General features: G+C 45.8%; 1 protein-coding gene across 1 annotated transcript; it reads right to left on the bottom strand.

Moving 5' to 3' along the window:
- Positions 1–9,728: 9,728 nt before the first annotated feature.
- Positions 9,729–51,814, bottom strand: LOC119382984 (gamma-aminobutyric acid receptor alpha-like). The gene is made up of 9 exons (XM_037650930.2): positions 51,666–51,814; positions 48,602–48,669; positions 47,244–47,464; positions 33,807–33,889; positions 31,380–31,514; positions 28,755–28,907; positions 24,842–25,002; positions 23,171–23,323; positions 9,729–12,529 (listed from the first exon to the last, which is right to left on the bottom strand). The coding sequence occupies exons 1-9, from the start codon at positions 51,775–51,777 to the stop codon at positions 12,110–12,112; spliced, it is 1,506 nt and encodes a 501-aa protein (XP_037506858.2). The 5' UTR covers positions 51,778–51,814; the 3' UTR covers positions 9,729–12,109.
- Between the last annotated feature and the right edge of the window lie 318 nt (positions 51,815–52,132).

Here is a 52,132-nt window from a genome sequence, read left to right as displayed (position 1 = left end):
TGGTATTCACACTGCTGAAATCTCTCATCTTTACCTGAAAGGTAATCTTTCATTGATTATGAAATCAGTGAGCTGTAAGTACTGTTATATTGGTCGCTCCTTTTCACATAAAGCCTATTATACGTTAAACTTAAGAACGGGTCCTATGTTATAAGAGCTAGTAGATTTAAAACTTAACAACCTAGTACGCCTGCACCTTGTACGCCTGCACGCATGACTTGCGGCATGCCATATAAAAGATGGATGCATTGTACGGTTCAACTGAAGTGTCCCAATGTGCCTGATGAAAACTACCTGTGCGATATTGAAGTTAATTCTTTGGCTTCGCTCAAGCCGTGTTTATAAACATCTTATTTTTTATCGCGAAAGAATTAAGTGCTTGCTATGGCTTGAGTGTAGGTATGCGTCGTACACGTGTAACCATAGTGTTCGACTTGTTGCATGAGGTGACACGCTATCTATGACTGAATAAGTGTGTCAGTGCTGGGCAGTATCGAAGATACATGTATCTTAGATACTATCTTAGATACTCTATGGGTATCTTGTATCTGTATCGCGATACTCCTCGAAAGACGAGTATCTGTATCTGTATTTCCGATACATTCGATAATGTATCGTGTATCTTAAGATACAAGATACTGCTATCGCAACACAACCGTGCGAAACAATAATCGCTGGCCAAGCTCCGCTTCTCAAGCCTGGTACTGGTCTCACTAAGCCATCTGAATAAGTCTTAGGGCAGTGACGCAATTTTATTTTTCCGCCAGAGTACCCCAGTGAGGGCAGAAGATGAGGAAGACAAGCGCGCGGACGTGTACACCCAGCCCACGTACCTTTTGTTTGCTCGATTTCTTTTCTTTTTAGTTGCGCCAATGCCGCGACACTTGCTCTTAGCCACTGTCCTGCGCCGCGTCTATCGCGCAAATTCTGATGCTGCTACAGTGCTGTTATTGAAGATTCCCTTGCGTCTTGCTCCGTAACGAAATGCGATGCGTGCAAGAATGGGGTTCCTTTGCGTCGCGTGGATTTTACATATCAGCGATTTGAAGGATCTCGTGGATGTAAGTTTCACTTGCATGCCATGAATTAACTTATATGTAAATAAGAATCTAACAACGTTAGCACCACTGGTACTGATGCTAGATCTAAAAGAGCAAGCGTTTACCTAACAGAAAATATCTTGGCGTACCGTATCTTTGACTTCTTGCTACATTTATTCAAACAATTTATGAAATCATAATTTGATTATTAGCACAAGTGCTTTCTTAGCTGTCATTTTTCATCCCTTACATTACCTAAGTCTCTGCACTGTTTTTCCGGTCTGGTCACTGCAGTATGTCTTTGTAACGCGCTCCCAAAATAAGATCTATGTTTTATTGTTCTGTCTACTTTATTTCCACTACTGTGTACACATTTACACGTTGCCAAGGCGATTTTGAACACAAATATATAATTATGCGGGCGTACCTTGAGTAAACAGTACAAAACATTCTGCTTAGCGCTTAGGAAAATAGCGAAAGTGAGTTTGCGTTATAATAATGGAAATTATTAGGAGCCATCTTAAAGATGTTAGGAAGGGGATTCGAGAAACTTTTACTGAATGCTCTGTTTTGCTCATGAGCGTCCCAACGAGCCGTTTCAGGCAATTTTCCATAGGCACTGAATTTTCTATTGTCTCAACAAGTAAGTTGACAATACTTCATGCTCATAGCTTTTAAGGGCGGCGTCTGTATTGTGTTTCTGTACTCATTCAATGTGAATGTTTGATACACAACCACCTCTCTATTTTACTTATATTTGTTTTCCTGTTTCAGGCTTTCTTATATTTTTCGCATTACTAATCGCCACGTAATGGGAGCTATAAGTGGCAATAGCGCGAATAGCGGCGGTGTCCTGCGACACTTTATGGAACTATACAATACGTCTGACGTTTCTGTGTTGCACATGTTCTCTCGTTGAAGAATAATTCCAAAAAAGGTTGCACGTTAGTGAGTATATCAACAAAGAATCCTTTACGCCAGCATATAAGTAGAATATGACAATTCATTGCAGTTTTACGTCATCTACGTATACACCAAGGGTCTCAAACGGAGCTTATAGCCAGCGGGCCGCAGTCGCGAATTCTAGTTGCAAGGGCCGGGACAGAGTGAAGGTGGTGGGAGAGAGTTTGAACAAAATGACGTTTGAAATGAAGCCTTTCCCATATCTCATATATAGGTCATTTCTGAAGGCGATTTGGAGTCAGGATTCGAGAAACATCGATAACGATGTACAGAATGACTGATATCTGGACGCGGATTCTGAAATATAGAGTTTTTGTTCCACGGTTATGTTTTAGCACATGGTGACCACATGTTCCTCACGAAAGGAATGCTTGAGACCACTCATGTCTCTGCAGCTCACGAACATCTTATTTAGAAAATAAAAACAAATGAGACGAAGACGGTCATGTGTGCGGGCCGGGCCGCTAGCGAAATGGCTCAAACCCATAGTATACACCATGCGTCCCCCCCCCCCCCCACAATAAACTAAGAATAAAAATGTCGCTACCAGCGTTGTTGCTGCTGTACACCTGTCCGGGTATACGGTATTGTGCAAGCTCTCTTTTACGGACAAGGTAAAAGTCCACACCGGTATTTGCGCCGTCGTAAGAAGGCTTCTTATTGAAGTTATTGTGATTATATGGCAACCTACTAGATGGTCGGCAAGCTGTGCAAAGCAAGTACCGCTGTCAGTGAAGTGTACAACGAGTCGTCCTGTGAAGAAACTAAAACAAACCCCAATAAGTTATTTTGGAAGGAAACTAATGTACTTTGAGCAAGAAGGGCAAAACTTTTGAGATGCTGACAGACATTTCATTCAAGTGAAACAAAATAGGTCACAGTTAGGAAATTTTGAAGAAGACAGTTTCGTGCATAGGCGCTTGCTGCTACATTATACGGATTTATAATAACAAATTTGAGAATGTATCGAAGTATCTTAAGATACAATTGGCAAGTATCGTATCGGATACAATTTTTGCGGCAGTATCTTGTATCTGTATCTTCAATACTTCTTGCCTGAGTATCTTGTGTCGTATCGCGATACAATTTCAAAGTATCTTTGCCCAGCCCTGAAGTGTGTATTATAGAAAAGGTTACATAACGCGTTAAGAATTCTATATGCAGCAGGAAGCCTGTTACAGAGAAAGCTATTAGAAAGGAACTAAGAAGAAACGTGTCATCAAAGTTATGGAGTGACAGTGGCACCGTCTAACTGCCCGTCTGTGACTGCCTATCTTGTCTGCCGCTGTTTGAACTTTGTAGGCTTGGAGCTACTGAACAGAGATGCGTTTACTTTTGTTCTGTGGGCACGCCAGCTCGTCGCTACGAGTATGACAATGATCAATAAAGATTTGTTTCTGTTTGTGAACTCGCTACTGCGTTCATTTTTCTTAATAATTTATAAAACATCACTAAATATAGCGGTTCATTAAAGTATACGCCCCAGAAGGCAAGCATACTACAATGCGAGGGAGGAAACTGCTTAACATTCGAAACAAAACGATTTCTACAGAAGAACGCTTGAGCGACAACGAAGAAGAAAAGACTGGAAAAACAACAATGTAAGACATTTATTACTGATCTCCAAACTTCGAGGCGTGACAACGTATGTATCGTTGACAGCAACAAAGATGTGGTTGTGTAACAGCTTCCTTGAGGACTTGATAAAGTGTCTAAGATGCTTCAACTAACAAAAAAAAGAATTATATTTCCAACTGGCTGTACATGACGTATTCTTCTGGACGCGTGCACGTACGCGTGTGCACGATATCATCACGTGACAAGCACAGAGAATTCGTGTTTTCATTACCTTAAGGCCAAGTGGTAAGCACATTACTAAATGATTGCTGAATGTAGCTGATAAATAAGTTTAATAAGCATTGCATGCTTTCTAACAGCACGAAGGTACGTATTCGAAGGTATCTACAATAAAGAAAGCAACGAAACCTTTATGTGAAAAAAAAGGTTGTTGCTCATGACAATGTTGCACATGACGACTTTAATTTTTAAGAACTCGTTGGTCGTCGGAATCGCCTCGTCCATCGATCTGTACATCAACATTTCACACAATGCACACACACACGCACGCACGCACGCACAGCGAAGTGACGGACTTTCATATTGGCGCTCGCCTACGGTGTAACAGCGAGCCCACAGCTAACCAACCGTGCACTCCGGTTTTATAGCTGTACACGTTTATGCACATATCGAACACACACGTAACTCCGAAAGCAATAGAATGCAAATGCGGAGTTACAAGAACAGTTTTGGAGGTTCTCTCCCGATCCCGGCCGTTGCTTGTGCGGCGGTAGAAAAACAGCCCGCAATAACCGTGGGCTCTTTATGCATACCGTACACGAAAACATGAATAGGTTTGCGAGAACGGTAAGCCGTGATATGCCTCGAGCAGCGCTTCGAGTTTTTGCATCTCGGTAGGGCTGCTGCTTGCTAGTAATCACACCTCGACACCTGGGAAGGCTTATGTGATCCCAGCGTGCGCCGCGGCACAACAGGTACGCGATTTTGTGAACGTGCACTCGGTACCACCGGTTTCTCGAGTACGTGAAGTTTCGTTGAAACGCAAGCCCACGCTTGCGCGGTAAGGTGCAAAGGAATTCGATGCCGTGAATTGCCACGCTCGACGCGTAATCCACGAATGAAATACTTCACGGAAAAGATAGGAAGACGTTTTTTGTGGCAAACGGTATTCCATCGAGAAAATCACGTGTTTTAGCAAACTTGCGCTTTCTTAAAAAAAAAAAAAAAGATCGTGTGCGGTATAGTGTATACTTTGATTAGGTAAAACCTGCGTTAAAGGGCGTATAGAGAAGAGCTGTATCACTGGTCGATGAAAGAATACTAATCTTAGGCTTATAGATGACCTTTCTTGCAATACGCATGCAGAAACACATCTCGCAGCTAACATGCAACGAGCAAACAAACTGCGTCAAGATCAAGCTCTTGGAGTGTATGCTATCGCAAGTATGCTTATTATGCAAGGCTAAACGTGGAACAACCAAACAACAAACAAACAAACAAACAAACAAACAAACAAACAAACAAACAAACAAACAAACAAACAAACAAACAAACAAACAAACAAACAAACAAGAGTTGAGAACTAACTAACAAGGTTGAGAGTGGACGTAAAGCGTCCACTCTCGACCGATTACTCCGCAGTCACCTAACCAAAGCAGTGAAGAGTGAAATTATTTGCACGAAATATGTGCCTTTGACACGACTTTGAAGGAACAGTGCTTTATGTGGTGTGATAAGAAAGAGCAACAGAAACTCATGCAGGGGGGCGTTCGCGCCTGCCTCTGTTTTTTGAGGCCCTTGTGCGTATGCCCATATTGTCTAGCTGCGGCGATGTTTCCCAATAAGCGTTCACAGTTGTTAGCGCCTATTCCGTGTGTATCGCATTCTTTCTCCTGTCTATTGCGTTTCAATTTACCAAATAGGTTTATTGTAGCCCTGTTCGTGCCCCCTACGTAAATGGGCCGGTTGCCGGCACTGTTCCCCATGGAATTACTGAATGAAGCAAGTGTACACCTTCAAGTTCATGACGGTGCTTTCTTCGACCTATTTTCTGGATTATGGCATGTATGCTTGGTTGGATTCGTATCCAGTAAGGTGAGCCAATCGTAGAGATAGTGAAACAGCAATCACTGCTAATCCCGGATATGACGTCATGAAAAATGGGCTGACCCCGAAGGCATTGTAATTTGCTGTTGTGTGGACAGTGGATCACGCGGGTCGCGTGCTGGTATAGGTCTCTGTGTGTTGCTGGTTTACTGAGCAGAACGAATTGCAGAGAAACTGTAGAGCGAATTGCAGAAGACGAGGAGTTCTATAGCATGCAATGGTCAGGTTCGCGAAAACTTCTCTTCAAGTAGGTTCTAATATGTGCGTTAGACCCGCTCATCTTTTTTTCTTTTCTTTTGTTTACATTCCTGTTGTCTTATATTTATTAACTGGCATAAGTCTGCTTGAAAACGTCCGCACGATGCTCTCAGAGCCCACGTACTGTTTTCTTCTCTTCTGTTTTAATTGGCTTGCTGAGGAGAGGTTGGGGTATATATCCCCTCGGCTACTCCATTTCTATAAGTTTTGCAGCGAAAAAAATAAAGAAAGTGGTTACCCAAAATTAAAAAAATGAACAAGTAAAAAAACATTTAGGAAACTGAAAGAAGTTGAAAAAAATAATACGGTAATGTAAAGTTCGCTTGCAGGAGTTCACACTGCAATGAAGCGTACGCCCGCACACATTTCTGGTTCTGCCCGGGCTAAAGAAATAAGGCGCAGATAGACAGTATAATAGCGTCGTTCGTAAGAGGCATGCTGATATTTCATTGACCGGCGGAAGATTGATATAAGAAACATGATTATACTGTAGCTACGTGCGTCACATAAGTACCATAAGTGTCACGAATAAGACCATACATAAAATACACATTGGTGAATCTTAAAGCATAAGTGGGACATAGCGAGGACACTTTATTATTTTCAATAATCGTTGTGTGCGTGTTAGACACTAGTACACAATTTGTTCCTGTACCTGGAATAAGGAGAGGAATAGGTATCATTTTTACAAGATGAGAACGGTAACACTCGAATAAACCTACACTCGCAGCAGACATGACACAGTAAAAACTAACACTAGTTGCGACGTACTACATATCTGATCAAGCGTCCATGATGTCCGGTCTACGTTTCGGATGGTGCTCTGCGGAAAAGCGTATGTGTATTTTCGATGATGAGGATGTTCTAGGTTGCCCGCGGATCTAGCCTTGCGAGATTTGCAGGCAATTGCCCCGCGCGGTCTCCTCTTTTCAGATTAGTCCTTTTTTACAGCGAAGCGTGGGCAGGTTATCAAGAAGTCGCGCGCAGTGTGACGCAACAGTGAAAATGCCGGCGGCCACTGAGGTATCCCGCATACAGTGTTGTGCCGACATCCCCGTGGCACCACACCACAGCCCAACATAAGCGTCACTCATCACCAGCCACATGCGAGGCCTGTAATGTTTAAAAACTTCAAAAGTATACCCGCGACACCTCCTTCCTGAATGTCCAGTGACCCCGCGCAAACACGATATCAATCAGACTGTCGTGTGGCGAGCCTAAACGTTGGAGTGCTTGAAGGAAACATTGACGATCTTTCTGAAGTTCACTGCACGTAAGAAAATAATGTTTGATATCACCACAGGTCTTGTAAGCCGGGCACAATGGCATCGCGGAATGTCTGACCTTGCAGAGCCATGCTGGTGTACGCGCTGACCCCCATGCGAATGCGATGTAACGGAGAGGCCTCTGCCCAGGTTAGCCCTTTTGTCACACATGGCTGGTGAGGTGTCAAACATAAAGTATGGAAATTCATGCTGACAGCTTCTCTTAAAATACGTTGATATTTTCTAGGGGCCTTCTTCACTGGCCTAAGTTCCAAAACATTTCGGGCAAGTCTGTCGGCCGCCTCATTACTCGCTATACCCACACGCGATGGAATCCATTGAAACTTTATGTTAAGTCCAACGCTGTGCAGGTCTTTAACAATATGCAGCGATCTTTGAGTGTACTTCTCCAAGACCAACCCATGCTTTTGCAATTGCAGAGCGGGCTTACTGTCCGAAAGTAACCCGACTTGTTGCTCCCTACAAGACTTTAGTTTCTTCAGGGCTGCCTGAATCGCCACGTTTTCACATGCTGTCGACGAAACGACGCAGTCGAGTCGCGCAGCCAAGGACACCATGAGGGACGGGATCACGGACGCTGCAGCTCTTGCTCCGCGCTCGATATCAACCGACCCGTCGGTGAAAACTTTCAGATGGTCGGCGTGCTTGCGTGTATGCTGTCAGGCAATATTAATTCATTTGGCGCACATACAAAGGCAAGCTGCGCAATTGAAAACTTTGCTATCGCGTGGTAATGAGGCGAGACATTGGGTATGAAAGAAAACTTCTGCTGACAATTTTCATTAGTTGTTAACGTGCCTGCTGGATGTTGGTGAAATATTTTGTGACAGTTGAACTGATAAGAGTCTTATTGGATAATCAGGAATTAAGTTCATAATTTCGGCACTGCATGAAGGTATTAAACACACACACACACACACACACACAAAAAAAAAAAACAAGTCCTTTGAGAAGTATTGGTTGATCTGACAGTTTAGTACGGCTAAACAATGGAGCGCCCGTGATTCTTTATGTAGCCCAACTAGCCCTTCAACGTGCACTTCATTTTTTTTTGCTCGTTTTTTAGCGCTACTAAAATGTCAACTCAACCAAACAAACTAGCCCGGCCAGCTTTCTGCTTGAGGTAGTGAAGATGATGTTGGGACAGCGAGCTGGTTACAGAGACATGTCATATGATGCACGTTAGGTTTCAAAAAATTACTGCTGAATATAGTGGTGGCACTGGGACTTGGGGTCACTTGAAGATCAAGAAGCCTACAATCTTGAAATAAAATATGCTCCAAAGCCTATAGCAAGTTCACACTAGCGTTGACAGTTTTAGTTGGCAGGATAAGAGGAGTGAAATAAAGTCCGTCTGGGGCGAAGCAGTGCAATTGCAAGAAGTAAGCCGACCCAGTTGTTCGATGAGCTGGTAAAAAACTACGGGCTTAAGATCCGGTAATTTCGGTTATTGTTTCAGTTAGTTCGCATCGTACACAGGAAGACATTTTGAGACACGAACATCCTTTAAGGTTCTGTATTACATTAATATGGCTAATACAGATGTAGAACTATAAGACGAATGCTAGAGCTTAACTGTTGCATATCACCGTTCTAGCAAAACTTCAACAAACTTATAGATGCCGCTTCGAACGTTAGCATGGTGAACACATACCCAAACTTGCATTCGACAAAACTGGGAGGGTGCTGCGAGGCGCGTAATGATAGATTGTTGAGGTGTCTTTGCGATTATGAATATTTTACACACGAACGCTCGTGACCGCGCATGAGCGGAAGTTCCCATATCTACAAGTAATTCAACAGCTTGGAGTCATTTAATTGGGCTTAAATCTGTGTGTACTCGTGGTTACACAATAATGTCTCCATAAAACCAGTTTTTTCTTATACTCGTGAACAAAGGGTCGCTGAGAGCAGGAAGGAGATCTATCCAATGTTATTGCTGCCACAGGGATTGAAAATTGAGTGGGTCGCTGTAAAGGATATTCATTTGACGAGTTATACATGAGGCGGTCGATGGAATAATAAAAACACGGTCAATACAACCCGATGAAAGCGTTTCTCAAACCAAGTAAAGATATAAAATTCACAACTACGCACTCGAAGCACTCGAAATCAGGTGCTTGTGGTCCCTGCGCCAACTTGATTTTGCGAGCCAACTCACTCCTGGAGTGTACTCGGTTTTATGAGTGCTTTAACAAGTACAGCTATAACAGCGAAGATTCCAGAGAGGCAAATGTCTAAATAGGTTATAAGACCCTCAAGATGTCATTCATTCATTCATTCATTCATTCATTCATTCATTCATTCATTCATTCATTCATTCATTCATTCATTCATTCATTCATTCATTCATTCATTCATAAGCAATAGTGCGCTAACAAATTTTACGAGAACAACCAAAAGTACAACCTTTCGTAAAAACAAAATAAAAGAAATAGTGACTGATGGTAACGGAGCTATTGCGTCTGCTTTACGAATGGATAAAGGCACGTGAACGATGCGACCCATATCACAATGAGCGATTAGAATAAAGAATAACTGTCGAATTCAAGGAATGCTGGTACTTTTGCATACAACTGCTCTTAAAGAAATGAGCTAAATGAAATGGGCATGCGATCATACATATGTTAAGTTTTTGCAGGTGTCGCTGTCCACGTAACTCGCTAGTTGACCTGGAAGAGACAACGCTAATAGAATTGAGAGTGACCATGAACACAGCTAAGCAAGGGCTCGATCACACAGTAAGCGGAACAAAAAAAGAAGAAAATGCTTTACACGCAAACTCTGTGTATCTACTGAACATTCCACTGCATAAAGACTGATATCCGATGTATACAATGGTGAACGGTCACTTTAACCACGAGCCTTCAATGTGCAAAACTCATGCACTGTACCCGTCATCGTGTCTGCTCGTTATGGGGAGCGCTAGGAGTAACAGCTTAGAGTACCAATACCAACCAGAAAATGAACAATTGCCAAGAGAGAGAAGGGGTGAAAAATTAGACACGAAAGGCAAAGAGCTTAACGGGAAGACAAGCACCTTTTGACAAAAGTTGTCAACGATGTTGTATCTGCCTGTTGCTGTTTACAGCATAACGTGACACTCTTCTCTCAGTTGTCGATGTATACAGATAATTGTTACGTATAGCAACTATTGTGGATATGAAATGCGTTGCAAGGGCCGCTGCTACGATACGGATAACCACAGTCCGCGTATTATAAAGAGTACTGTTTGACGCTGTTCATTTCGAAAGCTACAGCTATTTTGGCACATAACGCGTGACAAGTCGGCCAGTGTTGGTATATTCATAGAACTAAACCAAACTTCACCGCTTTTTATAGAAGGATAACGCCTGAATGAAAGTAAAGTGAACCATAGGCAATACGTGACGGCGAGGTATAAAGCTGAGAGGTTTTTCTGGCAATGAATATGCTTGGTTCAATTCGACGCAGCACAAAAGGGACGTCACGCGAGATTTGCGGGGAAAAAATATGCTTCTTGTTAAGGATTAGTTTGCGCTACGTGGAAATTAAACTCCTGCATAGATAGCACTTTGTCAGCCTCCTAACGATCGGTAAAATTGAAGCGCGTTAGCATAAACAGCTGTTTATCGGCGACTTGTCTTACATACGCCCGTTCAAACTGAAAGTGTCACACTGTTTACCCGCCGTCGGCGTAGGTAGATGGGGCGGGGACACACTTTTACAGCAAATCATTGTTTACCATTTTTCTCTGGTTTGACGCGACTGCTACTACTGGGTAGATCCCTATCTCGGCGGGTACGCATAAAAATAGCACTGGTCGAAAACTGTCTCCTAAAGCATGACTCGACAGGGGACGTGAAAACTGTTCCCAGAAGTTACAGATGGAAAGGAGTGCACAACTGAAGCAGCGTATGCACAATGACAAATTTTGAAGTTAGATGAACATATCCACTAAAAAGAGGCCCTGACACAAACAAGCTTTTCGTCGGTAGTTCCCAACAGGTGCTGGCTTAAATAAAATGTTATACGAAACGTATAAGTCGAACTAATATAGTAGCTTAGGTAACGGCACACGGTTGCTTCTAATGGTAACAAAATGTCCTGACCAACGACGAAGAAACTTGTTCAACCATAACCCCGAGTTCATTGTTGAAGTATCCAATGGCGCGCATACGTTGCCTCAACGGAACAAGGTACGCATTGCACCCAGAGGATGTCCACGCGAAGCTGAAAAATCGTGCTTCTTTCAGATTTCAAATGCTCCACCACATCGCAATAAGCTATTGCGATCCGAGTCTGCAAACTAGACACTGAATCGCAACTGCGAACAGAAAACCGAAGGTACTTTCAACGTTCGCTACCTTGGCAACGCATCTAAATTTTTGCCTGCGATTTAAGGCGTCGAGAATACCCACTAATCGAGTAGCTGGGTCTGCGTCCTAATATCTAGAGCGGAGGCCCGCAGCGTGCTTCCATGTCCTAAAGAGCGCAGTAGCGGAAGTTCCGGTCGCCGTAACATCCGGGGAAGTCACGTGACCCGAGCAAGAAGGTCATTGGTTGAGCGGGACGTCGGTGTCGACTCTGGTTCCGGCGGTAGTGGTGCTGGCAAAGTACTAGTGAGAACCGAGAGGTGGCACGGAGTAGGTTACTGGTGCCCTGCAGTGACACGGGTCAACCACTGACGCTGGTAGGATAGCGTTACTTATGCGAACTTAGGCTTAACCTTTCATTTAAACTTTGGCGTTGGTGTGACGTCACACATGGCGTTTCTGATCCGGTCACGTGATTCTCCCCACTGCGCTCCTTAGGATATGGAAGCACGCGTGCCCGTAAATCCCAGATACGATTAAAGTGCAACGCGTGTTTCCTTTCTTTCCCGCTTTCTCCTCAACGTCACGCGTTGTCCTGCACATCCCAGCCGACCGGTCTGTCGCGACCCGAGCTGAACCAGTAGAAGAGGTTGATCACGATGAAGCTAAACGGGAAAAGCACGCGCGACACCTTGTCGATCTGCGAGACGCTGTTTACGGTGGCACCGCGGTCGGCGCGGCGGCGCATTTCATCTCGGTACCGCTCGTTGCCCAGCATGCAGTTGATGAACTGTGAGCAGCAGTGGTGGCGGCGTCGGTTGTGATGGCGGCGGCTGCCGCGCCGGAGACCGCCGTGCAATCTCTCGTCCTCCTGCAGAGGTCGGACCCTGTGCTTGAGTCGCGAAGAGGGCGGCGGAGGCGGCGCCGGTGGAGCTGCGTAGCCCACGAAACGGCCCGGACCTCGGTGTGACACGGGTTCTGTCTCCACGACGTGGTCGCAGTCCTGGTAAAGGATTGTGCAGAAAGGGGAAGGAGATAGATGCCTTTGACTTTTTCGGATCAAAATGGGAAGTGTTCGGGACAGGAACGGGCAGCTCGACTTCTCCGCAATTAAGAAAGAGAGAGAGAGAGAGAGAAGATAGGAAGGTTAACTAAAACAAATATCCAGCTTGCTATCCTTCACTGGGGTGTGGGAAGTGAGACTAGATAGATAGATAGATAGATAGATAGATAGATAGATAGATAGATAGATAGATAGATAGATAGATAGATAGATAGATAGATAGATAGATAGATAGATAGATAGATAGATAGATAGATAGATAGATAGATAGATAGATAGATAGATAGATAGATAGGGTATGCATAAAGAACATATGCACATAATCACTGCTGTTCCCAGCACACGCTGACACTTGTCAGTATACAGTAGTTCATGCAGGTTCGTTGTTCATAAGAACTGCTATAACGCTTTTGCAGATCTTTGCCGTAACGTCTTATAAGTTCGGCATTCTAAAGATGACTTCTTCTGACGATGGTATGTCGTCAATAGCACTGGCGCAATAGAGAGCGCTTGTCTCTGAATACCGCATCGAGGACAGTCGCATAAAACGCCTTCCTACAGATCACAGTTGCCAGTTGCGTTGTCAGCCTTTCCAAGGCGGAGTGCAATATGTTGTTTAAAGGATGCTCCTAGACATAGATGACAATGCAGGTTAGCAAAACTGTTCAATAATCAATAAATAAGGTACTATGTAAGTTCTCAAAAGCAAGTTGAGCTGTTCTGGTGTGTCGCTTGCGTTGTCCTGCCTCCCCTGTCCCTGTCACGTGTGTGCGCAGTTGCTCTGTCGGGACTGTAAACTCCAAACGTGGTAACCGATAAATGTGATTTTGTGTCCCTATAAAAAATGGTTACATTAGCTTTGAGTGAATAAATTCTAAACTTGGTAACCCTTACTACCGGCGCTCAAAATTCTATTTATAGGTTACCACGTTTGGAGTGTATAACGTAAGGTGAAGCGAAACATATTCCGGAAATATGCATAGTGCTCGACAGATAACCAAGCTACACAGTGATCAAGAAATAATGCATCTCGTTTCATTCTTCATCGTACTTATCTGGCGCACCATGCTAGCTGAGTCGCAAGCAAACCTACCTAATATGCACTGAACAGTACCAGTAGCACGACATGTTGGGTATGCTGCTATTCGAACTAGGGAAAACGCTTTTTAGCACTAGCAGACGAGCAAGAAAAATGAAGGCGTAGACATCACGATGCGCATGTGCATTAGCGTGCCTCTTTTTCTTCGTAGCACTGAAACACTTTTCGCAAACGTTCTTGAAAAGTCAAAGGAGGATGTAAGTAAAAAGATAGCAACAGCAAAACGGCCCGTTCTGTAGTTTTAGAGATCAGAAAAAAGTCAATCAAGTCGATTCTACAATACAGTATCATTAAAAAATACACCAGGACGTGGTAAGTCCTAATACAGCTATACGAGATCAGTTTCATAAAAACGTATTAGACTGTTTAGAATAGACTGTGGCAATGGCGCGTGACTCCACAGCCTAAGCTAAGTTTCTGCGCTTAAATGGCGATCAGGAAAGCTTTGCAGACTTCAAAACACCGCATTGCTGTTCGAACTTGCGATAGCTTACTGGAACGCGCTTTAATATTTTACAGATGCAGCCTAATACGTAATTAATTATTCATCGCTGCCAACTAATCAATTAATTACAACTTCAAGACGCAAGATGTATTAGATCGGAAGAGGCTGTATTCATAACTAGAAGAGAACGGCACAAGAAATATGCACAAACAACTAGAAAACAATTACAGATTGCTTGTGGAGTCGTCTTCCAGTTCCTTGTTTCAGTCATTCACGTTTTCTTTTATTTATTTCTTTGCATCGACAGTTTACTCTTGAGGAAGAGCTATAATCTGATACACAAGCGCAAAACAAATGCAAGAAATCCCAAAAGCCAGAAGAGGAGGTGAACAAAACGCCGCGGATCAATTACTTTACAACCGGAGCGAAGCAAAAGAAAACAAAACAATACTATAAGAAAGTTGACAAGTCCGCATGCAACAAAGAAAATAGTATCGCGGCTCACATTGCCTCAGAGAACGGTTTACGAAAAGGAATCATTGCCTGTAGTGCTGATTAATGAGACATGAAAGTGGTTCCATTTGAGGGATATATTAAAACCAAGGACTGTGAATAAGTGGCAGTTTTATAAAGGGGAGTGCTGATTTTGACCATGCTGTCTATGGAGGCGATGGAATGAAAGAAGCGGGCATGACTCAATTTGTGTTGAATATAGGATTGTCATAATACACTTTCGCAAAAACTTTCAATAATTAATAATAACATCTGGGGTTTAACGTCCCAAAACCACCATATGATTATGAGAGACGCCGTAGTGGAGGGCTCCGGAAATTTCGACCACCTGGGGTTCTTTAACGTGCACCTAAATCTAAGTACACGGGCCTCAAACATTTTCACCTCCATCGAAAACGCGAAAACTTTTGGCAACCAGCAAGTAGAGGAAGATTAAGATTGCAGTCCATGCTGGACACGGTGACAATGCGATGGCAGTTAGTCATAATAATTACAATAAAAACCTAATGATTCTGTACAGTAGGTATAACTACAATAATAAAAAGATAATGATTCTACAGAGTGGAGTGTCAAGCTCTATATTTAAGTACAGAGAGTGGCTATGCGAATTTTAATTCGTGTGTTTATTTGCCAAGTTTTGTGATTGTTGACAACGTTACGATGACAACTATCATATTGGATATGAGGAGTAGTCTCGAAGGCTGATTCGTTCAAGAAGACAAGACTATTCGTCGAAGCGTTGTTTCCAGCGACAGCCCCTGTTCAAGGATTCTTCATCTCTTCAAGCCTCCATCTTATCCTGAACCTCTGCCTTGCCTGTGTAAGAAGTGCAACTGCTCATTGGGAATGAAGAATTTGACTCTGCGAGGCGTAGAGTAGACGACTCGGGATATAGCGGCATTCACTGGCGTAGCCAGGGGAGGGGGGATGGGGGACAACCCCAGACAGTCAGCGCCACGCGTAGCATCAGAACCATACTGCTCAAACGGCCATGCAGCCACCGAAAAGCACTTCGTGAAAAGCATGACGTTAAAAAGAAAACTAGAAAGTTACGTCAGGTGCTGCAGGAACGCACCGGACAGTGTAATATGAAAAAAAGGTAATCAAGAAAAAAAAAATACCGCGTTGAAGTGTCATGAAGAGCACCGAAAAATTTGGTTGAATAAACAGAGACGTTTGAAGTTGGCTCTACTGTGCTGTTGTAAGCTATAGCTGAGAAAAAAGCTAGGACCGAAATTTACAAAGGAGGATTGTAGCCAAAAGCGGCTGCCTGTCATGGCTGTCAGTGTTTATAATATAGCGAAGGCAGCGACCAAGCACTGACAGTGCTATCGTACAAAACGATCGGCGAATCCCGCTCCCTGCGCTCGAACATAACATAACCGCTGACGTTACCCTAAGCAAGCGAGTGAAAAAAACGTGTGAGCTCTTGTTTCTGTAGAAAAACAGAAAGGACGTAGAGCTTGCAATGCCAAAAAAAAAAGAAAAAAGAGCATGCGGTTTGAGCACATGAAGCGATATGCAAAAAATGCCCCCACCTCCCCGAAGGGAATCGTGAGGTAATGCGAATGCATTTCTTGCGCCGAGAGTACACGGCGTAGTAATTTTAATGGCGTAAAGCTGGACACATCGACGCGCTCAAGTGTCTCCCTTTTGGGCGCCTCTTTCAACGAACGCTTCCTACGTGCGTTCGTAATCACCTCAGGGATGTTGCCACTGCCTTCAATGCAGCACGAACGCGTTTAGAACGCGCTGTTTCCAGGCTGTGCCGAGGCAGCACAAACGCTACAAACGCGTTTCAAACGCACTGCATTGAGGCGGTGGCGCAGGGAGGAGAGAGAGCGAACGGCGAGAGAAGGAGCGGCGAAGCACTGCACCAACGTCTCCTACACTCTCTCCACACACGCGGGAGCTCCGCCGAGCTCCCGCGATGCGAGCGCCCTCACACGCCAGAGCGCGCTCTTCCTCTCCACTCACTCTCCGCTACTCCACCCGCACCACCTGCTCCGGTTGCTAGGGGCGAGGATAAGCGCGCGCGCCCGCAGCTGTTGCTATGGGAGAGGGAGTGAGAGCGGAGAGGCGCGCGGACAACGCCGGACGCCTGATACAGCCCGACTAAGAAATGCATTCGCATTTAAAATGAATAAAAGAGCATCTCAAGCCACAGCCCAACCCCACGTTGTCGACATGGACTTGACAAATTGCAAGTACGCTACAACGGCTGATAACAGCTAACGGTTGCACATCCCTAAAGGGCAAGTAATGCCATCTCTTGCGATGGCTTAACGAAGGCTTGCGGTGCTTCCCATAAGATATTAATAATTGCTGGGTTTTTACGTGCCAAAACCACGATAAGGTTATGAGGCACGCCGTTTTGAGGAGCTCGGGATAATTTCTACCACCCGAGGTTCTTTAACGTGCAATGACATCGCACAGTACATGGGCGTATAGCATTTTGCCTCCACCGATATGCGCCCGCCGCTGCCGGGATCGAACCCGCGTCTGTCGGGTCAGCAGCCGAGCACCGTAGCCCCCATCGCCGCCGCGGTGGCCTTCATGTAGAACAGACCATTGCCTCCCCTAGCTTGAACATCAGTAAACGCTTCTGTCTGTAATATATTAGGGGCGTAGCTCCTCTTAGTCTAACCTTGTCCCATGTCAGGCGTAACCGGCAGCATCTCCCGAACAGTATTAGATGCGAAGTACCTTATGGCGGAGTTCAATCCGGTGGTGGTGGTGGTGTGCGGCGGGACCACCCTTACTGCGCATGCGCATACCCTCTCCACTCACCCTCTCCACTTCCCCTCTCACCTTTCCCCCGCGGTGTTTCACACTCTTTATATGATGTACTCGGCGAATTTCACGGAAGAGTTTCACGGTTTACCGATGATTCTCTCCGGAGCTTCGCCAGCCTCATCATCATTCACCCCGTGGATATGCTGTGATTTTTTTTCACCTTGGTCGGCGTCGACCAGTGTTTTCATCACCACCAAACTCCATCACATTGTTGCCATCAGCGAGACAATTCGTTTTACATATATCGACACCGCCGTCTTGCAATTGGAATATATTCTGAGACTCTAAACCAGTGCTTTATGTAATGGATACAGTGCATAAACGAGGGCCTTATTATCTTCTTGCTCAAGACGTCGCCCAATTACACGGTGTCTCCCTGAAAACTGGTCGTTCGTATGACGTATCAGTGGATTCCGGGGGACTCCGGCTTACATGGAAATGAGCACGCCGATGTGGAGGCAAAGATGGCCTACATTTACGCCACACCATCGTCCATCGCATTCTTACAGCCGGACATTGACGCCCTTGTGTATACATTCCTACGCGAAAATACCGCAGCATATTGGTCTTTGCAGAGTCATCATCACCGCCTTTTTCACGAACTCGACCTAGAGATGAACGTAAGAATACCATAATGAAAATGTCCAGTACAAGATTACGACTAGGCGTGGCGTTCAGTCGTCGTTACCTACACCTTATCGGTCGTGCAGAGAGTCCAGAATGCGAGGACTGTGGCACTCCTGAGACCACTAAGCATCTCTTGTGCGTCTGCCCGCGATATGGCATGTAAAGACAATCGTTGACAGCCCTCTCGTTGAAAACTTGCGAAGCGTCAATTACCGGAAAAAGTACTCTTGGGAGCTTCGCCCAATCCTCGGGATCAGCTAAATATTTGCGAAACTCCCAACAAACCTTTGCACGAGATTGAACTGGACTAGAGACTGTGAAGTCTTTGTGCTTTCACACTTTTGTTTCATCGCCAAATTCATCCTCATAACCAACACCTTCCCTCTTCCTCTCTTTTCCAACCTTTTCACTTCACCAACGCTGAGTAGCATTTCAAATGTGATTACAGCTCAAGGGAAGACACGGGACAGAAAGACCAACAAGACAGCGCTCGTCTTCGTTGGTCCCTTTGTCCCGTGTCTTCCCTCGAGCTGCAATCCCACTTGAAATGGAATACAAACTAGCCCGTACTAAAACTTTGCTGAGTAGCAGCTTAGAACATTGATTGAGATCAACCTCTCCGCTTTTCTACCATAATAAATCTCTCTCCTTCTCTCTCTTTCTCACCTACGGTTACGTGACACTGTAGGAGTATCCACTCCACGAGTTACAAAACGGCTTGCCGCTTTGCTGATTACCGCATAGTTATAAGAAAAATCTGGCAAGTGCGTACGTGTTCTGCCCCGCTTCTTCGCAATTAAGGAAACATACAAATACAGCCATGAAAACTGACCAGGCCATTATCGAATGTTTTTCCAAGAGCACCAGAGTTTGCAGACTCATTTATGCAGTGGTGCACTTAGAGAACGATTAGCAAATAAGAGAAAGAAAAGCACAGACGAGGCCTCGCCCAATTCACGATAAGTCACGAACACTATTCCAAAACGAAACAAAAAAAAAACATCCAGCAAGAAGCCGTAAATCTTCTGCATATTAACTCTGTCTCTCGACACGTCTCCCCAGGGCATGACCGGGCTCTATCTTTCGATAGCGTGCATGATGTCTCGACAGTATCAAGAGAAACGAGCGAAGGAAAAAAAAAAGGTACCATACCGGTGAACTAACAGAACAAAACAGTGAGGAGGGACCAGAAAGCCAGTTTCAGGTAAGGGAGAGGAGATGAGAGGGAGAGAGTGGAGGGAATGGCGGTGCTAACGTTATCTGCATGTTTGATTGAGCCCGGGCCACTTTTGGAGCGCTCCGAATGAGTGCGCTTCATTGCAGCCAGAAGCCACTTAAGCGATGATTGGAGAGCATGCTCGACAGGTTCTGAATCTTCCGGTGCGCCGCGTACTCTCTCTATCTGGGTTTGCCGGGGGGGTCCTCGTTATTCATTTTTGCGCCGGCTTGCCGCTCTGGCGCTCACGCCTGCTCTGGGTCTTCTCCTCCCGTAGAAAAGTTACAAGCGAACGCTTGCTTCGACATCGCAGTCCACGCGTGAATGTGAAAGCTGAATGCGTCGGGCCTCCCACGCTGGCAGCAGGCTCGCCATTCAGATATGGAGGCGTAGCTGCACGACGCATCGACGTGGCTTTGTTTGCACACTGTTCGATGGCACATGGGGCTAGGCGAGCAGCGCACTTTCGCTTCGGAACGCGTGCGCGCGGTAACTTGCTTTGATTGCCCGAAAACAGTTCGTCGGCGTTTTGTTGACAGTTTGTAAAGCGGTGGCGGGTTTATGCGGACCACGTCTCTCGGACAGTGTACAGACTAGCTTACCGAAGTCGCATCGCGGGTCGTCTGCAGCGCGTTGTCATAGCAACAAAGAGAACTAACACATTCAGCTCTAAAAAAAAAGAGAGGCTTAAATTCACAGGAACGTTCAAGTAAAATATTTGTATGAGCTCGGGCTGCCAATTGTGAAGTGAAAAGACCTGACAGTAACGCCAGCAGTCATCGGAGAGTTGATCTTGGGGTAGGAGGGGGCGATATTTATTATACAAAATGAACTGCCCACGTACCTGCCTTAACGTGATCCACCGTATCGAAAAAATGTTAATGGACACTAAGCTCATAGGAGGAGGAGGGCGAAAATTATGGAAAAAAGAAAGGTAAGAGATCACGTGACAATGGCGTGTATCAGTGAGACAAATGCCCCCGGCTCATTAACGTATTCGTCTTTTAACACGTGATGAAAGAGAGAAAAAGCCTGGCATCCTGCCCGTCATGTTCAGTGCCCTTCGTTCTAGCTGTTATTTGTTGTCGTGAGAGATTTGGGGGTCACTTCAAGAAAACAGACTGGTGGGCTAGCTGGTACTGCATATCTTGATATATAGCGCAAATAAACGACGAAGAACGACAGATGTCTTCTGTATCTTCTGTCGTACTTCTGTGTCTTATATCGTCCTCTGTCGCTTCATTACGTTAAACCTCAATATTGGCAATAATTAAAATACCAAATCAATGCTATATAAGCGACGGTGTAAGTTTTGCAGAGTATTGCAATGATTCAATGTAACATTAGGAACAAAGGAGGAATATGACCTGGTTATTTTTCTCTATTTCTTTCTCGTGTTCGTTTTTTGTTTTGCAATTAATATGGAGACTACTCGCAAAGTTCTGCCTTAAGGACAGTGAAAATCGCTCACGATCGTTTTCTTCGTCTTCATCGTCCTTTCATTAGCGAAAGTTTATGTTTGGAGTGTCCGGTCAATTATGCAACACTGATGTGGGTCGGAGTAGATTTCACAGTCATTCAGCCATCGAAATAGAATGCCTGCCTCGCCCACGCATGCTCAGTGCAGATGTGAAGAGACCATCGATCATCATCTCTACCGCTGTTCCCCATTCGATGGAACAACGCCAGTGTGTCAGTTTTGATTGGAGGCGACCGAACGGTCGGCCTTTCACCGAAGCAGGCGTCCTGGAAGCCAGACCTTGTACAGTTGCTCAGCCCAAAAAGCCACGAAACCTTTTTGACAGTATCTGAAGCCGACAGTCATAGGTGCTCAGCTGTAGACATGCTGCGCCATAATTGTTTGTTGTATGTCGTTGATCTGAATCTCTCCTCCTCCCTTCTTTTCGCTTCACCATGCTGCCCCTACTATATGGGCATCAAAATGGACAAAGCCCAGTTAAACTCTCTTGCTACTCTTCTCTCTTTTTCCTGTGATCCCTTGCGCACTGATACAAAAAAGTGGACAACAATGCCTGATAGATGGCACTGCTTAATGGACATTCTGCCGTAAAGGGCAGAGAACGGAGCTGAAAACTTAAGTTTTTTTTTTCTGGAGCAAGATAGTTTTAATTGAAGTAAATACACTAGGCCAACACTAAGAAAAAAAAAGAAGAGAAAATGTTTTTTTTTTTTTTTTTGTCGAGCCTGGTGGCACACTTGTCACCGCCCCGTTATAAAGGGGACGCTCATAGCATCCATCCATCCATGAATGGCCCGAGACCGGTGCCGCAAACAGCGTCGATAGTAGCATAAAGTTTCGCCATAAAATGTGAAGCTGACGGTAAGGAGAGCCGCCGCAGGCGTACAGAACTATCAGCACATCCTACCACAGTTTTAAAAAGCGTACCAATTTCTGATGGGATTTCTTAAAAGAAATATCGAGTTTTTCTGTTTTTTCTGTTTTTTGTTTTTGTTCTTGTTTTTTTTTTCGATTTCGTGTTTCTATTATGCTTATCGTTTGCTCGCCACTTGCCTGCCCTGTATTCAATCAATACAATATAGCTAGGAGGTCCCCCTGACAGTGTTTACTTCGGGACCTCCTTCTGTAATACTTTTCATGATGTTTCAATAAACTTCAAACAAGTGCCGAAATCATGGTGCGCTTATGAAGCACGTGGTAGTGGTGGACTTCCGAATTAATTTCGACCACGTGAGGTTCGTGCACGAGACTGTTTTCATTTCGCCCGCAGCGAATAGCAACTTGTTCCGCTTTAACTATTTTTAATATTTGCTTGCTACGCAAGCTGATGCACCCCCTTTCATATATTTGCGCAAAGAAATACTGAAAGTGGTGTCATGATCTTGCGGCTCAATGTCCGATTTAAACGGTGTGCGATGACGCACCTCGGCTCACAATGGGGCAGCAACACGTGACCGTCTCTCCGATTTCAGCACTTCGCGCTTCGGTCATGTTTGCTATCACTGGATGGCCTGTAACCGCGCGTGTCTGTTGTTTATGCAATTATTGGTTCATGGATTCACAGATATCAGAGAGAGAGAGAGAGAGAGAGAGAGAGAGAGAATAAGAATAAAATAAAGGCAGGGAGGTTAACCAAGCCTGAGCCTGCTAGGATACTCTGCACTGGGGAAGGGGGGAGGGGGAAGGGAAGTTATAAGAGGAGGAGATAAAGGTCACTGTTTCAGCCGACGTCACAGTTGAGCGTTTGACATCACAAACGGCGAATCAGTCCGGTATCCGTGAGAAAACGCAACACTGCTTTCGTTGCCTTTCGGAACTGTGATGGACAGCCCGACGGTCCCAATATCTTCTCGACAGTGACAGTGCAGACGAAGAGAGAACGATCACATTTACAGAATATTGCCAGATTTCCGCCACGTTTTTGCAAATTCAAACGTCAGATGTCTTGAATATCCGTTGCGCACTGGCCACGGAGCAACGTTAATTTAAAAAAAATATAGGCTATATTGTGTAAGGCAATGCAGATGTCACAAAGGCATGCAGTTGCTTTGTCAATACGTTTTCCAAGTTGACATAAAGGCACTTGCTCCCATTTGAACAATACAAGCGTACTTGCATTTGCCTATGTTTTTGTACAGTTAATTACTATATTTTTAAAACTCATTAGTGTTAAAAGAAGAGAAGTATCCTAGGTACGGTATATTTAACCTTGTAAAGACCATGCGCGTAAGTTGTTCGTGGGGGCGTCCTCTTGCCATTACCTCTTGTCACTACGGTATGAAGGCGACGTGGATAAATATGCATATCACCAAGTATTGCCGACCGAGAGAGAGAGAGACAGAGACAGAGAGAGAGAGAGGCCTTGTAGCAACGCAAGAAAGTAGGAACGCGAATAGTTTACGTACTTTCCTAATTCTGCACGTGCACTCCTCGATGCTGGACAGAGGGACGAAGAGGTCCACGTTCTCATCTTCTTCAACGTCGGAGTCGCCGACCATGCCCTCTTGTTGCACGGCTTCTCCTTCTTCATCCGTGAGGGGAAACTCTCCGCTGCCGACCTTGCGAAAAAAAGAAGAAAGAAAGAAAAGGTTAGATGGCGGAGACATCACGCGATGCGACAGAAGAGGAGGAGAGGATGTAGGTTGCAGGCGGATCTAGCCTTGCGGGATATGATAGTCTGACTGTGTGCTCTGCAGAATTTTCAAGTATTAGCATATTTTTTTTTCTTCTCTCTTTTAGTCTAAAAGTAAAACGTTTATCTTTAGCTTAATAAGCATTTACCTCAAAGATCCTGCCGCCCGGTTCTTGGCCCATCCCCCTTTGTGGGTGAGCGCCATCAGTACGAGGTCATCATCATCATCATCTGATGAAGGCATCTTAGGAGGGTACCTGTTTGGACTAGTTGGTATCTACTCATTGCTACGTTGTTGCACACCGCTTAGAGGATGAGTTTAAGCCTGTGTCTGTGCAGTTCTGTCATCGTCCTCTAAACGGTGAGCAGTAGCGTAGCAATTAATATGAACGCAATTTCCTCGCCCGGTTTCCTCCTTTCATGTTATGTTGAAAACATTATCATTCTTTAAGAACGAAGCGCGGGCAAATTACCAAGAAGGCGCACGCAGCGCGACGTAACAATGCACATGCCGGTGGCCCATGAGCGATGCCGCGTGCGGTGCTGTGCCGGGCTCCCATATCACCACACTACACCCAAATATAAGTGTCAGTCATAACAAGTCACATGCGAGGTCTGTAACGTTTAAAAACTTCTAGAGTAGTCGCGACCCCTCCTTACAGAATGTCCAGTGTCCACGTGGAAACACCATATCATTCACTCTGTCGTGTGGCGAGCCTCAACGTTGGAGTGCTTCAAAGAAACATTATAGATCTTTATCAAGTGAGCAATTATGTACAATGTCACCATAAGTATTACACGCAAGCCACAACGGCGTCGCGGCAAGTCTGATCTTGTAGAGCCATGCTGGCGTACGCGATAACCTAGTGCGAATGTGATGTAACAGAGGGGCCTCTGCCCTGGCTAGTCGTTTTGTAACACGTGGACAGAGGAAAGTCGTGATGGTGTTTGCTCTTCATTGTAGCAAGGTGATTTGGCGTCAGAAAAATGAAAGAACAAAGAAGTTTCGGCATATCCCACGCATTGTGGGAATAGTATTCATTCGAAGCAGTGAGCTGCCTACGCCGCCTTTTCTTACTTTAAGCCAATTCTTTCAAGGTGGATCGACGTCCTATGAAGAAGGAAGGAAGGAAGGAACGGGAGAGAAAGGAAAGACAGGTATGTTAACCAGTCTAGAAGGACCGGTATGCTACCCTACACTGGAGAAAGGGATGGGGGAGTTTTAAAAATAGAGAGAGAGAGAGGAAGAAGGGTGAAGGCGACGAAGGCAGTGCTCAACTTCTGGAAGACATCAGACCTGCACCGGCGGTTATGGACTAACGGCGTTATCATGACTGTGAAGCGTGTGACTTTGTGCGTGCGCGCTCCTATGAAGAGGATTCGAAAGTTTTTACACGCTGTTCTTATTTTAATCGTCAGGACAAAGGGTCAAATAAAGGCTCACCTTGGTAAAGTAGTGGACACCCGCGAACTCCAGGAGAGTGAAGATGACGAAGGAGAAACACATGATGACGAACCAGTCGAGGGACGTCGGGTAGGGAACCTTGGGAAGGTCCGTGCGTGTGTCCAGGCCGAAAGTGGACAGCGTCAGCACAGTGGTGATACCTGGCAATCGAGGAAAATTAGGCTAGCTTCAGCTCAGGAAAGCCATTACGATGACTGCCTGTGGCAACAGGAAGGAACATTGACTGTGACGTCGTAGCATTGTTGTGCAATGTCACACGGTACCTTTGGATTATTCTTGGAGCCCTCGAAAGCGCAAGCCATCATTTTCTTTTCAGTACATTATTTGATCCCCCACACCCTCTTACTTTCATTCCTTAAGCTTTCAGCACCCAACGTGTTCTTGAACTGCCTCCGTGACCGGCCCACCTTTCGCTAAGCGACGATGTCATGTTATGACGTCATCAGGTGACGTCACGTTATATGACGTCCTATTGACAAAATGATAACGTCACAAATTTCGGCTACATGTGACGTCATGATGACGGCATAGGATGACGCCATCACGTGATAATGACTTTTTGCATCACTCGTGCTGACGCCGACATACGCGCGTCGGCGGCGGCAGAACGCGAGCCCCCAAAGCTGGCAGGATTTTCGTGCCGCGAGAGGAATGGTACCGTGCGCCATTTTTCACTGTACACCGCGCGGCGATTTCTGAGGAGACCAATCAGAGCGGCTCCCTCGCCCCTTCAGTGACGCACACGCTCGGTATGGCGGGGGGACCCGGCCGGACGCTGATTGATGGGGAGGCTCGTTAAGCGCTGGTTTAGCTTGCTCAGGCTTCTGGGGGCCGACATAATCCTCCCCAGACTGTTGTAAAGTGGCGTGTTCCCCCAAAAATGCACCTTGGAGGGTGCGGCTATCTAGTGTGACTTTACCGCCGCTGTAGCGTTTTACCAGCGGCGTCGGCGTGTCGCGCGCGTTCTTCCGCTATTGTGTTTACTCCTTAAGGCTTTCGCCTTGAATATTCTTGAGGGCACCCCGGTCTACGTGTAGAGAGGTGATAAAAGGAGGTTAACCAGATATTAGCATCTGGTTTGCTACCCAGCGCTGGGGTGGTGGAAATAGGGCAAGAAAGGGGGTGTAGAGAGAGAGATGGAGAGAGGGGAAAAAAGAGCATAAAAAACGCATACACACACAGGATAATAGGAAGGGCGTAATGGTTACGTGTATGTTGCCTATACAGGCAGGTAGGCTCGTTTAGTAGTTTTCTACAGGCAGGGTTCGCCTGGCAATGTGGACCGGCAATTGTTCCACCTGTTCGGCTCATTCTTTGTTCATGACTCTTCTACTAAATGTTTATTAGTTTAAGGTTACGCAGATATTCAAGTAGAAGGTGTGAAACTTCCTTGTGTGCTATTCTCAGTCCTTCACGTGTTGTTATGGATTGCACGCAGACGTTCCGATGCCGCCATTTTTGTTGGCTGTTAAAAAAAAAAAAAACACGCCAGGCCTGCGCTGAAACCGCAGCACAGTCACAGCGAAAGCTGGAAGAGCGGCGTTTCTAGAGCCCGTTGTAAGCTCTCTTGGGGCTACAATACAAGTACATTAGAAAGGTACCCACTACGCCATAAATCACAATTTTGGTGAAGTTGGGAAGCAACTACTAAGCCATTATTCGTCATTCTGCGGAGAAGCGAGGCACCAGCTACACGTCTGTAAGGCATTATGTGTACTTTGTTGACGCGACGACTGATGACGATGAAGAATTATGGCTCAGCCCTTTGTAATGGGTTGGAAGCTTTAAACGGCCCACCAGTTATGTAATTTCCATTGGGTGACGCCCGGTCGCTATTTCCCTCTCCCGTCATGCTGTATACCATATGTTGACGTGGGAGAGAGACGGGGGGGGGGGGAAGAACTTTACTGAGACCATGAGGAAGTGGATCATGCGCTTATGGCCTTCCTTGGCAACCAATACAAGTGCACTTGCGAGGAACCCACTACGCTATAAATCATTGTAATTTTACTGAGACCCCGAGGAAGTGGATCATGCGCTTATTGGCTTCCTTGGAAACCAATACAAGTGCACTTAGAGGAACCCACTACGCTATATATCATTGTAATTTTTGAGAAGTAGGGCAGCAGGCACTGTGCCATTTTTCGTCATTCTACGGAGAGCATTGGCACCTGCTAAACGCATGTAAGGCATTATGCGCACTTTGTTGATGCTGTGTCTGATGACGATGAAGAATTATGGCAGAGCCCTTTGTAATGGGTTGGAAGCATTCAACAACCTACTCGTTGCGCAATTCGCATTGTGTGGCGCCTGGTTACAGAATTCGCGTTGTGCGACGCTTGGTGCTTATTTTACTCTTCTACCACGCTATATTGCATATGCTAATGTGGTTTCTTCCCGACATGAAGCCTCTATAGGACCTTTTTGCAAAGCAGTTTCAAGCACCGGCATGGCTCAGAGGTTGAATACTGGGCTCCCACGCAGAGGGCCCGGGTTCGAACCTCGTTTCATCCTGGAATTTTTTCTTATTTCGAGCGATAATGGTTACGGACACCGGCGGCGGCCGCGGCGGTGGACAACTACGGCGCCAAAAACGGCCGGTGAAATGATCTCATAACAGCTTTCGCTGTAAAAAAGAAAAGAAGAACCTTTCTTTCGACATTGATAGGCTGGCCGGACAAAACTATGTGTTTCACGTGGGCGATTTGTTCCCATTCTGTGCATGCGACCTGCTTTATATGCGGTATCCTAATTGTTAGGTCCACGGCCCCAGTTAGCAATGTTTCAATTTATGTAGCGACATAGAGTGCCGTCGAGCACTGTGTACTGACTGCTGACTGAGTCATCATCATAATGCAAGTAACATTTTGCGATTTTGTAGTATTTGTATACAACAGCTATAATTACAAATCACGTCACACATATCCACACGCGCATACACTAGAATACATTAAGCATACGCAGGGATAGCTAAACACTTAATTACAAAGGCCGCTGCACTTCCTCGTGCAAACGACGTCAACGCAATAGTTTGAAGCTCATCCGATGCGCACATCTCAAGGCGCTGATACTTCTAATATAAAACATGGGACTATCACGCTTCATTCGTGTACGAACGCTTTACGCTGTTCAGATCCTACTTACCAGCGATTGAATTTTCTTGCGTGTGCAACGGAAATCCTAATTATGTAGACCAAGGATGATTTCGGTCGTACGAAACACAGGTCAATTCTATTGCAGAAACGTGCATCCTCGCTTCGCTAACTGCGGAAAACAAAGGCCGACTGTTTTAATAACAACTTGTTCGTAACGTAATCAGAACAAGGAAACTGAGCTCAATCATCAAGGCGAAGAACGAAATATTTGGCGATAAGCAGTGTACAATACATATATACGCGGATTTCTCGTTTCTCGTAATTAACTTTTACACTTTCTTTTATAGTAGTATAATGGAGAAACTGTTGGCTTTGGAAATGTAAGAAAAATGTGATGAATGCCAATGTTGAAACAGCACCTTGATGGCCGCTTAACATAAACCACTCTTTCTCCTGTTTTTACAAGGCGTATAGCAGTTCCTGATGCCTTTTCACGAACGGAGGCACGTCTCGTGCTCTCGCCACAGATTCGTGAACTACTCACTGCACAGAATTATAATTTTGCAGCAACCATTTTGCACATGTAACTCATGTTGTACATACGTTGGTTGTGCTGATAATATTGTGACTAAAGAAACGTCATATCGTATGAGTTAGCGCGAACGTAAAAACTGAGGCAACAAATCAATAATTTGCGTGCATGTCTGAGAAAGGGCTATGAGGTCGTCCGACTACGTCACTAGGTAAAGATGTTTATGCAAACTTGTCTTCGAGTGCCTAGCAATTATTTGACTCACCGAGACCAACTCTGTCGGCAGTGGCTTCTCTGTTAATCCAGAAGGAGACCCACGAAAGCACGACAATTAGGATGCAGGGGACGTAGACTTGGATTAGGAAGTATCCCATATGCCGTTGAAGATTGAAGTTGACGTGAAGTACCGAGAACAGGCCTAGAAGGAGAGAAGTATTTAAAACGGCATCCAGCTGGGATCATTAACTTTCCAAGGTTGAAAGGGGGGATCGGGATAACGTTAACAAGAAGTGCGTTGCCTCGGAGTTGTGGGGCCAAGGTCAGTACTAAAGAGGCCAATACTTATGCAAGGTTCAATCGTGTTTGGCGGTAAGAACAGGAGGTATAATTAAGCAAGGCACCAGGAAATGTTGAGATGTATCGCTAAGGGGCACTGTTTCGACAAATAAACATCCCTCCTTCTCTCTCTCTCTATTTCTCGTAACAATACCTCAAATTTATCCAAGAGGTTATGATCAAGCTATAAGTCGGGTTAAAAGCTGTTTTCGTAAGTTTATTGTTGCTCTTAGCTTGAGATAAAAGTATTCAGACCAAGGTTTCACAGAATGCAGTCGGTGCGTTCGTACGCTATTGGCCTCGAGATCGAACAGAGTGGGCACCTGGCGGCGTGCGGTCAAAACTCCATAGTGTGGATGGCTGCTTACGTCATCTGCTAGCCACACCGTGTTCGCATGTGTGCGAACGTCACGCACGTCCTCAGAGGGCAGCTTATTCCGTTGCGTTAGCACAGTATCAAATGCCTGTATGTGTGCCTACACGATATGCACAAGCATTTCGCCTTCCGAGGCTTGTATGTACTCTAATAAGTGAGTGCATGCACGTGTCCGTATGGCGCTAGGTGTAATCATCGTACCATCCATTCGTCAAAATCATTTCAATGTGGGTGCCACTTTGTCGTGCAAGCACATGACATAGTGCATTTGGCGTCGTCCTAAACGAAAGAAATTCTAAATGTCGAGGTTTGAATGCAGAATTTTAGCGACACCATCTCACGAAGTGTTGGCGATTTTCGAAATCCTTGTGATAACCAAAGCATGAGCTAGCCTCAGCAAAGACCGGTTAGCGGTAAAAAAAAAGAAAAGACCTCAAGCCCCGCATTTCTATAGCGGTACACGTATTCATGCAAAGAGAAAAGCAGAGTGCACAAAGTAGTCCTTCAACTAATTACGCAGAAATACAGGCTTTTTTTTGTAACCGCTAGAGCAGAAAGTAAATGCTTAATTGGTTCCGCCGCGCAACGCCACTTATATTCCAGTAAGGCACAGCACAAATAAATCAAGAAAAAACACCAAGCACAGTGCAAAACACGACTGTCACCGAAGGCCAGCACCCCATTGATTGGCAGATTGCGCTTCTCTCACACGTAATAGGAACGTGACGCCGGCTTTGTGCTTTAATGGGTCGATGAAGGGCGCAGATAGCACGATTATACGGCATTCAAAGCGCTTTATTCGTCGACAATCGGCTCAAGCTTTTCACAGCGAAGCGCCGCTGCGTACATCTGGATGCGTGCCGCCGACCGCCTATCCCCACTAACGCGGCGATGGTGCTGCCACTTGTAGCCCGATCTCGCGGCGAATAGTAATATTTGAGGACAAGGGTGGGCTAAACGCAACAACTAAGTTAATACTTAAGTTAGCAACGTACTAATGACGAGCAGTTACTAGCAATGAAAAGTATTGTGATCTTTCTTTTATCGTGTAACTTCTGAGACTGTGTTTTGCAGCGACATAGCACAAAACCTAAGCGCTGAGAGCGCACGATAGTCATTGTCAAGGAACAATCTGAATGTTTTACAGGTTGTCCAGTAAAATGCAAAAGAATAAAAACGGTATGACAAGACTTCACTAATTTTAGCTTTGCTTTATCTCGAGGCGTTGTGGAAATCGTCACATTGGCGCTATCTGCTAATAGATATGAATTAAAAAAAATCGGCGTGTTGCGTCGCACTTTGATCAAAGACGTATTTTGTGGGCCGCAATCGTTTCTAGTGAGAGTGCGCTGATAAAAAAAAAATGTACATTTACAGACGTTCCAATAAGTATCACTGCACATATAACGTATCACGTATACTCTGCTCGTCGCGAACACAGAAAGATACGATTTTGAGAAGTTCGCAAATTGAAGGCATAATATTTAGCATTCAGTGCGCATAGTACTCGGTCTTCTTTGATATGTGCATGATTTCAATAGCGTATCGTTCGCACGCACGGAGATATACAGTGAGACAGACCGAATAGAATAAACTTTCGCGAATCTGACTTCGAAACGGTTTCTAACACTGCTTGCTTGATAAGAAGGCTGCCAGCTTAAGAAAGTTTGAAAAGTAATCTTGATATATCTTCTAGCACACTTACGACACGCCCTGTCGTGTGCATAGTAACAGCGTGACTTCTAACGTTCCCACTACACGCATAAAGAAATACAAAATATAGAAAAAAAAATTGAGAATAACCACGCTGTGTTGCAAGAATTCGCGCATAGAGCGCTTGCGCTCTTAACAATAGAGCGAGGTGATAAATGTTGTGAGAGGCAACTCTGGTGACAATGTTGGAGAGTGGCGCGCACGGGCTTTCGCGCCCGTCGGCATTGCGACAGCGCTTATACTCACCGTTATTGAAGATGTACGTTGAGTTCCGGTAGGGGTAATTAATGAGGTCGAACTGCGACAGCGCGAGCCCCGGTATCAGGTCCACAGGAAGAGTGGAATCCCATTTGTAGACGAGTTGGTCAGCTGTGTAACCATCTGCAGAAGGGACAAAAGGCGTAATGTGCACTTTACTTGGACTGTGGAGCTTGCCGCAAAGCTACCCGGTTTGGTTGTGAGTGACATCGTGTCGGAGGGTTCCGGAATGAAATTGCACATACGGTTTTTTTTTAATTAAATGTGTTTAAGGAGAGGTTGATGCCTATACATGGCTCCGGCTACTCCTCTTCCCTTACTTATTAATTAGCGTCACAAACTCATAAATAAAAGTAGAGTACTGTAAAACTCACTCACGGTAATGTCCTTTTAAAAGGAATGTTCTCACGTCATGCATAATGTCCACGTGTCGACAACAATGTTCACACACAAGACACACAAGAAACGTTCGCAGTTTGCCGAAGAGTTCATCTCACCGTCCTTTGTATAAATGCGATCACACATCACTGGGCCCTTGCGTGCACTTTAAACACAGCTGTCTTGAATCACAAGAGGCAACGCGAAACGTGTGACCGGAAGTATCTCAATGTGAAGAATTACAAATGTGAACCAGTGTCTTTTTGACATTTCCGACTCTTCTAAAAACGGTACTAGGGCGCGTGCAACAATATTTTGAAAGGTTTCTGTTGGCCATGGACCCAACACTTTTGTTTTCTTTTGTGAAAAAATTGCATCTACAACATCATACGTGCGTGTCTTTGCAAACCGTCTGTATCAAAATGCGGCCGCTTGAGGCCGGGAATCGAACCAGCGACCTCGTGTACAGCAGCCTCACACCGTATTTTGTGAGCCCCGCCCAGACTGGTAAGATTGTCGTTACAGAGCGCACAATTATTTCGACTTTTTGTTCTCTCATGTGGATTGTTTACATTCAAGTTAACACTCTTTCCTTTCCAGTACATAACAGTTAACACTTTCCAGTACATAAGTCTGAAAGAAAATACAGTCAAAGGCTATGAGGTAAATGAGACCTTGATAAAACACAGAGGCCAAACAATGGCACCTTGATGAAAGAACTCACTTTTGTGAAGGCTAAAGGAAGTCTGGCAAAATGAAATCCCCTTGTCGAAAAAATGTTGGCTCTAAGGCTGTGCCCTCTTTCGTTCGGCCACCTGTTTGCAAACAATTTATTTAATTATTGAAGCTTCCGAACCTATGTCTCTCAACTGATTGCGTCCTTTGCTAGCTTACAACACGTCACGAGCTTTCTGTAATGTCGTAAGCGGGAGAAGCCACGTCGAAGAAAACGGTGGACAAAGGAAACCGAGTATAACAAGAGAAATCGAGATGCAGGAGGTTCAGGCGTGCGAAAAAAAAAGCATAGTGACTGAGAACCTTAAATAGGTTCTCAGTCACTTGAAAAACCTTGAAAAATCCTTAACTATGGGGGCGTCGCTAGAGTCAACGTTGCAAGCGGTTTCTTTGTTTAGGGAAGCAACTGTTTAAGCTGTGTAAAGTGTATGACATCCCATTGAAAGAAGTTATTACGCATTTCTTCTACGTAGCAGCGTCCCCATGTGTACTACTACTAATAAGATTATCCGGGGTTTTGCGAGCCAAAATCACGATATGATTAGTAGACATGCCTAAGTGGAGGTCTCCGGTAATGTCGTCCCCTGGGGTTCTTTGACGTGCACCTACATCCAAGAACAGGGGCCTCTACCATTTTACCTCTGTGGCAACGCGACCGTCGCGGCCGGGTTCGAACCCGCGACTTTTGTGTCAGCAACCTAGAACCGTTACCCCAGCACCATTGCGGCGGCTTCCTCATGCGTACATCCACAGCCAAAAGAGCAGCAAAGTAATTTTTTTGCTCTGGTAACCCTAACTGCTTCTCTCCTTTTCATAAGTCTGTATTTCTATTATCTTTTTTTGGTTCATGAGATGTTTCTATTCGAAATGTCGCCTCGTCTGACGCCTTCTTGAATGTCGTACACGCACACGACCGATATAAAGCATCCAGAGGATGTGGACGTGAAAAAATGTGGAGAAGATTTTATTAGTGTGGTAAGCAAAGCGATGAAAAGAATCGTTTTGCTAGTCGACACTGTGTTCCACAAATTTTCGACACCTGGCTCAAGTTGTACAGTGCATTAGAACGATGGCAGGAAACGGTAAGAGTTTGGACGCACAAGGGCAAATTCAGAAAGAGTTCGCACCAAATATTCCTGGACGTTATTTGATACATTGATAAAATGACCGAAGAATTTGACTGGAGAAGGATCGAATGCTAACTGCGCTGTTAAACGAGCCATGCATTCGCTACTGACGCAGGCTGTTGTGCTTGAATATTGATAGGGTGTAATATAAGATGAGACTTGCAATTACACTTACAGCTGCCAAATGTCAAAGGGCACGACTGGCGGTCCATCGGAAAGCTCTGAAGCTGCATGGGACATCTGGCCTTAATCGTCAGCCTGCGAAAAGCGAAAAGTCGAAACGGACGGGTTGGTGAATTAGTAAGCCCTGGAATTGCCCTGAGGGCAATGTCTTTTTTTTTAATGCGAAGCATTTCTTAGCGAACCTAAGGCACTTTGGCCTTTTCTATTTACGTATATATCTAGCCGCCTACGTCTGGGCGCTCTCCTGGTCGTCTCCATAACTTGTAACATACCAAAACAGGCACAGTAGGCGATCAGCGTATGACGAACACGATTCACTGGTCATGACATGAATAACGCAAAACTCCTGTCGCGCACGTCATGAAATCCTTTCCCTCAGTAACGTGTGGCACATACCCGCATGCCACAGTTCATGTTATGCGGGTATGTGCCACAGGTGATTCACAGTCTCAATCAACACAGCAACCGCGAACATACACATTGCATGAAACGCAAGGCAAGTGAGGGAGCTGAAGATAGAACACCCCTGGAAGAGGCTTGACTGCCATCCACACGTGCACACGGTCCGCCATAATGACGCAGTGTTCTCTGCATCTCTTATGAGGATGGGCGATGATCTCATGCTGACTGAGGATGACGTCAGATTGATTGAGAGCCGCCTTGATGAAGCACATCACTACCGCACATCCCTCAATAGAATTGAAATGGGTACCCGTGGGACTGCGAACCACTACAACCACGATATACGCCACAAAAATACCTCGTGTAAGAGGACACATTTTCCCTTGCGCAAGCAAACACCATAAGTATATAAAAGTCATGAAGGGCCACATAAGCCCACGTAGTCTACGGATACGATAAGCGCCATCCACTGAAGTTGGTCAACGTAGCACTTTCCAAGGCTACCAGCCTCGACGGCCTATACCTCACCAACGCAAAAGGTGACTTCAGGTTCCGACATGTCGCCGGCTCTATCGACAGACAGTCTGTCGACAGCATGACCCGGCTAGAAAACAGGCCTCTAGACATTGTCTTGGGCCGGGCTACCACATTCGTTCGGTGCCACAACCACAACAATCACCTCACGATTGCCGCTCTCAACGTACGGTCTGTGAACGTTCACGTGCACGACTTCGAAAAAGACGCTCTGTTCACAGAAACTGGCGTGTCAGAACTTTCAGAAACCTGGGGCGATGAGCCCCCTGCAAACATGGGTTTCCACTTTGTCGTCCACAGCAAGCGGCTTCATTGCAGGTGCGGCGGCGTGGCACATATAAGAACCCGGCGATGCGCAACTTTAACGTAGGCCGCATCCTACTTCCCCGGCCGCCAGACACCGAACACACACAGACAAGCAGCGGAATCGCCGAGATCTGCGTTGCGCACATCACTCACAATAACAAAGACATTGCGCTCCCCGCCATCTGCGTCAGAACTGTCAATAACCCCTTCCACACATGCACACGTGTTCGTGAAACGTGCATGCGTTCACCGCGTCTGTTTTTACGCAACTGTAAACAACTGGTTATATAACACATGTGCGACGTTTCAACATATGTGTGTGCGTACACCACTGGCGTCATTTCTTTATCTTTAGCGTCATTTCGTAACGTTTCGCTTAATGTAAAAAATTACGCCACAGTCCCCTTCCCGCCGCATGCTTCGCATAACACCGATTCCCACGGTACGTGGAATCCGCCGAATTTTTATCGTGGGAGTGTAACCATTAGGCTAGTTCGATTAGCTGCGACGGCACAATGTTCCATACTTGTTCGTATGAAGATGCAAAAGACCCCTTACTAATTAGCCAAGGAAGTCTTGTGATACGGTCTGATGGGTGAGAATTTTTCCTTCAGTAAGTGATACACGCAGTAGTCACAACGGTACCACCTTTTCATTGAAGAAGCAAAAAAGGAATTGGCTGCAGTTATCTGGACAGGTTCATTCACTGCTCTGTAATCTCACTCACTCACTCACTCACTCACTCACTCACTCACTCACTCACTCACTCACTCACTCACTCACTCACTCACTCACTCACTCACTCACTCACTCACTCACTCACTCACTCACTCACTCACTCACTCACTCACTCACTCACTCACTCACTCACTCACTCACTCACTCACTCACTCACTCACTCACTCACTCACTCACTCACTCACTCACTCACTCACTCACTCACTCACTCACTCACTCACTCACTCACTCACTTTCACGAACGAAAAGGAGTCATTTGCGAATATTTGGTACAGTAGGCGTCTATGAGGCGGGTATACGAGACACTACAGTCCAGCCTAACAAAAAGTGTTGAAATTTATGTCATTGGGCCATGTGCATAGGCGTGCGCAGGCGGGGGGCAAGGGGGCGAGAAGGGGGGGCGCAAAGTCAGCCCTATACATTGTAGGGGGGGCGAGAAGAGGGGCGCAAAGGCAGCCGCATACATTGACATAATAGGAAGGGGGGGGGCGCTGCGACGAACCTTCGCCCCCCCTGAAGGGGAACCCTGCGCACGCTTATGGCCACGTGTACGAAATTGAGATCTCTTATTGTAATGCTTTTGTTTGGTTTCCGCGAGATGTAAATCTGAAGCCTCAAAACAAGGTTAAATTTTACATGCATATGTAAAAGCTATACCTAATGTCGATGAGATTCACGTGCTCTCAAAATGAAAGAAACAAGGTAGAAGAACACTGTCTTGGCTCATGTTCTGTACTTCACGCCTTGCATGTTGATGAGGGTGCAGCGATCAAACCAATTTTTGCACCATGGGACCGCGCACCTTTCGAGAATTCAGACCGGAGAATGATCACTTTTACGAAAGTAAAGCGAATGCTATAGCTCGGGCATCATGCCCAGACGGTTCTCGTTCGATCGGAAAGGTGCTAATTAATTGAATTAGCTATTTCGCCCGCCACTCCCTCGCTTAGAAAACACTGCTAAAACGTTGAAAACATTCTCGCTTAGGAATAAATGCGATCAACGATGTTCTCCTCCTTCTTATTTACTAATGCAGACGCGCGGCTCCGAAAAATTAATTTTTGTTCAACAAGAGGACTTAAGACGACGTAGCAAACGAACAGTTTTTAATCTAGTGGTGCTGCAAACTAAGGCTTTGTTCATCAAAAAAAAAAATATATATATATATATGCAGACACGGATGAGTTCTATGGTATCGTCGCAATCGCAATGGTTGTACAAAATAAATGAATGAAAACAACACATAGAAAAATCAGGAATGAAACAGCGTACTTGTTTAGGCGGGCTAGTTTGTTGTACATGACTGTGAGAAGAACAGCGCAGAATTTAAGAAACACGAACAAACAAACACCGATACACCTAACACAGACGCTCATCTGTTCCGCCTGCGTTGTGTGTATCATTGTTTGTTTGTCTGTGTTTTTTAAGTTTTGCGCTGCTCTTCTCAAGATGAGAAAGCGGGGGCCAGCGAATCCTTCGGCTCTGCACTTATTATTTAGTTGTACACTAGCATTCCTCCATCTTCAATACCATAGTATGATTTTTGTTTGTCCACGTTTTCCTGAATTAATTGTGCTCGCCCAGTACGGGAGAATGCAGAAAAAGCCACTTATTAGGCTTTTCATTGAGCAGAAGGGTATGACCATATGAAATTTTATTTATTAAAGTTTAGATTGTGTTATTGTCTAAATCACAATTATGAAATCTGGGATGTCGTTATCTAAATCACAACTACAGAATCTGGGATATTACATTAACTAAAGAGCGGAGTGTGCTTTGTCTTGTTTCGGGTGTACGCAACTTCCTTTCTTTACGGCGTAGCGATGCATGAATCATAAATACGTACATAGAGATATTAAATGTCGGAGTTCCCGTATCAAAGCAGGCTAGATTTATTTTTTGAAATGTATAACTTTATGACCCATTTTGTCTGCAGCTGTAGTGCCAGTATGTTAAACTATCTTTTTTCTCAAGGCAATTGAAACGAGGCGAAGGAGAGCTGACAGAAACCAAGAACACCATTTAACAAATTGTGAGCCATTTCACTCGGCGAAGGGGGATGACCTGCGAAGCTGTTTAGCACACGATACAGGTGACACGGAATTTTGAACCATAAGCGATCACACGCCCTGCAACTAAATCCGAAACTTCTAACTAGAAAGCTTCTTTTGAATTTATCGTATGTTCCTTCAAAGTTTTCCATTCGAGCAGCGTGGCACTTGCGTCTTTTTGCAGCATTCTCCGTTTCGGGACTTACAGATTAGCAGAAAACACTAGCGATTCCTGTGCCGCAGTTCTCACTAACGAAAGACGAATTTCATTACTTCATCTTCTGACTCAGCTTTGACTCTGCATGTTATTCCGCTCGGCATAACCAGTCATTTTTGTTTATTTAGCGACATGCGTCGTCTTGTCTGGTTTGCCGCATGAACTTGGTGTTTCGTCCACGATCTTAATTGGTGCTTGCCGCCCGAGTGTTCCTTCCTTCATATTTAATGGACCGGTAGTGAGTGGTGAGGTTGGCATAATTTGTGTGGCACATACGCTTTTTGTTGACTAACAGCAAAAATACGCCGAACCCTAGCCGCACACAGCCTCGCTGTAAAACAACAACAGAAATAAAAACTAACACGTTGGTGTCTTGAACTCGACTGTCTTGCGCATAAGAAGTCTCTGGAGCTTGTGTATTAGCTCAGTTGAATGAATGCATGGTGCTGCTAGATAACATCAAGGGGGTTACATGCGCAGGGGAGTTGCTTAGCCTCGTCACTTACTAGGGGCTCTGTTGAGTCAGTGTGTTTTCCTCGCCTCGCTCGCAACCCTACGAGCCCCCCTCCTCCTCCCTTTTTTCTATTGACAACCGGGCTCTGCAACTACCTATAAGTAGCAGTGAGACTTTGATCTGGGCGAGTTGGTTCATAGCAATAGTTCATACCTTTCTGAAATGGCTCTTGAAAAAAAAATCATGTTGTCTTCTCTGGACCCCAATAAAGTTTGCATCATCATCATCATCATCATAATCATCATCATCATCATGTTGTTCTTCTATCCTTAGCGTGTCTTGTTTGATAGACCACGTACGACCATTTCTGTTTGCAACTGATGTGTCCCTTGTCAAGTTTATGCGCATATATAAAGCTATCTTGGTACAAAATAAATTCAGTTGTTAGTCAGCGCTCGTGTGTGGTGTGTGTTCTTCTCTCTCTTGTCTAAGTCGTGCTGTGCGTTCCTACTGCCTATAAGTGTCTGATATGGCGCGCTTTGGCATTTCTTGCGCCAGTGTCATTAAAGGAGTACTGACACGATTTCAAGACATTGCAGATGGGACATCTTGCGTTTCCCTGGTATGCCGTGTTAACGCGCTCCACACACCTTAGTCAGACAAGTATAAAAATATTTTACTTTAACTTTATAAAGTTCTCGTCGTTGGGCAGCGGCAAGCCAGCCCCATCGCAGTGAACATTATACCGACGGGTCAACAAAGTTCCACTGAGTTTGTGAATGCTGCGTCCTGCATGCAGCCTAAATCGCAGAAATCAATGTCGGGGTCGCTGAACGACAATCCCCTCATCGTTGTTTACGTGCTCCACGAGCAGATGACAGATCTGCCGCTAGTACGTCGAGAGTTGCTGTCTCCCCGTGACGTCACACAGCGATGACACGTCACTGAGAAGCCGCCCCCTCGATATCGAAATCGAAAGTGTTTTTTTTTAAGGTAGCGGTAATAAAGATATATTCGATGCATTCCCAGACACCCCGATACTCTTTTAAGGGTTCTCGACACCAGTGTTTTTATTTGGAGCAACAATTCGAAAATATTTGAAGTTCGTGTCAGTACTCCTTTAAACTAACAACTTAACGTTTGAAGTGCGCAGTTGAAGTTGTTCTGAGTGCACGCGCGTACCATCTTTTCTTTTCTTCCTCTCTCGCTGCCTTTTCTTTTTTCCTTTCTCTCAGTAGTCGTGCACCATAACCACTAGACCACCATGGCGGGTTCGTGTCCATAGTAAAAAACAGCGCAAAATAAGACACAGACTAGAAGCAGCGTTAGTCCCGTGTCCTTCATGTCCGCGCTTCATTTTGTGCTGTTTTTGACTATGGACCCTTGCACGCTCCATCAAACGGGAAAAGCGACCGTTGGCGTACGCGTCGATGTCAATACGAAGAAGCAAAATTCCTCATCATCAGCATTACAAACGTTACAGAATCTTTGCAGAAGAAGAAGATGATGATTATCTTCTTTTTCTTCTTCGATGATGATCGCACCAGATGGATATCGCCTACGAGTCGTCTTAGGCGAATGCATAGGGAACCCTGCGAGTCTTTCTTTCAGGGCACGAAACAACCATGAATGCGCCAGAGCGCAGCCAGGAATGGATAAAGCTGTAAGAACTTGGCACTAAGACACGTAGGGAGACGACACAACGAAAGGCCTTATCTTTCTCAGCGGATTAGCTCACGCCTAAATAAAGGACGACACGTTCGCTTCACATTTCACTTATCGTTTTAAACTAAAAAAAGAGTAAGAAGAAAGGTGAACCTTAACAGCAGCTTAATGAATAGAGCAAGGTTCGGGGACCCGCGAGCTTCAAGGCAGCGTCTATGTGAACGTATTCAAGGCTCCTAGCTCCTGTGCTTTGTTGTATTTTGTTTTTATCCAGGCCGCCATTGTCAACACGTGCGCGCATGTGCATACTAAGAATGAACTCATTTTCTCGGAGCAGGATTTTCGTGCTTTGACTATCTTCCGGCTCAACGGGTTTTCATGGCAGCTAGCATCTTGTGTTCTCTAAAAACAAGGAAAATAAAGAAACGGCCTTGCGTATTGTGCCGTATTCCATGCGAGCAACACGACGAGACTGCGAGCGTATGTGAAAAAAAGAACGAAGGTAATCGAGCTCAACGAGAGCTTAACAACTTTTTTAAATTAGTGAAATGATGATACTCATTTAACTAACACGCGCTTACGATCATGTCACCTCCGCCCCCCCCCCCCCCCCCCCCCCGCACTCTGCATTATGTTCGGAGAAAAATATGTCAAGGGTCCAGCTCGATTTATTTCACCTAAGTTATTACTGAGCAACGATGATAATCACGAGAATACGTAATTGAACAAATATGCTTTTGAACATTTCGAGGTAGGTTGTAGATTACATCATAAGTCATAGCTGAAACAACAGCATCTTGTATTACCACATTGTTCTGCGCGGCAATAAATGGAAGCGTTATAGCTAAGGTATCGTCTGATTCACAATTCGCAGAATTTTAATGCAGAAGACTTGACAATAATAACATCGATGCATTGTAGAAAGGTTATTACATGACTGCACAAGACTGCATTTAGTCTGTTGGCACTTTTCACCTTGTGTATTTTTACGCCTTAATAAGTTATCAGTTCTATAGCAGCGACGGTGCACTTCTTTGTGTAATGATACCAATCTTGTAAATATACATCACTAAGGGGCTGGCTATTATATACGCCTAAGCATAAGAAACGATTTGCTGAAAGGGACCTGATGTTTCTGTAACCACTCTCCCAGTGCCCCCTATATTTGACTCGTGCAGCCTGCATCAAGTTTCTTAGTTCGTTCAAATAAAGCAGGAGTTCTTCGGCAGGCCTTGGACAACCGATCGTTTTACCGGCAAACAAACATATTTGATTTTTCAAAAGTGCGTAGCACTCCGTGGGCCCGGCTTGTCGCCCATCCCCTGTCTCATGATGCATGGTCACACAGTGGTCCAAACAGACCTAAAACAAGGCTAACAATGCTCAAAACCAGTTCAAAATAAACTAACAAGGTCTAAAACATTATAAACTGCAGAAATAATCAAGAATTAATTGCAACAATTTACCTAAAACCACGAAAAACGCTTCTGAAGCATTCACTGATACCCGCGCCGCGCAGGAGAGGGCGCCACCGCCTCGGCAAGAGCGTGATTGCCAAGGGAATCGCTGGGTTGTCCGTGCTACGGACTTCCTCAGGTTTCACGGTAGTCGAGTTGCATTAAACGCAGGATTTAAAACTACGCCATGACCTACACAGGAACAACATTAGCGCAGGATTTCAGGATTTAGCACGAGATTTATAACTACAGCAAGACGTACAGAAGAGTTACGTTAGCGCTACATGACAACTGTTTTTCTTTTCCTTTTTTTTGAGCCACAGAGCTTTTGCATATTCCGCAGGTTGCAGGACCTGCCTCTATGCGATGTGGATGCGCCGCGGGATTTCAATTTTATGTGGTGGGGGTGTACGGCGCCCTGTTCCTCTCTTCTTTAAATGACTAGTGACGCAGTTTTGTTTTCGAAATTCGCGAAAGCCGCGTCAGTACTGCTGGTCATTTGACTAGCAAGACAGAGCAGCATGCTTGGTTGACGTATGTTGGGTCGTTAGGTGTTGGGGTTTTTGGGGGGTGCCTCCCCCCTAGTTACCTAAAGGGGGGGGGGCGCAAAGTCTGCCCCATACATTGACTTAATAGGGAGGGGGGGCCCTGCGATGCACCTTTGCCCGTTTTCGCCCCCTCCCCCCCCCCCCCCGCCCTGACGGGGAACCCTGCGCACGCCTATGTTTGTAGGGAGTTTGGTTCAGCGTGTGGGGGATACGGTAAGAGGGGAGCTAAAAATAGGAAATAGTAGACTGAGGAGCTGTGCAGTAACTAAGACGATTTATTCAGTGCCATCTAGAAAACTTGATCCTCCTAACTTCTCTGTATTGTACAAGGGCAGAAATTACAGCGTTGTCCGGCCCCTATGGCGGGAGGCGAAATACGCTTGGCGTTTTTCTAGAAAGAAAGGCAGAAAGACTTGTCTATGGCCTCCTGAATTCGACACGTTGTTACCTAAGGTAGTTAACGCTGTAAATACTGTCACGCGCTGTTCGTACAGTTAAGCGAGTTGTAAGATTTATTACATGTCATCGTTAAAGAAAGTTTTTTTTTTCTTACTCAGCAGGAATTTTTTTTTTTTTTGTGTGTGGAACGGTGGCAGTGGCTTCGAGATGATAACTTCTCTGCGGAAAAAATAATCAATCTCTCCCAACCTGTAGATCGCAGGGTGACGTCCAAAGATGCGAAAACCAAAAGAGAAGTCCCCAGCAAGTGGCTTCATTCTGCGCGTCTCTTGGAGAGTAAATCATGGCCAGGCGGTTCCATCTTCACGACCGACTGATCCATCGAAATTCGCGCAGCAAGCGTGACTGGAATGCCGACTCAACAGCCACCGTTTTCTACCGTGGACATCTTCCCGAAGGTAAGAGCGAAAAAAAATAAATATAATAAAAAGGGGCCGACCTGGTCTCACGAACTTCTCTCGACACTGAAAATAGTTTTCCTTTGTGCTCTGGCTCCAAGCAGGCGTAAAATGCTATTCGAACGTCAGAAGGCAAAGACAGCCGTGCAAGAGAGAACGAGAGAGAGAGAGAGAGAAAGAAGTTCTGGGACCTAAGATAAGAACTGTATCCTGGTCTTATGCCATGGCGACTTTTTGTAACGTCAGCCGCGTGAGAAAGACACAGAAGACCGAGCTGTTTTTTCGGGGGTCGCCATTGTCAACTCAATAATTTTATACGTGGTGTCTTTTTTTGTTCGTATATGCGGATGCTCAAGAACTCAGACTATCGAAGAGATGAAACGTCGCTAACTACACTTTGACAAACACACAAGAAATAGAACAAGAAGCGAAAAGAAAGACACCTTAACTTGGCGGCATTCTTTCGCCGCCGGCCTTAGTTAAAAGGGCCCTGCGACGCTTTTGCGACTCTCTTGTTTAGCGCTGCAATGCGTGTAGTAATGAATGCCGAGACGAACGCAAAAAGAATTACGAAAATTGGCGCAGGAAAACTGATGTTATTAGTCTTCAAAGTTCAACACTCGAGCAGACGACGACAAGAAACGTTCCCTTTCGCGTCTCCCTCTCCCGCTGACGTCAAAGGCCACTTCCAATCACCGCGCGCCTCTCATAGAGACATACAGGAAGTCTTTCCTCATGGTTTTCTTCACAGAATGCCTTGCCACCGCTATTTTTTGACGGCGTTGCAACCATGGCTACGACGAACCACGTGCGTCGCTTAGCAGATGGTCCCGTGGTTTGTCGTGTAGTGCCCACAATGAGTCTGGGTGATCTAAAAAGTCTTGAGCGCGAGGTCTTGCGATGTAGCAATGCCTTGAATGTAGTGCCGTATCCGGACACGCTATTGTAAATTGAAAGTGCGTCGCTGAACTCCGCGCAACGCGAGGATGGCTCCGAGGGCTCGGACGAAACGCTACCACCTGATGACGCGGAAAGCGTGGGTTGGTAAACATTTAGAATTTTTCTTTTTTCATTGGCAGCATTGTGGCGAACTGAGCGCTGCGTGTTTCGCAGCTGCCGGTGTGGCCGATATCGCCCAATGCCGCAAAAGGCAAAACGTGGAAGAGTATCGTTTGATTACCATTCCCACCAGTTCCACAGCGCATATAGCGTCCTGTCCGTTGTTTTGAAAATACATCAGATAGAAACAGAAATGATTTGTTTCTGATAAAGCATAAAAAGGGGTCCTAGCTACCACCATATGAATATTGCATGGTACTTGTCGCGTCAAGCCAATAAAAACACACGGCCTTTGTCGTCACTGACACATGACGAAACGTCACTTCCCATAACAAAAATAGCCGATGTGTGTGGCTGTAGTCCGAAATCAGGGTAGTTTATCCAGTGAAATAAAATTATAAGGCTTCGTTTTCCGCGATGCCACTTGCGCAGCGATGTAGGCGCATTCTACAGTATCAGAACAAGCGTTGAAAATAATATGCTTAATTTGTTGCGCAGGGCCCCTTTAAAGGTAAAATGACCGGTGTTTGTCGTGTAAAAACGGAGAGCGACCGAGAGGAGCCCGAGTAGGACGCGTAAGTATCTCTGTGGTCAGTTGCACAACGTCAACGAAAGTAAACTTTGACACCAGAACTAAACAAAACCGAAACTAACTATATATTTCACTATAGTGATAGAACCATGTGTATCTTTAGTGTTGGAGCGTCAGAAGTGTTTATTTTGTTTTTTTTTCCTGTTTAGGCTGTAAACAAAAAGAAATCCTGAGCTATAATGTCGTTCTCGTGTATCTCCTGGTGTAGTTGAAATTCCTGCGCTTAATGCAGCTCCGCTACCGTGAAACCCGAGGAAGTGCGCAGTACGGGAAACCTAGCGACTCCCTTGGCGCTTGCCACCGCCTCGTCAATCGCGCTCGTGCCGAGGCGGGTGGCGCCCTCTCTCGCGCGGCGCGGGTTTCAGAAGCGTTTTTCGCGATTTAAGGTAAATTATTGCGATTAATTCTCGGTTATTTCTGTAGTTGATATTGTTTTAGACATTGTTAGTTTACATTGCACTGTTTTTGAGCATTGTCAGCCTTGTTTCAGGCCTGTATTGACCACTGCGTGACCATGCGACGTGAGACGACGGTTAAACGACAAGCAGGGCCCCTGAGGTGCTACGCACCTAAAGTAACCGCCCAGGAGCTCTGTACAGATGGTGAACTAGCAACGCTGAAACGTGCGGCATCGGTGTTTATAACTTAGTTAATCCCGACGACTCATTAAAGTTTTAAGTGCGAATGCGCTTTATAAGCGACCCTGAATCCGCCGTCCCATAGCAACGGCGCGAGGAGCGGAGAGGAGCGTCTGTAGCAACGGCGCAGCGACGTCACGCCCCACGTGACTGCCCGCGCTCCGCCCTCCGCTCCGTGGCCGCGCGCGCCCCGCGCATTGCCTGTGGTGATGAAGGCCGGCGGCGAGACGCCGAACGAAAGCGTGCGAAGCGAGCCGAGCACCCCGAAGCCGATCTGGCGCGGGGACGCGCGATGCGTGAGCGAGCGCGGGCCCTCGAATTCGATCGGCCGGACGCGCGCTTCAAGCGAGACTTCCTGGACCGCAGCTTCGGATATAGCTGCGCGGTGTGCGATCGACTGTGGTTCGACAACAACCTGAGCCCCATCTCGGCCGTGCGCAACGCCGCCAACAAGTTTAACGCGTTGCGGGTTCTTTGGAACGAGTTCGGAAGACAGATCATCATCATCAGTAAAAGTGCTTTGCACTTAAAAACGGCCAGACCTCCGTGGGTCGGCTGGCGCGTGCTCTCTCGTTGCCGTCTCCTTCGCTCGGCTCTGCAGTTTAGTCGCGCGCGCCCCCTCATAGCATCACCCCGTGCTTCGCACTTCCTCATACTCCCCTTCGGGGAAATGCGGGTTTTTTAAGTGCGAATGCACTTTATAAGCGACCCTGAATCCGCCGTCCCATAGCAACGGCGCGGGGAGCGGAGAGGAGCGTCTGTAGCAACGGCGCAGCGACGTCACGCCCCACGTGACTGCGCGCGCTCTGCCCTCCGCTCCGTGGCTGCGCGCGCCCCGCGCATTGCCTGTGGTGATGAAGGCCGGCGGCGAGACGCCGAACGAAAGCGTGCGAAGCGAGCCGAGCACCCCGAAGCCGATCTGGCGCGGGGACGCGCGATGCGTGTGCGAGCGCGGGCCCTCGAATTCGATCGGCCAGACGCGCGCTTCAAGCGAGACTTCCTGGACCGCAGCTTCGGATATAGCTGCGCGGTGTGCGATCGACTGTGGTTCGACAACAACCTGAGCCCCATCTCGGGCGTGCGCAACGCCGCCAACAAGTTGAACGCGTTGCGGGTTCTTTGGAACGAGTTCGGAAGACAGATCATCATCATCAGTAAAAGTGCTTTGCACTTAAAAACGGCCAGACCTCCGTGGGTCGGCTGGCGCGTGCTCTCTCGCTGCCGTCTCCTTCGCTCGGCTCTGCAGTTTACCGCGCGCGCCCCCTCATAACATCACCCCGTGCTTCGCACTTCCTCATACTCCCCTTCGGGGAAATGCGGGTTTTTTTTTCTTAATTATTTGTTACGTCTGTGCAATAATCTTGATCGGTGTTTGCCGCCCGTGGGTTCCCTTTTTCATTTTTACTGGACTGGTGACGAGTAATAGGGCTTGCCCAACTTCTGTGGCACGCACGCGCTAGGAATTTTTTTGCGTACATAAGACGAATTTTGCTTTAGCCTAGCCATACAGAGCTTCGCTGTAAAATGTCATGACCTTTCCCGGTTGCGTAGGAAATAGCAAGAGCCACGCCGAAGTGACCTCTAAATATAAGCTCTTCGCAACCTGACCGGGCTGGGTCGGAAAGTGCCGTGGTAATGCAGGCGCGACAGTAGAATAAACACTGCATGAAATATAACCTACGCAGTGGCGGCCGCAATCAAACATGCACCAGCCACTTCACTCACGCAACGCGGCGGGCCTGATTATTTAACTAGCGACGCCACTTAATCTTAATGAACTTGAGCCAGGTATACAAAGAAAACGAACACACAAACTCTCAATGTCACACGCATGCGTGACACTGACAAGAGAGTATACGGGTCTATTGCGAGCAGGGCTTGGCCTCGTACGCTCTGCGTGGCTAGCTTTACCTCATAGAGTAGAGCACGTCGCCGTTTCGGAATATGCGCAGCAGTTTGTTTGGCTGCGTGATGGTGTGCAGGTAGGAGCCCTTGCCGTTGTGGAAGTAGGTGTCGGGCTTCCAGATGCGCTCCAGCATCTTGATGTGCAGGCTGATCGGGTTGATGGTGCCATTGAACTTGAGCCTCTGATCGGTCCAGCGCTGCCGGAAGTAGCAGTCCATCGAGTACTCCTGTTCCGAGAGAAGAAAGAGCGCGGAATGAAAGCTTCACTGAAGGTTTCTTTCGTAAATCTCCTCTGTGTATTTACTTATATTTAGTTTACGGAAACTTTTAATGTACAGATGCATCCGCCTCCATATCATGATGGATTGTTATTTTAGTAAGTGAAATAGCTTTTAATTTAACACGACACTTTCGTTTTCCATTTTTGTGAAGATTCAGTACGGAAACAGCGCAAAGGTGTTTCTGAATGTACTGAACATACATAATTGTAGCGCTTAATATCATCATCATCATCATCATCATCATCATCATCATCATCATCATCATTTTTGGTGGCTCTGAGCGAAAGAAAGCACTGCTTGTTTATGAATGAAAATTCGTATGGATGAAATACGTATGAATGAAAATTCCGACTATTTCTGCCAAGAGGCACGACGTAGCGTACTAAATACACCCGTCAAACAAAGCAAGTCTTTAATGTTTGTTCACACAGACGTATCGCTGAAGTTTTCTACAGACCGATGTATTGTCGTCGCTAGACTTTATTAGACTTTACAAATATTAAGCACATTGACTGCACTGGACTAGGGTTTCTAACTTGCATATTTGGATAACGCATCTGCATCATGCGAACTACTTGCAGGAACTCGCGAGTGCTCTTGTAGTGCTTCCTTCTTTTCAGGGTATTTCTTTTCAGCCGACGATTTTAAGAGGTGCCAGCATTTGTTTACGTACATTAGTTTCAAAAATATTTTTCGGAGGTGCAACGTACATATTCTCTTGTTCCAAAATCTTTATACGCCGCATATATTTTCTTCCGAGGCAACGTCGAATGCTCAGCTGAAATGTGTACACAATCTCGCGTTGATAAACTTCTTATATACAGAGGGGGCAAATAAAACAGGGATCACAGCGGTTTGCCAAGGCAAACCATCCAGTGTGTGTGCCTCTCAAGATACGAGGCCGAAGACCGAATGTGTAATCCTCACGAAACCCGAATGGGCACGCTATAAATGCGTGGGCGTATAGAACGGCCCACGTGAGAGAGAAGAAACGCGAAGGTCACTCAATAGCATCTATACAATATCAGGAAAGCTTTAAATCTCATTTGCGTTTGTTAGGAAGTAGTATAAAACCAAACTTACCATGTCGAGCTCCGAGATGGGCCCCATGCTTCGAATGAGCATGTTAGCCGTAACGCTAGTGGGCCTCACTGTAACGAAAAAGAAAAAGCTTATAAAGCGGCATGCAGTTACATCAAGAAACGCTACGTCTGTATGTCTGGCCATACGAGAAGCGATGCGGATATCTTCTTTCGCGATGTTTATATTCGGCCGATAGTTAGTAAGCGCAGGCGGATTCTGTTAATCCGCCACCACTGACTTAAGTGCAGAATTATCGCGAACGCGATTTCGGTCGCTGTAGCAGTGCGCTATCATTGCAATCAACGTGAGATAGAGAGGCACAGAAACGTGCTATATATTGACAATTATAGCGCTGCCAGTTGTACGATTCACATCACTCCCGATTTGAGCGAATGGGCGTTGTGCCGTTTGTAACGACAGGCCTTTCTTTTACCTGACTTTTATTTGCGTTGCTCGCTACAAAAATCTCACGTTTTCTTGTAAATCTAAAAAAAAATCTTCATTCCTTTTCTTAGGTGCCTAATGGTACACCAAGTAAAGTTGAAATGAAACAAGCCGTACATGCACCGCGGTCAAGCTAAACTAAACGCAGGCAAAACCACGAATAGCATAGCCCTCTGTAGCATATTGAGCGCTCGTTCGTGCCGAGGAGAAGCCTTCTTCCTCTTGTTCTTGAGCGCCTTGATGATGATAAGTGCGGAACACTGTAGGGACCCGGCAGAACCACGTATAAAAATAGAAAAGAAGAGGAAGCAAGCGAGAAATACAAAGGGAGACAAAGAAAGGGAAAAAAAAGGAAAAAAAAAGAAAGGGCAAGACAGAGAAAGAAATGGGTAAAGAGAGAGGAAGAAATAAATAGAAATAAAGGAAGGAAACAAGATAGAAATAAAGGGAAAAAGAAAGAAGGAGAAGAAGAAGAAATAAAGAGAATACCGAAGAGAAACAAAGATGGCTGCCCAGCTAAGGCACTTCCTTCAGGCTTGACACCACTAGTGCAAAGCTACGTTTATTTTTTTTTATCTATTTCTTCACAGCTTATGAAAAGTTGACTTCTCTGTCATGAGCAGTACTCGTTGTTCATAAAACTTCCGCCTAAATGAAAAGCATGGCAAGCAAGGCTGGGAAGAGTTGCAGGAACGATACTTACTCCTGGAGAAAAATACTCTTGTGAGGTAAACGCCCGAGGCTCTCATCATAAGGACCGCATTGCTTGCGTTACAGCTAATATCAATGCAGGTTCTGCTAGGTGCATAGGCGAGCGAGATTTAAGAAACAGCCGAGGAGTTTGCGCTAATGTTTTTTGTCAGAATTCTCCAAGAAGTAAATGACCCTAAGCTGTTGTTTTTTTTCTTCGTAAGAAAGGTAGTAATATTGAAAACTAAGCTTTATACGGCAGTAATGACTTGTTTCCTAGGCGTATGCAGGTAACTGCGTCATGAATACAGGGCTGCTAGCCTTTGTGAAGACCGGGGACAAATGCAATGGTTTTCTATAGAAAGTTCATCGAACATAATGAAAACTCATGATAAGAACTTCAGCATATCGACAGAAGGTTTTATGCGGGCAGAAGGGAGGGGAGCGGATGGGAGAGGAGGAGGGGAGGGAGGGGGTTTAAAGCAGCCAAAGGAGTTCGCGATATATTTGAAGCCCACTGACTATAACGTCTAAAATGCGAGCAGCCACGTGCGAAATGTGGTTATACGGTAGTTTCCAGTGCCTCGGCGTGTCACTCGCTTGCGATCAGTGTATGTTCAGGACTTTCGTCCGCTCAAGAATGCACTCCGACACTATTAATTATCGGAACATCACATTGCTGGTTGAATAATTAAACTTACTTAACAAGCCTTGTTTCTCAGCTCTGGAATGACCCTAAAATTACCCGTCATTCCACGACAAAGAGAAGGGGTTTTACGTGCCAAAACCACGACATGATTACGAGGTACGCCGTATTGGAGGGCTCCGGAAATTTCGACCTTCTAGTGTGCCTTAAAGTGCACTGACATCGCACAGTACACAGGCCTCTAGCATTTCGGCTCTACCAAAATGCGACCGCCGCGGCTGGGATCGAAGTCGTGACTTTCGGGTCAGCAGTCGAGTGCCCTAATCACTGTACCACCGAGGTGGACACGATAAAGATTTTAGTGCGCAGTTCATTTAGAGTGCCACACTATCGTTGAAAACAGGGGTCTCAAACACGCGGCCCGGCCCGCACATGACCATCTTCCTCCCATATATATATATATATATAATTTTCCTAATAAGTATGTTCATGAACATTCAAGCCGCAATGGTCAGCTGTCCGCACCAGAAAGGAACTTGGCGGGCAAGGCTGGTGGGCGGATTTCTCTTCGAATGTTTTCAGCTTGAATGTTTTCAGCTTGAGAGAGAGAGAGAGAGCGCTCTTTAAGGGAAAACAGAGAAGTCAGGTGATTTCGCACTGGCTCGCAAAGTTGCCCAGGCATTCTTTCTTTCGTAAGGCACCCCATGCGGTCACCATGCGTTGAAACGTTACCGTGGAGCAAAAGCTCGATATTTCCGAAGTGGCGTCCAGATTTCAGTCATTCTGGTGATCGCATTGATTCGTTTCTCGAATCCTGACGCCGAGTTCCCTTCAGAAATGACTAATATATGCTATACTGGAATGGAGATGCCTTTTTTTTTCAAATCAAATGACAACTTAAACACTCTGTTCAAACTCATTCTGTTCATATCAATCGACATCGGTATGTTTCTCGAATCCTGACGCCACATTCCCTTCAGAAATGACCGATTTATGTGTTACCGGTATGGAACCCCTCCCAGCCCCCTTTTCCGCTGCAAACTTCTTTACTGTCCCGGCCCTTGCGGGACGAAATTTCGTGACTGCAGCCCGCCAGCTGAGGTGAGACCCCTGGTTTACGATACATCGAGAATTTCTAGGAACGCAGAGTTTGTGTCAGTTAAGTGGCGGTCCACCTTCGTGATTAACGTTTCCGCGCTTACTGTAGGGTTGGAACAGCCTATATAGAAACTTTCACAGCACTTGGGCGTGGTTATCGCGTGCTGGCCTCGAAGCTCGGCCTACCTCCGTGCCATGGCCTCTGGGTGCTGTCGTAGTTGTCGAGCAGCGTTTCCAGCAGCTGACTGGTGAGCGCCATGTCCGACTCGCGGTTGTTGTCCTCGACCTTCTTGTGCATCCGGGAGTTCTGAACTGGCCGCGACCACTTGCACGATGCCCTTGTGAAGGAAGACAAGAGCGAGAACGACTCAGCGTGACATGACATGACAAGAACTTTATTTGTGTCCTGAGGAACTGAGCTCTAGGGGAGCCGGAGGCACCATCCAGATCATGTCGGCGGATCCGACTCACCACGGCCCGTTTATTGTATTGGCGGGCGAATGCTAAGAACTCGAGCGGTGAGCAAAGAGGATTGTTTTAATAATTATTCAATTTAGAACGTACGACGATTAGAAGGAGAGCATAACAAAAAGTACTTGACAAGATGAAATTACAAAAGACTACTTGGACCATGGGCTGCGAAGCATCTGCAG

This window comes from Rhipicephalus sanguineus, chromosome 2 (assembly GCF_013339695.2).
Source record: "Rhipicephalus sanguineus isolate Rsan-2018 chromosome 2, BIME_Rsan_1.4, whole genome shotgun sequence".
Classification (NCBI taxonomy): Eukaryota; Metazoa; Arthropoda; class Arachnida; order Ixodida; family Ixodidae; genus Rhipicephalus; species Rhipicephalus sanguineus.
Note: the sequence above shows the minus strand (reverse complement) of the source record. Positions and strands in the feature narration are given on the sequence as shown.

Excerpts from the sequence above, each read along its gene's own strand:
- LOC119382984 (XM_037650930.2), bottom strand. The coding sequence starts at position 51,777 with ATGCACAAGAAGGTCGAGGACAACAACCGCGAGTCGGACATGGCGCTC. Across the intron at positions 23,324-24,841 it reads GTGTCCACTACTTTACCAAG|GTCGGCAGCGGAGAGTTTCC; the intron begins GTGAGCCTTTAT and ends TTTTTTCGCAAG. Across the intron at positions 12,530-23,170 it reads GCACGTGCAGAATTAGGAAA|GACTGCGACCACGTCGTGGA; the intron begins GTACGTAAACTA and ends ATCCTTTACCAG.